General features: G+C 54.1%; 3 protein-coding genes across 3 annotated transcripts; all 3 read left to right on the forward strand.

Annotated features, from left to right (window-relative positions):
* The first annotated feature begins 22,690 nt into the window (after positions 1-22,690).
* Positions 22,691-51,307, forward strand: LOC144256207 (corticotropin-releasing factor receptor 1-like). Its single transcript, XM_077801283.1, has 5 exons — positions 22,691-22,702; positions 31,773-31,860; positions 39,517-39,636; positions 43,946-44,031; positions 51,197-51,307. Exons 1-5 carry the CDS (start codon positions 22,691-22,693, stop codon positions 51,305-51,307), a joined length of 417 nt encoding a protein of 138 aa, XP_077657409.1.
* LOC113196359 (corticotropin-releasing factor receptor 1) lies at positions 51,240-56,400 on the forward strand. Its single transcript, XM_026408242.2, has 9 exons — positions 51,240-51,274; positions 52,050-52,170; positions 52,353-52,506; positions 52,803-52,863; positions 54,866-54,938; positions 55,209-55,294; positions 55,441-55,576; positions 55,735-55,776; positions 56,260-56,400. The coding sequence occupies exons 2-9, from the start codon at positions 52,141-52,143 to the stop codon at positions 56,398-56,400; spliced, it is 723 nt and encodes a 240-aa protein (XP_026264027.1). The 5' UTR covers positions 51,240-51,274; positions 52,050-52,140.
* Positions 56,401-64,839: 8,439 nt separating this feature from the next.
* On the forward strand, positions 64,840-66,915 carry Sppl2c (signal peptide peptidase like 2C). The gene has a single exon (XM_026408287.2). The coding sequence runs from the start codon at positions 64,840-64,842 to the stop codon at positions 66,913-66,915; it is 2,076 nt and encodes a 691-aa protein (XP_026264072.2).
* Positions 66,916-69,418: the final 2,503 nt, after the last annotated feature.

The following is a 69,418-nucleotide window of genomic DNA, read 5'->3' on the forward strand; positions in this document are numbered from 1 at the left end:
CAGTCCCAGCACAACCCCGCCCCTGGGCCTTGCTCCCCGCGGGGCCTCCACCTGGGCTTTTGCTCACAATGGAGTGCTTTTCTAGTTCCCCACAACAGTTCTCTGTGGGTGGAAATCTGTACATGATTGCAAGTACAATGCCACCCTCTCTGTCGGGAGGCCTTCCCTGACTTGTGGATGAGAAGAGCCCCTCAAGATCCTTCTTCTAAAAGCATATGGAATTGTGTAATTTAAAAAAATATATAAATATTTTTTAGTTGTAGTTGGACACAATACCTTTATTCATTTGTTTGTTTGTTTATTTATTTGTGGTGCTGAGGATGGAACCCAGCTCCTCGCACATGCTAGGTAAGTGCTCTACTGCTGAGCCACAACCCCAGTCCCTTGTGTAATGTTTGACTGTGACTCATAAGAAATCCACTGTGTGTTGTGACCCAGCACACACTCGCACACGCGCACACACACTCCACCACGAGGAGACACATGTGAACCTATATGCAAACACACATGGACACACACGGGCACAGACACCCACAATTGCAAGAAATTTCTTTAGGTGATACCTCTAATGTGCGATGTCTGATATGGTGGCTTCTGATTTTTTTTTTTTTTTCTTAAAACTGATTCTGACTCACTCCACCCTGTGATGGGTTGCAAACAGCAGTGAAAAAGACTGACCTAGTTCAAACCCTTATTTACAATCAGGACCATCCAAGTCCAGAAAGAGTCAGAGACTGGCCCAAAGTTGCACAGCCAGGGCTCAGGCCAGGCTCCAGCTCCACGGTGACCTGTGTCTCTCTCCGTGGGCCCTGGACTTGTGGCTGCTCTCTGCAAGGTTGCATTTCTCCAAGTGAAAGGACTTTGTCCCCTCCCCACCTCCAGCCCCTGGCCTGCAGTAGGCGCCCAATAATGGCTCCATTGGACAGACTGAATAACGATGAGAACATTTTGGAAGTCAATGAGGACGCTGGCAGAATGAGCGATTAATAAATTCAACCCCTGCGGCCGGGAGCGGAGGTCAGCAGTCGCTCCTCAGCGGGGCCGGGCCGCCCGGGGGCTGAGGAATTCTGAGATTGACAGCGGAGCCGCGACGAGGGGGAGGGGCGGCTGGGGGACCGACGCGACGACGGGCGGGAGAGGCTCTGGGGGAAGGGACCTGGGCCGGGCGGTAGGTGTCTGGGCGTGGGGGCTGCGGCTCATTGAAAATCGGAACGAGCTGCCGAGAGGACGGAGCTCAGCCTTTCTGCAGCCTCTCCCCGAGCAGAGGCGGGAAGGTCGGGAGCGAGGCGCGGCGCAGCCCTGTACCCAGGCGGAGACCGAGGCCGCGGAGGAGACGCAGAAATGAGTAATTTCGACTCAGCTCTGCCGAGTTGATCTCAGAGGTGGAGCTGCTCAGGGATGGCAGGGGAGCCAGGAGGCCTCGACCGTCTCCTCCGCCCCTCCACCACCCGGCTGCATCTCGGAGCCTGTGGGAATGAGAGGTGGGCGGCCAGGCTGCCCGGGAGGGGACAATGATCATCAGTAAAGCAAATGGGAAACTGCCACACCGGGTCCTGGGGTGGAGGGAGATTTGGAGTGGGCAGGTAGAGTGGGGAGTGGAGAGGACCAGTCCCACCTGCTATGGTCACCCCTCTGCACCCCAGTGGGGGGTGTGTGGGGGTGTGATCTGCATAGATAGAAGATGGAGAAAAGGAGAAGAGAGAGGTGGCCCAGGGGATCCGAGAGCCTAGCCATAGATTAACTCACTCCCGAGACATGTACTGAGTTCTATTTGCCACTGGGGCACAGGGTGCTGCAGGGTAGTTGGGAACAAGCAACAGGCCTTCCAGGGTGGCAGGGAAAGCTGGCTTTGCACAGGGTGTCAGAGTGGCCAAAGAGAAGCCCACGGAGCTGGCTGGGGACCACTGGCAAAGGCTTCCTAGAAGGAGTGAGGTTTAAGGTGAAATTTCCAAAAATGCAGTGGGGGACAGCCTGCAGGTAAGGAGCTGGGATGTGACAGGCAGCCGGGGAAGCCCCTCCGGTCTGCGTTTGCTGGGCTCTCCTCATCCCTGCCTCTCAACCTCGGTTTTGAAGCCTCAGGAACCCTGCTGTTTCGACTGCCTCCAATGGGAATCTGACTCACAATAAACAAACCTTCCAGAGACTGAGTCATACATCAAAATGCCAATTTGTTTTTCTGAAATGGAAGTATATTTGGCAAACTAAGCCTCATCAGCAGCCTTCTTTTGGAACCAAAATCCAGTGTGAGTCTCAGTGCCACATCATCCCAACCAAGAAACTTCGGACAAACCTTTAATCTTCTGTCTCAGTTTCCTCATCTGAAAATCTGGATAGTAATTCTGTTTCGCTTAGCCTAACACAGACACTGTACTAACTTTCTAAGTTGGATTTAGAGGTTTCTCTGCTCAGAGTGAATTGTAAGCTAACTTGATGGGTAAACAGATGGTAACCTACTCTTGTAACAAGTGGCCGAGTCTCAGCCAATCGTAAATGACCGACTGTTCAAACCATATTCAAATAAGACAGACTTGAGCTGCAACCAGTTGGGCTGACTGAACCTCCCTTCCGTTTTCTGTACCTCATTTCCCTTTCTCTGGCTATAAATATAATCTGTCCATGTGGTAGAGCAGGGCATTCTGAACCATATTTAGTTACGACTGCTGCTTTATTCTAGAATTGCAAATGAAGCCAATTAAGATCTGCAAAACTAGCTTTGTTGTGTTTTCCTCTTGTAACAGTGGCTACTTACCTGGGATCATGAGTAAGCTCTTGCACGGAAAAGTGCTTTGTTGGCTTATAAGAAGTCTACAAGTCGAGGGATCTCTTAAATTTGTATTTTTTAAATAGATGATGCATGTACATTGTAGATAATCCCAAGGGACCAGGGGAAATAAGTCAACCAGCACATCTACTCCCTCCTCCCTGCCCTTACTTCAGTCAGGTACCTCCTCGACTCTTGAAAGCAACTGTAATTATCAGCCTGTTGTGTATGACTTTCTTTTTCCTAAAAAAAAAAAAAAAAAGAAAGAAAAGAAAAGAAAGAAAAAGCCTTTTATGTTATAAAAGTAATAGTGATCTTAAAAAATGCCTAAGAGAACAAAGGGACTCCTTCCTCCTGGGTCCCTAAGTTCACCCCCCAACCTCGGGCAACTGTGGTGGGTGGTCTCTTCCAGTCCTTTCGAGTAAAACTACTCTTGGCGATTCTGGATGTGCCTTTCAGGGAATAGTCTGCTCAGGAGACCCAGTTACAAATGAGAACATTCTGGATTAGCCAGGAAGTGGGCAGAGGCAGTGGCAGGTTCCCAGGGGATATTTCTATCATCTTAGAGCCATGGAATGAATTGCCTTCATCACTCCGGGGAGATTCATCATCCACCCACCCAGCCACCCAGCCATCGATCCCGCGGACCTCTCTAGGTGCTGAAGGGAATGCAAAGATGAATGAGGGAAACGTGCTCGCTGCTCTTGCATCTTTTATTAACAAGGCAAAATACATGGATTCGTGAATTTATCCAAGTCTGAAAGGGACAGGATACCTCTCACTGCCACTACCATTTCAGACAAGGAAACAGACGCAGAGAAACAAGGTCACACAGCAAGGATGTGATGGGGCCAGGCTGGAAGGTAGGTTTGGGGACACCACCAATACAAATGGGGATGGCTGCAAAGGGAGGTAGGCTCCAATGAGCTTCAGGGAGACCCTCAAGTCTCCTCTGGGGTCATTGGGACCACTCCTCCAGCTGATTCCCTCCCCTGGGATCTCTGCTCCTTTGTTTGAGGTTGACTGTCATCCTGACTTCTTCTTCCTTGTCATTGTCTGTCCCGTCAGGCCCCTGGACTCCCAGAACTCCCCATCCTTCCAGTTTGAGGGAGTCACACACAAGCAAAGCCTCACTGTACACACATAGTTGGAGAACTTGACCTCTGAGCAGCCTGCCTCCACCAAGGTCTCAGCAGGAAATGACAGCTCACGCCCACTCGTGTCCAGATACTGGAGAAGGGCTTATTAAAGAGACTGTTTGCAAGTATGTACACGGGGTGAGGAGACCTCAAAGGACCACGCCATGCATTACATGTTAGCATCCTTGGGTCCAAAAGAATGGGGAGGAAGAGGTAATGGGGAGAGGCTGCCAGGAGAGCAGCAAGGACCCCCCCCCCAGGAGGCACAGGGCCAATCAGGACCCACCCCAGGTTGGAGAGTTGCTGGCATAAATACCCACCTCAGTCTCCTCCCTCCAGCCAAGGCTTCCTATTGGTTGAATTGAGCCAGAAGTAGGAAGGGAAGGAGGCTTATTGGCTAAGTTCACTGTGGTCAGCCTCGGGCCCAGAGCACACTGGAAGGGTGAAGTTGGAGGTCCCCTGCACAGCCACCTGACCTGCTTCACCACCGACTGCCACCCATTCTCCCTTTGGCTGCTCGTGAGCCCTGCCAGCTCTTTCTAGTAACGAATCTCCCAATTCAACATCACAGCTAGCAGCCCCCTTCCCTTCCTCCCTCCCCACATGACTCAGGCCCTGTGCTCCCCCACAGCTGGCCTTCAGCAGGCCCAGTGGCCTCAGCCTTTATCCTTGCCTTGGCCTAACTCCATGGCTAGTCCTTTCATGCAGAAGAGGCTCAGGAAAGACAAGTAGAAAGCTTTCTTCTAGAATGTGCTGCTGCTGTAGGGCTGGTGGGCTGATCCCTGCTCTGCACTTCACTGGCTCAGGAATGCCTGAGAGGTGCTGGCTCCTGTCCAGCTACTGGGGCCTGTCCAGATGGCTGGCCTCAAAGCCGAGGCTGGCTCTGAGCCACTGGCCTGGCTTTAGAAATCTGGCAATGAGTGGCCAAGGGAGGCAGCATGGCCTTGGCCACCTTTGGACAGGGAGCACCATCCAGCTCCATTCCAGCCATGGCTCACTGAACCCAGACCCCAGGCCCTGAGTCTTGCAGGAGCTGTGGGCAGCAGCAATGCCTGAAGAAGGCTAAGGATAGGCCCAGCTCTGCCCCTGACACACCTGGTCACAGGAAAACTGCTCCATCCTCTGGGCAGAACCTTCCCAAGATATCTCCTGTAGAATTTCACTATAACAAAAACTGGTTGAAAGAGAAGCACAGTGTCCCGGTTCCTAGCTCCTCCCCTTCCAACTTTAGTCCCTAGTCCCTAGGGTCTCTCTTTGGAATCTTCTAATATAGAAAATAGTTTGGGAAACCCAATCTCTGTGCTCCCTAAGGGTCCCACATAGCTCTCATGTGTTTTAAATTTTGTTGTTTGTTTTGTTCTGGGGCTAAACCTGGGATCGAACCAGGGTCTCCCATGTGCTATGCACATACTTTACCACTGAGCAGCCTCCCCAGCCCCTCATGCTGAAAAAAAAAAAAATTAGATGCATATAAAATGGACTAAATGTTATCGTAAACCCCCTTGTGCTTATTACCCAGATTCAACAATTAACAATTCATGACGAATCTTGTTTCATCGATATCCTCGCCCACTTCCTCCTTCCCGGATTCCTCAGTGTGAATCCCGGACGCCACATCATTTCGACTATAAATGTTTCAATTTGTGTCTCTAAAAGATAAGCACTCATTGAAAATACATAACCACAGTGCCATCATCACCATTTTCAAAATTAACAACCATTCCTGAAATCATCCCATGTCTAATTAGAGTTTATATTTCCACTTGTCTATTTATAGATTTTGAGCTTTTATTTCAATTTGTTAAAAATCAAGGTCTCCTTAAGGCCACGTAACGTATTGCAGCTGGTGGCTATGTCTCTTCGGTCTCTCTCTGTCTTGTTCTGTGACTTGTAAGTGGCCAGTAAAGGCTGGGGTGATTATCTGCGTGGCCTTCCCTTGGGGGGGGCAGTGGAGGAGGCTGGAGGGGGATCCCCAACTGCCTAGGGTTCTGCTTAAGGCCTGAGAGGAGAAGTCGGTCCGAGGCTCATTTATGACTTCCCACCAGGAAGATGTAACTGCCTGCCTAGGCTGGGGTGGGGAGTGTCCCCCTCCACGATTGAGGTGACATCAACCCAAAACCAGGAGCACCTGCCAGGTGGTGCTAAGATTCAAAAAAAAAAAAAAAAGTGTGCCTAGTGAAGGTGCTTCTAGGGGCAGGAGCCTGTGTGGGAGGCTGCTCTGAATGATTCACATTCTCCGTTCCGAAGCAGAGAGGCTTTGACCATCACCACATCTTGTAGTTGAGAAACTGATGTGACTCCATTTTTGAAAACAGCTTCTACCTCAAAGCCTGTCCAAGGAAGGGGGCGTGACCCTTGTCCTTGGAAAAACCCACAGAGCACTCCTAGTCACATACCCACCCTGCTGAGATGTTTGTCTGCAAATAACAAGAGAGATCTGTGGCTCCAGGGGTCCCTGACTCAGTCAGGCTAGGTGAAGACCCATAGCAACCCCCTAGCAACCCCCAATCAGCATGAGACAGGGAAAATACCTGGGATGCCAGATGACCCCCCCCCAGTAGTTTATGGTGGTTGATAACATGTTGGGAAACCATGTCGTTTAGCATGTACACCCCTGGCGGCTTAAATCAATCAGTTCAAATGAATCCCCCTCTTGTACTAAGCAATCACCCTTACCCAACTTGTTCCCACCAGTGAATGTGCTAATCAATGTTAAGAGTTGTTGTTTGATTTTCTCATGGTATGGAATGATTTGCTGTGTGATGTTGTGATGCATAGAGTATCCCCTCCAAACCTATAAAATCTCACTGAACAAAGGACTGGGACTCACTCCCTGGGTCCGCTGTGTCAGAAATGGTTGTGAGTCCAGGCTCGAGCTTGCAATAAAGATTCTTGTGTGATTGCATTGGATTTGGCTCCTGGAGGTCTATAGGGGTCCCACGAATCTGGCATTACATAGTGACCTGGACACTGCCCTGGTCCCGGAAGCTTGAGGATGCGTCTTCAGACGTAGGCATGTCGCCCCATTGATTGAGCTATGCTCACTGTTCCCTTGTGATATTACCCCTTTTCCCTGTTTGGGATAGAATGTTCATGGAAACGCCCTTTTATGTCCCCTTCTCTTGCTCTGCATTTGGGTTTGACCTTCCTAGATGCCAGTCAACCTGCTGACAGCAGACATCACAAGCTAGACTCAGCCCCCTGAAACCTGACCCCTTGCCTCGTTTGATTGGCTTCTCCTCAATAAAAGGGTTCAGCACATGCTCGCAGGCTCTCTTTCTCTCTCCACGGACCCCTAAGGTCAGAGAAGGAGCCATCACAGGACCCCAAAGGAAAAGGAATCTCTGTTTCTTGTGTGGTTGTTTTGTGCAGCCCAGTTCACCTGGAGTGACCCTGAGGGTGTTAGTTGTGAGGAACGTGACAAGCCTGGGTCTCACCCTCTGGTAAAGCTGGCCATTGACTGAAGGCATTGAGTTGCATTTGGAATCTGCTGAGACCCGACTTTGCCAGAGGCTGGGGCTGTGGGAATGAACCAAGCCACCTTTGCTCTCCAGGAGCAAATAAGCACACTGTGTATTCAACCTTAAGGCTTCAGTGGACCTCTCTGTAAATTGGAAAGAGCAGCACCTCATCTGATAGAATGGTAGGTTGCTGAGGGCCTCCTAGCTCTAAAATGGGATTTGATGAATAGGGGAAAAGGGGACAAACTATATCTCTAAAAGAGATGGGGGGTCTGAGCTGGGCAATAAACTGGGGAAGGGTGGGAAAGGTTCTCTGAAGGTCTCAAACCCTGGCTCTCCCAACTATCAGCTGGTGGCCTCAAGCAGGACTCGCCCCCCCCCATTGTCTCCCCTGGGGTCCTAGTGGTTGGAAATATTGAGGTCGGGAAATGTAGCCAGGGGGCCTAGCCTTACTGCAAATTTCATGCAAAATAGGATGTCTAGGTTTGGATCTAGACCTCACCACAAGGCCAAGTTTCTGCTGTCCATGGTACCAAACTACTAACTCAGCCTGGTTTCTTATGGCCGCCTTGAACCAAATAATTCTTTTTTGTGGAGGCTGTCTTGTACTTGGTAGGATGCTTAGCAGCATCACAAGACCTACTAGACTTCCCCAGCTGTTGCAACCCCAAATCCTTAGATATAATCCAAGCCTTCCCTCCTCGTGAAGGGACATAAGTATCGTGGGTTGAGATCCTCTGGTCTAGGCTAGAGGAATGCTATTTCTCTATAAAGGTAACGGGTGTGTTTTCTTACTTTCTGATTTGTTCTTCCTTCCAGAATGTTCCCAAAGTGCCTTTCTATCACCCAACGCTTCTTACTTCAATGCACTTTGTTTTTTTAATGTTTTTTTTTTTTTTAGTTGTCAATGAACCTTTATTTAATTAATTTATTTATTTGTGGTGCTAAGACTCAAACGCAGTGCCTCACACATGCTAGGCAAGTGCTCTACCGCTGAGCCACAACCCCAGCCCTTCAATGCACTTCTTAAAAATTAAATAACCACCACCACCAACAACAAACTTCAGTGGCCCTCTTGGCCACACTAATAAACGTGAAAACATGGTCTTAGTGCTCTCACCCATGAGGGATACAAACTCAGACTTGGGGAGGGGTGGAGGAAAGGCTGGTAGGTCACCTCTGTGGCTGAGTGGCTTCCCTTTGCTTGCCATCATTGTCAACCGCTGTTCCATGGCTTGCCTCCATTCCTCCCTTTTGCCTACCTGCTGGGAAGAGAAAGAAGGCAAGATTCATCTCAGAGCCTCTCAGTCTGGAGCCAGGGCCTCCTCTAGGTCACAGCGTCACAGCTCAGCTCCCTGAGGTTTGGGCTCAGGTCGCCTCTCCACCACATGCTGGAAAATATCAGGAATGGGAGTCGGAACGGGGCTGCGATCCCGTCTGGGTGCAGGCCAGTGGTGTAACCTTGGGCAAGTGGTCGCCCTCTGAGCTCGGCTTCCCCATCTGTAAAGCAAGGCTGTTAACACCTCCGTCATGGAGTTGTTACAAGGATTAGATGGGAAAATATTTGTGAAAGAGCTGTGGAGTACAGGCTGCCACACAAATCCTAACCACCAATACAATCTGTCCAAAACCAGAGAACGAATAAGGTCAAGTCCCCTCTCTAAAGGCTGGAAGGTCCACATCCTGCTCCCTGGCAGCTGTGCCCGGCCCCACCCAGTCCTTGTACCTCCAGCTGTTGTCCCATCGGCCAGTCTCCTTTCCTGTCCTTGTCCCTCGGGCTGTGTTTCTAAGAGACCCTCCTACCTTGAAAGACTCCCTCTCTCACCTTCACCTGTCCACATCCATCTCCTTCAATGCCCAACTCCCATCCTATCTCTTCCAGAAAAGTCTTTCCTCTGACAAAGGGGGTGGGATTAAAGCCAGATGACCCCCTTCTCTCAACTGACCCCTACAGCCCCATGCCAAAGTTAAAGGCAGGGCTGGGCATATCTTGGTGAGTAATAATAATGACAACAATAATAATTTATCATATTTAATAATAAAAGTAACAAACACATTGGAAGCCCTTGCTCAGTGCCAGGCTCTGGGCTAAGCTCTTGACACATTTTAAATCACTTAACAGAGTGCAGGGGGCCCTCTGGGATTGAACAGGTACCTGCCTCTCCACCTCTAGACCCCAGCCCAAGCATCACTTCCTTGATAGACCCTTCCCTGGGAGCCCTAGGCAGAATTAATATTGCTGCCTCCATGCCCACAGTTGACCTAATTTTGCTAGCTTTTAATTATTTATCAAAGTGGTTTTCTCCCATTCCAGGCAGTGAACATCTTGAGGGCTAGGAACCTGGTATATTAATCGTTATTAGCCTTGGTGTCCAACAGTGACTGGCACATAGTTGCTGCTCATTAAACGTTTATTGAATGAGTGGAGTAATTAACACCATATCCCCCAAGGATCATGGGATTTTAAAAGCTGCTCCCTTCATGGGATCATTTTCCTGGCTTCATACATCCAGAGCAGTGCTACCGTGGGCATGATCTGCAGACTGGCACTTGCCTGCAAACTCTGTTGTCGATCTGTGATGAAGTAAGTGCAGAAATTGAGAGGGAACATTTAGAAAATTTAAAGTAATCTGATAAAGTAGTTTTAGGCCCACTGAATCTACAGGTTTTTAAAATTGGGCTTTTATTCTGTATGTCTTTATTTTTTAATTCATTTCCTAATAGTTCATTCCTCCTGCATTTTGCAGTTGTATCAGCTGAAAGGGGTGAGAAATTTAGAAATAAAGAACCTGTTGTTACTGCCCGTGGCCTGAGAAATGCTGTTGTCCCATACTGTCCATCTTCACAGGGCCCTCGGAACCCCTCAGGCGGGAAGCATCGACAGGGTCCTTCTCCCTGGATCCCTTCATCATTTGTTCTCACATCTGTCTTGCCTATTGCTCAGAAGGGCATGTGATTGGCTTTTATTGCTGTTTGGATTCCTCGTATCTCTCTTTCTTCCAAAATGGCAGGTTAAAAGAATGAAAGGTGATTCTGGTCTGGGTCTAGGCAGGAAGAGGAGAGGGCAGGAGAGAGATCAACTGGAGGAGAGTTTGGGAAAGGTCAGTCTGGGAAAGAATACTCAAAGGGAGCTGAAGTCTGTCCTGAAGGCAGTGAGGAGAGGCTGCCCACAGAGACCAGCCTGAGCCCTCAGGCTGCAGGGGCTAGAGTGGCTGGGCAGAGAGGGGAGGAGGGCATTCCAGGGCAAGAAGGGGGGCCAGCGTAGACACCCGCATCTTCAGTAGGCAGAGCAGATTGGAGCCAGGCTCTTGAAGGTGAAAGGAAGCCTTTCCCAGGCAAATGAAAGGGGATATGGAACCTTTTACAGAAGGCTGTTTAACAGGAGCTCCTTCTAACCCCGCTGCAGCTGTCAAGGCCAGAACTATAAATAAGTAAGTCACGGAAAGAGGCTGAAGCCCCCTACCCCCATCTGGGGGGCAGATGGAGGGTAAATCAGGGAAATAACATACCAGGGGAAATGTACTAGCTATAGATGCCACTTCAGGAAGAGAGAAGGTCTTCTACCCAGCCTAAAAAGGCAGGAAGAGCAAGACTTGATTACAAAGAATCGATGGCATTAGCATATTTAAAGATCATGTCAAGGGGAGAAGGATGGGCTCAGAGAGGCAAAAGTTAATGGTGTTTATTAAACAAAGGGAACCAGAATCTCAGAGAAGTGCAGAAACTGGAGCTGTCTGGTCTCTGGAGCACATGCTCCAAGGTGAGTGGGGAACAGGCCTCTGCAGGACTGATGACCAGCCAGCCTCCTCCAATCCCACAGTCCACTGCTTCTGGGGCCTTCCAATGGAGAAATTTGCTTCTCACAAACATTGCCTAGAAGAGAGACCAAGCCACCAACATAGGAGCACCTGGTTCACTCCATCTTGATGACAGCTAGGTGACTACAGTTAACCATCATGAAGCTATTGCTATGTGCCAGGCATTGCGCCAAGTCCTTTACAAATAAGTCATTATGCCCTAGCAGGTAGATGTTCTTGGGCTCGCTTTATAGATAGGAACATTTTTCAGGGTTAAGCTTGTAAGTGTAAGAATCAAGACTCAAGCCCATGCTGCCTGACTCCAGAACCAGATGCCAAACTACCCTGCATTCTGCCTTTCCTTCTTTCTTTCTTTTCTGCTTCTTGGAATTGAACCCAGGGGTGATCTACTACTAAGTCACACACCCAGCCCTTTATATTTTTTATTCTGAGAATGGTCTCACTAAGTTGTCCAGGCTAGCCTTGAACTTGAAATACGCCTGCCTCCAACTCCAGAGTCCTGGGATTACAGACACGGGCCACTGTGTCTGTCTGCCCTGAACTTAATTTTCATTGAGAATAGTAAATTGGCCATTTAGTTGGTCTGTCAGTCTCTTCTGGGTTGATTGACCAGCTCTGAGGCCCTAAGCAAATTGGGTTTTGCAAGGCTCAGAACTATGTGTTCCATCTAAATTCTGACATCAATTTGGCTAAGCCAATGTGACCAGTTGGCTTCCTGGTCAATGACCTCTCACTTCAATGCCCTCTCACTTCAAAACTCTTTTAGGGCCCAGACCTCCAAGCACTTTGAGGTGGGAATCAGGAAAGGGAAGACTAGGCTTATCATCTATGGGGCTTTGGACAGGACACACCTCTGTGTGTCTCAGTTTCCTCACCAGTAAAATGTGTGTTGGATAACACGACTGCCTGCAAAATCTCCAGCTCCAAATAAGGATCATTTGGACCCATGAATGCACTGGCTCTTGCTCAAAGTGCCAAGATGGGGGTGGAAGGGAGGAGGCGGGGGCCTGGTAAGATGAGGAATCCAGGGCAGCCAGGCTGTTTGATTTCAAAACCAGCTGGCCGCCACTCTGGGACCAGGTTTCTCCCAAGGTGCCTCTACATTTTCTGGGGGCGGCTGCCATTGTCGCTGGGACCTACGCTTTGCGGGGTAGAGTGAAGATTTCCCAGGGCCTCTTCTTGTCCGTTTGCAGATCTGGCTCAGGAAGAAAGAGGGGGAAGAAAGTAAAAAATTCTATCCACCTAGAAGGAATGGAGAAGGCAGGACCTGCTTCTCAGAGCTGGGGTGAGCCAAATCAGACGAAGACCCCAAGATCTGGCGGGACTGCTGACCCTGACCCTGAGGATTCGGCCGAGAGGGGGCGCTGTGGCCTCCTCCACGCCCAGCCGACTGGATTCCCAGCTGCATTCCCAGCGTTGCAGCACATTGCGCGCCGGCTTCCCCCTGGCAGCTTTTGGGTGCCAGCTAGTCCTGCACCGCAGGACATCTTCCCTTTATTTTGAGGTGCTGCCCCTTGTCTGGACCAAACTGAGCAGTTATTTAGTTTGTAAAATGAACGAACGAATAAATGAATAAGGGCTCCTTCCGCAGAGCTCTCCTGTCTCAGTAGGCACCAGGCGTGTCAATGCCAAAGGTGCTGGGAGTCCAGCCCAACGCCCCTGCTCAGCTTAACTCGGGGCGGCGGTGACCTTCTGACCGGTTGCAAGGCGGGAACTGCCCAAACGCAGTTTCCAGGTTCATCTGGTTTCCGCAGCGGCTTAGCTCAATCGAGCTCGCCTTGTCCCCCAATCCCCAATGGCCTTGCTCTCATAAATTCACCTGAGTCTCCCAGTCCCCCCCCCCGCCCGCCCCCGAGAGATCCCTTGGACTCCCCTAGTCCCGACCTCCAGCCGGGCGGGAGGCAGAAGGCCTGAGCTGCCTCCTTCTCCCGCCGCCTCCTTCTCCAGCCTGTGCGGCGGCCACCACCACTGCCAGTACACCTCACCGACTGCCGCAAACCGGGGTGCAAGGCAAGGTGGTCAGCGGGGCGAAGGCTCAGGGAGCCGGCCGGTGGGAGGGCGGGGAACCCAAGAGGCGGAGAGGGCGGAGGGAGCAGGGGGGGGGGGCGAGGCGCGGAGGAGGGACCGAAGGGAGGGGGAGGGAGAAAGAGGAGGGGACGCGCGCGGCGAGGGGGCGGGGAGCCAAGGCGAGGAGCAGGCGGACAGCGAGGGAGGCGGGCTCCGGGCGGGCGAGAGACGCCGGCCGGGGCTGAATCGGAAAACGGCGGCCGGACTTGCCCGGGAAGGACAAACGAAAGCCCGCCGGGCCGGACCGGGCCGGGCCGGGCCGGGCTGGGCTGCTGGGCTGGGGAGCGCTCAGCTCGGTACCTCGGTGCCTGGTAGCGACCGAGGAGCCCAGTCGCCCACTCTGCGTCGCCGGAGTCTGCCACCGCCGGGCGGCCCCTCTGGGATGTCCGAGGGACCCAGGCATCCAGGACGGTAAGGGAGCGAGGATGGGACGGCGCCCGCAGCTCCGGCTCGTCAAGGTGAGAGCGAGCGGGTCAGCCTGGATCGCCGGCGCCGCCAGCCCCTGGCCAGCGCGGGACAGGCGTGGGCTGCGGGTGGGGTGGGGGAGGGGCGCTGGGGAGAGCAGGGCACAGGTCCAGGGAGGCTGGGGCAGCCTAACTCCTTCTCCACGAACCTTTGCAGCCAGGCTTGGGTGGGTAGAGGAAGAACTCCGGGGGGAAAAGAAACCGTGTGGCGAAGCGCCGGGATGTTGGCGGAGGAGGGGTCCGCCCACCCGGGGAAGCCGCTCTGTGCCGAGATCGCCGCAGACTTTGGGGCCAAAGCTTGATTCCACCTCCCACTCCTCCCATGCAAACCCCAGCCCCGGCACTGGAGGCTCTGGAGGTGCGTATCCCTCTTCATCCCAGCACCCTCTTGGCCGCCCCGGGTCCTGGTCCTGGGCACTTTTTCCTGACCGGTCCCTCCGCGAAAGCCCCCAAGTCCAACAGGGTAACAGTCGCCTGCACGACTGGAGCCCTTGATTAATATCGCAGCCTCCGATGGAGCCGGTGCGCGGATCCGCGGGGTACCGCAGCCCCGGCGCGCAATGCTGGCTCTCCAGCCCGCCGTGCCGCTCGCGGTTTCGGCGCTGGGAGTTTAGGAAAGTCGCCAAACGGTGAATGCAGCATCCGCTGGATGAAGTTCGGGGGCGGCGAGGGGCTGTCCGCGAGTGGTGGAGCCCTGGAAAGGACTAGGCTCTAGTGATAGCCGCCACTTGCCGGCGCCGAGCGCATCCCCGAGCGCTGGGCTTGCTGGTGGCAGACACGTTAGCTGTTGGCTGCCGAGAAGGTGGGCGTGTGGGTGGGTGGACCTCCTCCCAGCCGCTGGGCAGCTCCGCTGGCGACTCACCCGACTCACCAGGGGTCGCCTCGCGCGGGTCTCAGGACTCCGCAGGGTCGGCGTGGACTGCCTGGGCCACAAACACAGACATCACAGCGGCTGAGTTCAGGGTATTCCAAAGCGACTCCAAAGACTTGAGTGGATTTGAGGGAGGGTTATGGATTGACAATTTTCTTTTCCATCGTTATCCACCAGCTGTGCAGTTTACCTGCTCACATAGCGGTTTGAGTTAAAACCATCAAGATTTAAAAATGCAACCTCTGTGGGTTCATCCGTTGTGACCATAAGTTACCGAGGCTTTCACCGCCTTCTCTCCTAGCCAAATATTTACAAGTTATTTTTTAAAATAAATGAGGATTGGTCTCACTGAACACACATCACCTCCTCTACCCAATACCTGAAGGCTGAACCCAAGATTATTTTCTAGGTGATGGGGATACCGTCAAAGGAAGTAGGAAGAAAAACATCCACGGAGATTGAATAGATGGCACTGAGTGGGATATTTTCCCAAAGCCTCCTGTGTCTGGAGGCTTAGTCTAAATTCACAAATCAGAATCCAATGTTTTAAATGGATTCTAAGGATTGAATAGTGGGTATTTTTTTTCAAGTTTACATGGAAATAGAGAAATGTTCTTTTTCAGGCCTTTCTTAGAATTGTGTGCAAATTTCTGTTTAAAATGATCACATTTTCTTAAAAGAAAGTCTTTCTCCCTTCCCCCCTTTCTTTCTTTTTCTTTTTTTTGTGGTGTGTATGTTGTTCCCACTAGATGGTGGGTTGTGTGCCCCTGATGTCTGGCCTGATGGACTCAGTAGGTACCCAATAAATAGGGAATGAATGAGCAGCAACGAGTGCATGGAGTGCTTATGTATAGCATGTTCAAATTTCTGGGAATCCATCTAGCTGCTTTGTAAATATTAAGTCATTTCATCCTCATAACAGCACCAGGAACTCGGAATTCTACCTGAGGCACAGAGAGGCTAAGTAACTTATTCAAGGTCACAGAGCTGTGAGGGACTGAGTGGCAGAGCCAGAATTTATACCCATGCATTCGGACCAAAGGCTTTGTTTTGTTAGCTCTTACCAGTAAATATTCTAAGCCACTTAAATCACGCTCTGAACCTGTGCCAGAGGCAAAAGCAGGTAGTTTGGACTGTTTGAATATCTGAATCTAGGGGATTTAGGATTAATCGCAAATCCAGCTCTGTTCCCAACAAGTCAGCCAGTGTTGGGAAGGGATCCACTCTGGGGCCTGTAGAGTGGGCTTCACACTGTACAGGTGTGAAGAGCATGAGGGAAAGTGTATGTGACAGGTGGAGTATGTGTGCACATGTATGTGTGCACATGTATGTGTGCACATGTACATGCATGTTCATGGGTGAGGAGGAGACAGAGGAGATACTGTCCCAACCCCCAGGGAGAGATGGCGTGAGCACCTCCATGGCAGCCACCAGCCAACTGCCACTCTTCCTGAGATACATCTGTGTTCTGGTGACAGGTGACCACGATGAGTGGAGAAGGCCCAGGCCTAGCTGGGCTCTTAAAGGAGAGAGAATGCCGAGGAGGCTGCGGGTTTTATTGCTGTCCTTATTATAAAAGCAACTTAACGGCATTAGGCAAAGTTTGGAAGCCGCAGGGGGGAATTACTGCGCCCTCACTCTCCTAATAATAGCTGCTGTTACATTATAGAAATGATTCTAGTGGTTCCTCTTCTCAAGCACAGGTTTGGGCACAGCTGTGGCTGTGGGGCGGCCCTCTCACTGCTGTATCAGCCCAAGTCTGTCCGCTATAGTTCCTGAGCCTTTAGAGGGAGACTGTTCATGCCTGTGTATGGCCCGTGAGTGGACGTGCTTTGCCATGCTGCACGGGTGCCTGTTTGGGCCATTTTCAAGTTATTTCTTGGCTTACATGGTGTGGAGCCAGGTCTCCAAGCGGACTGCAGGAGGCTTGCGTAGGCAAAAGGTGCTGGGGGTGGACTTGGGCTGCTGTAGGGTGTGGGACAACTGGCCTGGCCACAGACTGGGAGCAAAGTTGGGAAGGGGCCCAAAAGCAAGACCAAGCCCTTCTGATGTGACATGACCAGCCCTAGGGAGGGACACACAGTGCTCAGGGAGCGTATAGATGCTGACCCAGAGCCGGGGAGGATGAGCTCAGTGGAAGGGCCAGGTCTCACCCTCGCTATCATGTGGCTCCTTGGAGAGGAGCAGCAGCCAGCTGAGGTCAGCCACACTGAGGAGCTTGGGTCAGAGGTACCCTTTGGCACCACCCAAGTGCCCATGATTCTTGCCAAACCCAGGAACCTGAGCTCCGGGCGCGGTGTGGACTAGAAGGAAGGGTTAGGAGCAGGCTGAGGATTTCAACAGCTAGAGGAATGGAAAGACCATTACGCTGGGAGCCAGCAAAGCAGACTTTGGTTCCAGCCCCGCCTCCAACTGACTGTGTGACTTTTAGGTAGGTCATCTTCCTCTCTGAGCTGAAGTTTCTCTATAAACAGGGATTTCGAGCAAGACGCCCTGTTCACATCACTCCCTTTCACATCTCTGTGAAAGGTCTGTGTTTCCAAACACCCCTTAGGGCTGTGACCTCCCATGGCAAGAGCCATGGGCAGCTGATTCCATTCCCATCTCTGCCTCCTCCCAGCCAAGGGAGCTTGGTGCATGGTACTTGGACCTAAGTGCTCTTTCTGAGTCTCTCCTACTGTCATTCCCACTTCCCAGCACTGGGCCTGGTGATGGACCCTGGGACCATTTGACTCAGTAATCATAGAAATGCAATCAAGCCAGGCGAGCAAACATGTCGGCAAAGCTTTTATTGGGGCTTCCATTTAGGAACGGAGCCAGCTCTGGCAAGAAGACATCAGGCCAGCTCCCCGGACGGAAGGAGGATCCTGTTTTCTTGGTTAGTTGCAGGGGCAGGAATATTCATTGTGCTCAACTCAAGCATTTTTCCCTGGGCTAAAAGATAAGTCACTGCAGCTGTCGATAAGCACATACCCAGGGTACCCCGAAATCAACGATGCAAAGCTGACATTGGTTGAGGGTGACACACACCAAGTCCCCTGGGGCTGCTATCAGGCCATGAGCCAAAGATCAGAAGTTCCTTTGTTCCTATGGTGGTCTTTGTCTTGGGCCTAAAGATTTATTGCACATAGTAGGGTTTAAGAAACATTTGTGGACTGGACAGATGAGTTTTATTGTTACTTCCTCCATTTAATATTGTGTAATTGGAGCAAACCTATCACTGTCCCCACAGGATATGGATGTCACGTCAAAATTGAGAAAGCTGAGAGGTGCTTAAACCACCCTAGCAGAAAAGCAATCTCTAACGCAGAAAAGACTAGAACTCCCCCTTAAGCCCACTGTGGTTATTAAAAATGAAAAAAGAAAGCAACAAACAACCAGTTCAGCACCCCCAGTGATTTGGAGTCGCCCGTGAGGGTGGATCTGCAGTCCTGAAGCTCCAGCCTTTCGCTGGGTGTGGGGAAGGGCAGGTTGGCAGGAGGTAGTCTGGGCCTTTCTAGCTCTCTGCTCAGTGAAAAGAGGGCTGGGGTGATGTCTCCCCCCCCTCCCTCCTAGCCATTCACAGTCTCAGCAAAAGGGAAGGTGAGCCCATTTGGGAGGTGAGGCCAAGTGGAGATTTTAGCTGCAATTTTATAGTCAAAGAATGAATTTGTTAATTATAAATGAAGTTCCTATCAGTAATACTCCTCTTGCCAGGCACAGTGATGTAGACTTGTAATCCTAGAGACTTGGGAGGCTGAGGCAGAAGGATTACAAGTTCAAGGCCAGCCTCAGCAATTTAGTGAGACCTGTGTCAAAATTAAAAACAGAAAGGTCTGGGAATGTAGCTCGGTGATAAAACATCCCTGGTTCAAGCCTCAGTACCCAAAAAAGGAGAAACCTACAGGGAGGCTAATGAGAAACGATGAGTTCACTGATGTGAACGATCATTTTGAAGACAACTATCTGGAGTCCGATGGCCACTGATGGTCAACCACTTGTTTTCAGAGTAAGTGGGGTCTGCTCCAACACAGTGGAAAGGCAGGCAGGGAGGGACGCAGAGGCGGCAGACTGTGTCAGTGTGGACAAGTGCTTCCTTTTCTGTGAAAGGGGCGTGGCAGGGTTTTGTTCTGGGAGAGGGGTCCCTGCCACAGCCCACCCATTCAAATGCTTTAGCCAAGCATGTTCTTTGGCGGCTGCCCGTCCAGCAGCTAGAAGACTGTTTCTGGGATGAGGGAAGGTGTTTATGGGTGCTCTTCCCCATCCCACCCCCTGGCCCTGCTGGTGCAGCCTCCCGAAGTGCTGAGAGGTGGGGTCTGTGGAGTGGGCACCCACCCCCGCTGTCAACCCGTTTCCAGCCTCAGCCAGTCTGGCTGTGAGCCAGCGCACCCAGGTCAGAGCCCAGAAGAGAAACTGGCCGGACTGGTCCAGCGGCTCTTTCATGGCTACCAAAGGAGAGGTGGGAATTGTTCTCAGCTGCCTGGCTACAGGTTGGAGTCCACCCACTAGAGTGCAAAGAGGTATCGGGGCCATCAGGAGGCTTAGCGGGAATCTTGGTTGAGCTTTTACACAGTGGAAGTTCGGGGCCTTTAGGAGAACTGAACAGCTACTGGTGAATGTCCTGGCAGGACACAGAGCCAAAGAGTGAACAGCTAGGACCAGAGGGGGCTGCGACAGTGCCCTGGTGGCCTCCTTGGCAGGCTGCGTGAAGAGCTCAGTGGTCCTCCTGGCTCAGCAGAGCCACAGACACTGGTCATTTCCAGAGCGGCCCCTCACACTGTGGGGACAGAGCTGGGTGGGCAGCCTGTGAGCAGAGGAGGAGAGAGGTCCTGGGGTGAGGGGTGGGCTGTGCAGGCGCAAGAGAAAATCACTGGGCAGGGAGGGACTGGCTGAGGGAAGGTCCCAGGCTTTCCAAGGCCGGGCTCTCAGAAGCAGCAGCCTAGCCCCGTGGAACCCCTTTCTCTCCATTTCTCACAAGAGCCCCCAACTCACCATGCAGAGGCTGATACACAGGGTGGAAGGACACCCTCTTGCCCCTGCTCCCCACTGCCCCAGGGCTGGGTCCCCACTCTAGCAGCAGAGGACAAAAGCCATAGAGACTGCTGCCATTGTAGTCCCAACTGCTCCCTAGGGAGAATCCCCCTGTCTGTTTTACACACACACACCCACACACACACACACACACTCTCTCTCTCTCTCACACACACACACAGGGACTAAGCTACTTCTGCAATGTTTGTAATCGCGTCCCCCCTCCTGCCACCCCTCAGAGTCCACTACGTGGTCACCACTTCTCAGCACAGTCAGCGCTCCGTGGGCTGCTGGTCCCTAACCCTGGGCCTGACCAGTGCCCTGCCGTCCCCCATCCTCCCCCTGCCCATTCCCTCCGGGCCGGACCAGGTTCTCTCCGCAGGTGCATCTTTTATGGGGTGGGGTGGCTCCCATTGCTGAGCCCGCCTTGTGACCCTGCTGAGTCCTCTGCACCACCCTAGAGGTGAAAGAAGCAGACCCTAGAATCTTGCTGCCATCACTCTGCTCTCCTTCCTGCCCCAGCCTCTCCACAGGGAGGTTCATTTGGGCCTTTGACTGGCTGTCACTCCTGCTAGGACTTCTCTCCCTAGTCTCTCCACCAGTTCTCATCCATTCACCACACCCACCAAAGTCTTCCTTAATCATCTGCTTCCTCCTCCAGGAAGCCCTTTGGTCTAAGCCACTTCTTTCCTAAGTGTCTTTGCCTGTTCCTTGTCCCCTCCCCCTGCTGTGAGCCCCAACTCATGGGGAGCCTGGGCATTTAAGCCGGGGGGGCGGTCCTTAACACTCTGATTGACCAGACCCTATGAGGACCCCTGATTGCCTGCATCTAACCCAAGCCCCTATTCCCACCATAGATTCTTTTTTTTTTAATTTTTTTTTTTAGTTGTGGATGGACACAATACCTTTATTTAATTTATTTATTTACTTTGATGTAGTGCTGAGGATCGAACCCAGTGCCTCATACTTGCAAGGCGGTGGGGGGCTCTGCCACTGAGCCATGACCCCAGTCCCCCCACCATAGATTCTGAGCTGTGCCTGGGCCAGGAAGAGCCCCTCAAAAAATCACAGACCCAACAGATTCTGTGTGCTCAGCATCTAACCCAGGACTGTGCACACATTAGGTGCACAATATTTACTGAATTTAATGAAGGGTCTCTCTGTGCTCTAGTCCCAGATGAACATCCATCTGTGCACGTGGAAGTGCTGTGTCGACAGGAGACACACCAAGGACCCGCTAGACAGACAGGGCTCTTGGTCGCAGCACGTGGGATGGCTCCGAGGCTTATCTAGGGTTAGGCTGCTGACACCATTTAGGGACAGTCAGAGATTCCAGGCCAGCTGTGTTCTGCCCTGGCCTTTGTTACACTGTGCTTCATGAGGGGCTATGAGCAGAGGTGGGGAGACATCACGGAGGGAGACTAGGGGCATTGAGACAAAGGGGCAAGAAACTTCTCAGAAGCTGGGGTCCTAGCAGGTTGGTGGCAGCCCAGGGCTCCCTCCCCGCCACTGCCTCCGTGCTGCTGGCTGCAGGCAGGAGTAGCCAGGCCAGCAGAAGTGCCCGGAGCACCAGCATTCATCTCTCCTCCATGGTGTCTTGTGCTCCCTACGGGTGGCAGGGGGCAGTCTTTGGGATCCTTTCTGACTAAGTGGTTGGGCTCATGGCCTGACCATGAACGCTCCTGCCAGGCTGTGAAACTCGGGGCCTAGGAGTGGCCTGGCTTGTGCTTATCCCTGAAAAGAGCACCCTTGGAGGAAAGAACACTGTCCCCAAAGCGGACAGAGCAGAGGTCCTGGGGTTAGAGCTAACCCTGGCATTTCCTGGATGGGTGGCCTTTGGCAAGTCAAACAACCTCTCTAGGTCTCTGTGTCCTCTTTCTGGATCATGATGGAGAACAAAGAAGGAAATGCCTGTGGGGGACTTTTCCCCACTGAAGGCCAAAGAGTGGGACCTGCTGCTTTCACGGTCGGGATCCGCTGTCCTCCTCACTCCCCTTGGGGGAGGGGGAGGTTAAGCCCAGCCAGCACTCAGACCCCCTCACCCCATGAGACCTTCCCTCCTGAGCCAGCTCCTCTGGCTGGGGGATGGACCAATCAGCCACAGGCCAGCATGTGGTCCTCCTGCACAGCCACCCAGTGGGACTCACCTGGCAAGTGTGACAGCATCTGAATTGGTCTAGACCCTGTTCAAGGAGATGAGTTTATTGACAATCTGCTTGGTTGTCACAGCAAGGACAAATTCACATCGAAGTTTCCAAATGCTTACTCTCCGCTGTTGTGCTATCACCGTGTGGACCAACAGCAGGCGGTTAGCACCCGGCAGGCCTGACCCGCCAACTGGACTGACCGCCCTTTCAGTAGCCCCATCTGAAACTCCTCTTTTGGGGCCAGAATTCACCGCCTGAATCTCTGGTTCACTCTCCATGAGTCTGGCTCTCAGGCCATGTCCTTTGCACCTGTGTGTCTCACTGCTGTGACGGTGGCAGCTGAGGCGGGGCTGACTGCAGTGGTGGAGCCCACGCGGGGAGGGAGGACTTTGGTTTGCTCAGAATCCCTCTTGATGGCAGGATCTGGGCGAGACTCCTTCTTGTTCTCTCATTCACCCTCACGGGTCACAAAGGTGGGGATAAGACTCTCAGCTTTCATGGGTCACAGGACCCTAGTGAGGCCAGGGGAGCCTCTCCTTGGGGGCAGGTTCACTAAAAGCTCCAAAACCCCAGCCCTGCTTAGGTTCTGCCCCTTATCTCCAGGATTTCCCAAGTCAGCTGCCTCCTCCAATATGCTGTAGAGAGGGGCTGCCCGCAGCAGCCTCGCTGGCTGACCCCCCAACTTTGGCTGTGTCCACAGGCAGATCTTCTCACCCCTTCCTGGTCTCCCATGCACACCCCACCCCAGAAAGAGCCTGGAGGTGCTGACCAGGCAGGACCTCCCATCTGGCCAGGAAGAGTCCCTCCACTAGTCCCCTGCCCTCAGACTGAGCAGGCAGTGGGGAAGGACTGGTCCAAAGTCCTGCAGGTAGAGAGCCTCTTGAAGGCTCCTCCTTCTTATTCTTTCATTCTTTCCAAGGTCTCCCCAAATGTCTTCCTTCCTCCCTGCGTGATGGGCGAGCAGGTGAGTGACTCTAGAGCTCTGCAGCCCTCCCCCAGGGTTTCCCAGCAGCAACACTGTTGACACATGGGGCCAAGTAGTCCTTTTGAGGAACAAGGGGTGCTGTGCATCATGGGATGTTTAGGGACCTCCCTGGCCTCTAGCCATTAAATGCCAGTACCCCCCCCACACACACACACACCATTCATAGCCACCAAGTGTATCTCCAGACATTCATGCCCCCATGTTCCCTGGAAGGCAAAATGGCCCCTAGCTGAGGCTCACTGAGCTAGTTCCGTTATCCTCAATTCAGGCATCATTTCACAATCACCAGAGAGCGTTAAAAAATATAAGGACTCCTGAGTCCTCCCCCCCACCCCCCAGGGCCTACTGAACTGAGATCTCTGGGGTGGGGTCTGAGAAATGGAATTTTCTTTCTCCCAGGTCAGAGGCTAAGTACTGTCCAGAAATTTCTAGGTTTGTCTTACTCACTTTTACAGGCAAAGAAAGAGGGCGAGGACGTTGCCCACCTTATGATTGTTCTCACCTGTGCCCTGCATCTCTGCTCCGTGGACTTGGAGCCAGCAGCCCCTTTCAGCTCCCTCCCCAGGTGTTGAAAGGCAGTCACTTCTCCAGGAAAAACAGCCACAAACCCTTTAGCGTTTTCAATCAGCTTCCCAGAGGCAGACAGATTCCCTCTTCCTCCCTGGCTCTCTTCCGATCTCTAGAAATGCAGCTCCTTCAAGGGCATCCTCCGCCCGCCACACCACAGGCCCCTCACTTTGCACTTGTGGCCGAGCAGCCGAGGCGAGAACCAGGCTGTCAGCCTGCATGGCTGGTGTCTCCACAGCTGTTCCCACACCTCAGCTCTGTCTCCCAACCCCTCAGGGAGGGTTTCCCAGAGGGGGAGCCACTCATGGGTCACAGTTGTACAGCTCCAGGGGGAGGACCGTAGCCCTTCCTGAGCCCCCCTGCTGAGAGGGCCTGACAGGTGGGTATGTACCCCTCAATTCCCACTGCCAACTCTCAGGAGGCCAGGATGCAGCCTGGGGTGGGGGGGCGGCAAAAGAAACCCATAGCCACCTGACCTGAAGGATCCAGGCTGGGAAGAGGTGATCTTGGGGAGAGGAAGGGAAGCAGCAGGGCACTGCCGGGGTAGGAACCAGGCCAACCCCAGACCCTCCAGTTACCATGGGAACCCTGAGGACCAGTTACCATGCCCATACACATCAGCTTGTCATCTGTACAGTGGGGACATGGTGAAGGATCCCTCTGAGAGGGACTGAGAGGATTAAATGAGAAAATTCACAGGGTCTGTAATTGGGCAAGCAGGAGGGAGGGAGGAAGAAAATGGAGGTAAGGGAGGACCGAGAGAAGCAGGGAGGGTAAGACAGGGAGAGAGAGACGGTGGGTAGAAGAGGGGCAGGGAGGCCCAGAAGGCAGGAGCCATGGAACATATTGGTGTGAATCTGAGTGAACCCAACCAAAGGGGGTGGGGATGACTGCAGGAGAGGCTGGGAAGGAGGCCAGATGGGGTTGGCAGTGGGCAGTGTGCTCCATCATGGACGGGGAGGTATGTGCCATTTTTGTGGGTGGCCGCCAGCTCCTAGGAACCGACTGGTGGTGGAAAGTGGTGGTTCATGCTCTGGGTAGACAGAGGACCAGTCAGAGCATTTGGGGGCAGAAGGGCTGAGTCAGGAAGGAAACAGCTTGTCCCTGGACAGAGGTGGCTTCTGTGGCACTTAGCATGCACTCAGCTCCAGTCTATGAGCCCCGATTGTGGATGGGGAAACTGAGGCAGGGAGATGTTAAGTGATTTGCCCACCCCCACCCAGGTAGGAAGGAGCCAATGAAAGCTTCCAGTGTGGCTCTCTCCGGCCCTAAGTTTAAAGGGCTGAAGTTCTGCTCTCCTGTGGGTGCTCAGGCAGATGGCAGGGTCAGACCTGGAAAAGAACCCTGGGAACAAACACAATGCCCTGGGCACCTCACACTTGAGGAAACTGAGGCAAGGAAGGGGGTGCCTTGGCGTCATCCCAGGGCAAGTTTGGCAGAGTCTCAACAGGGCCTGCCCCCACCTACCCACCCCAGAGCACTTTTTCCTTTAGCACAATCTCCTGGGGGCCAAGGTGGGGGCCATGCACAAACCCAAAACCCAGAGGAGGAGGAAGCTCCTGCCGCGAAGGAGGGAAAGAGGACATGAGCCTCCAAATGTGCTGGTGCAACCCCGTGGTCTAAGGGGATAGAAAACAGAAGGCCATCTGTTCATTCACTCACTCACTCATTCATTGATTCATCCACCAACATGTAGGAGGCCTACACCGTGTCAGGTCTCTCTGAGGGAACAAAGGTAACCCAACACAGATCCTACCCTCGGAGCTTACGACTCAAGTGGACATACTCCTGGGACCTTGAGTGGCATCTGTGAACTCAAGAGCTGGGGTCAGGCCTTCCCTGCCCCTGGGGTGGGTGAAGCAGGTGGCGCATAGGTCCAGCCCTGCCATGAGCTCTCATTAAGGGACAGGAGTGCAGAAGTAGGGATAGAGGGGTGGTGGGCAGGGCACACCCTGAGCCCAGAGCCCCAGGGAGAAGACCTGGAGGTGGGGAGCACCCAGGCACACCCCCTCCCTTGACTGTAGGCAGGAGATTTTCCATTCCATTTTTTCTCCCCTGTAAAACAGCAATTTAAGTTAATTAAATGTAACAATAAATTATTTCTTGTCTGCCTGGAATAATCTTTCACCGCTCACACACTTTGGGGGAAAGAACAGGCTCTTTGACTTGGGGTGGGGGCAGGTAGTGGCTGTCACAGAAGGAGGCTGTGGGAGAAGGGACCTGGCCTGGGGCAAGATGAGGAGAAGGAGCTGCTTTGGGGTCAAAAAGTCTTACACAGTCAGGAGGGCAGAGAAAGGCCAGAGGACATCACTGCTGCCCTCTGTCCCTGGCTGGTCTTTTGGGCACCTCTGTATGAATCAAAACAGGCACTCCTGAGGGACTCGGCTCTGCCACACACAGCTTGCCATCCTGCCCCCGCCGACCCCTCTGTGCTGAGCAGAGACTACATTGGCAGGTGGGCACTTCCCTCATCCTGTTGGATCCGTTGGGTTCCTGACTACAGATTTCTCTCTCAGAGGCAGGGACGGGTTTTGAAAAGTCAATTACACATTTCATTTCTGCAAACCAGACCCTGGGTTTTAAATGCAGCAGGAGAGACAGGTTTGTAAGGAAATCATGATTTATGACCCCTTCTCTCTTGCACATCCAGATTCGCTGCTCTTGGCTTTGCTTTAAGACAGGCTCCCAAACACAGTGCACAGCACTGCAGCCAGAACCCCCAAAGCCCAGGACCCAGGAACCTGGCCAGCAGGTGGCAGTGTGGGCTGGGGGCCTTGCGACTAGGAGAGTCACCAAGGAGGACTGTGATCTGGGACACACAGGGTGTGTGTGTGGGGGGGGGGGGCGGGGGGGTGTTCAGGGGCCTTTCTGGGCCCTGAGTCTGGGTCCCCACACTCTCTCGAACCAGGGAAGACAGCAGTTCCCAGCTTTATCCCCGACTTACTAAGCTGCTCCCTGAGCAGAGGACTCCAGCCTCTCCCTCTCCCTCTCCAGATCAAAGTTACCACACCTACAAACGACTGCGCCTACGAGCTCCAACCGTGTGCTGCTCTGGTGTCCACCCTGGCACCCCAGGCCTATGCATCCAGCTCAGCCCTGTGCCTGAGACCCAGGACCCTCCCCGGGCCTGGGAGGCTTTCTCTTTCCTGTCTGCCCTGCCCACCCTCAGGCTCACCCCCTCCAGAAGCCCCTGCTCCCCTGCACTCGGCTGTGTCCTCTGTGTGTGTGTCCACATGTGTGAGTCTGTGCGTGCCGTCCTTGTCCCCCTCTGCCTCTCTGAGTTCCTTTCCTTTTTTGCATACCAGGTACCTAGTTAGCCCTGGATTCCTTGAATGTAGAATCGCAGGCCTGTGAGGGGGCTGGGAGATGGCTAAATCTGGTGGTTTTAAAAACAAACACCAACCTTCCTTTTAAGCTGAAAAACTCCTCCAAAAGGCACCAAAGGTGAAGGCGGGGAGCATGTCAGAGAGGTGACCAGCCTCTGCCCCGAGGAGGTGACAATGACCTTGCTGACATTGGCAGGAGAGTTTGAATTTCAGGAGCATCTCTAGCCTCTGCCTCCAGGAGTTCCACATCCCTGTGATGTGGGGAGGTGGGGAGCTGGGGAGGGGACTCCATTGTCCCTGCCTCACAGAAGAGGAAGTGGAGTCCCAAGGGCTGGGTGACTCACCCAAAGTCCACACAGTAGTGTGGTGGGACTGGGCTCAGAACTCAGCAGGAGGGTGAGGAATTGCAGAGGTCGCTCTAGCACTGTGGCCTCTGATTCCTTCAGGCCAGCTCTGTCCTGCTCCAGAGGGCCCTGGGGTTCTGCCAGAGCTAGTTGTGAGAGGGCAGGGAAGGCAGGACCTTCTCCCTCTTTCTCAGGGCACTTTTAGGAGGTGTGTGTGTAGGGGGGGAGCCTCAGCTGCCTTGACACCACCCCTCCCTCTCTCTGGTGGCCCTTCAAGACCCTCCCCAAAAGGTTAATCACTGAATTATCCCATCAAAGAAAATTGCACTTTTGTGCCTTAAAGACCAAACTAAGCTTCAGCATCAGAGTTATTTATGGTCTCTAATAAGCATTTTCCGGGTGTGATTAACCTTTATGCCAAAGTCATGCTGGGAATTGGGATGGCAGCTTGGATTCTGTGTGGCCTGGGGTGGGGGTGCGGGCGTGGGCAGCAGCTGAAGCAGGCAGCTGTCAGACTCCTGCTGTACCACCCACCCCTCCTGGGCTCCTGAGCCACTTCCCCCTCCAAGGGCATCTCTCCTGTCTGTGCCTTGTGCTGACCTGGCCAGGCCAGAGCATACCCACCTCGCTCCATTCAAACGTGGATCAGATTGCCAGATCCCAGTCCTCGCTTGCTGCTCAGAACCCCTGTTACCCTCAGCACCTCAGTGAGTCCAGCTATAAAATAGGGAGCCCAGGACCCTGTCTGCTTTCTGCAGCCCAGTGCTGCATCTGTGTCAGGTCCCCATGGTACCTCAGACAGTCATTTTAGCTGAAGCTGTCTTTGAGCTGCAGTAGGCCCTTGTCTGTCTCAGATTTAACCTTCAAGATTTGGAGAGGTGAGGTTGGGTAGGATGGCATCAGCCTGTAACCTCAGCAACTCAGGAGGTCAAGGCAGGAGGATTGCATGCTTGAGGCCAGCCTCAGCAACTTAGTGAGACCCTGTCTCAAAATTTAAAAAGTAGGGAATGCTGAAGATGTACTTCAGGGGTAGAATGCCCTGGGTTCAATCCCCAGTACTAAAAGAAAAAAAAAAGTCTTGGAGAGATTTAAAATAAGACAGAAGTTTCATTTGGGGCTGCCAGGCTGGGGTGCAGAATGGGAATCAGCTAGAGAGTGGGTCTAGTGCTCTGCCAGATTCACTTTCTCAGTTCCATTTTGGTTTCTCTGCTAGTTGGAAAATGGCAAATCTCATGAAGTGCTGAAAACTTGGTTTGTCAAAATGATTCTGGAATTCTGGAAACCCAGCCAGTAGCTAGGGCTCATGTGGAGGGGAGGAGCCAGCCAGGAGGAGTCCAAGCAAGTGTTAGTTCTTAGGCCCAAAGCACTTTAGTTTGAGCTAAGAGAGGGTGACATGTCCAGTTTGGTGGAGGCCTGGACCTCTGGGGGGACCCATTCAGCATATGTTCCAGCCATAGTACTTGCTCTTTTGGGGGTGCTAGGCCTTGCTGAGAAGTAGAGGAAGTGACGAACCCCCAGGAAAATGGTTTTATTGCACATACCATTCTGCTTTAATTCCAGGGTGTTCACACTCCCTCCCTCACTGTGTTTGTGGACCCCAGATTAAGGACCCCATTCTCAGTTTTAGGAGGAAACAAACTGCCCCTAATACTTTCGGGGTCTGTTCCCACCAGCACAATAGTTTCCTGATGATAGGGATAGAAAATGGCAGTGTCACTGAAGAGGACCATGTCATCAGCAGATGGTGGAGGAAACAGGCAGGAAAACTGGACTTTTCATGGAAGTGATTCAGGAAGAAGCCTTTACCAGGCTTCCTCAGGACAAGTAGCGGCACAGGCAGAGATTCCGCTACAGAGTTGACCTTTCCAGAGAGGAACGGTTGGTCTGGGAATTTTAAGGAGCATTTTCTTTTGCATAATGCAACACAGGTCCTCACTGGACAGGAAATGGCTTGGTAACCTGCATGTCCAAGAAGGAGACAGCGTCAGGGCTGTAGGTGGCCAAGGGCAGTTGAGTCCTTTGCCCTATGGCATTTGGTTTGATTTTAGGATGAATCTGGAATTGTTTGCTCTTCTGTAAACCCCAGGACATTAGCATGCCATCTAATTCAAGCCTTGGGCCCTGGGTGCTTGATACCGAGGTGGTTTAGCTATCTTCAGGGCTAGTCTGAGGCCTCCATCTGTGAGCCTCCTGAGCATAAGGCCCAGTGCATGTACAGGGCGCTTTGGGGACACATTGAAGGGGTAACTGAGTCACTTTGCTTTGGCGGGCTGGGGAGGGGCCCTGTATGTGAATTTTGAGGAATGCACAGCTCACCAGGGGCAGGGGCAGGAGAAGCTGGGGAGGGAGCACCAACTGCAGGCGCAGGAGGGGCCGGTGTGCAGGGGAAGTGACACATGGTGTTTAGAAGGCTGGAGCAGGAAGCAGGGTCTAGAGGCTGGGTGACAGGGCAGCGTGACAGGGCAGCCAGCCTGGTTTCCAGGAGGTGTTTCCAGTTTCCTCTGATTTGCCTGCGACTTGGCTGAGTATGTGAGTGAAGTGGGCATCCTGGGTTGAGACGCAGAGGGCAGGATTTCCTGGTCACCTTCTAGAAGAAACCTCTGGCCATAGCAGCTGGGCTGCTCACCTCTGGGGACAGCAGAGCCTGGGCCTCCGCCGAATGCTGAGCAAGCCCAGCAGGTTTGTCCTGCGGGCTACTCTCTGTTTCTCTCCTTCCTTGGGGAAGAGCCACTCGGGAAAGTGGGGGTAAAGGTATTTCTCACCTCTCTGGAGACTGCAAAGTTGAATTACTGATTAATAAAGTGTTGGGATTTCCTTGGGCTATAGAGATGAGTAGGTTTGTCCCCATCTCTGTTGAAGCCCAGGAGCAAGTTAGCTGACCCCAGCGCCATTCAGTGAGTGTTCCCTGTGCCAGGCGCAGGGCGGGCCTGCAGGGCGGGGCTTCTTGGGAGCCCAATGCTTGCTGCAGGAAGAGTGGAGGACAGAGGGGGTAAACCAGGCCCACCAGGGACTCAGGTTGACATTGAAGGGACAACATGACCCTGCGGACCATTGGGGTCAAGGGGAGCTTCCTGCAGGGGTGGCAGGAGGACAGGCTCTGCCCAGGAGTGGAACTGCTCCATGACACCTGGGAGGGAGGGCTGCAGAGCCTGAAGTCATCACGGGGACAGAAAGAGGAAGGAATGGGTGCCTGTGAGGGTGGAGAGGTCCTGGGGGTGGGGAGGACATTCCTGGCAGGTGAGCACAGAAAGTTGGCCCCTGGAAAAAGACAGACAGAACCAGACTCAGCTCACTATGGGCAAGTGAAAGAAAATAATATTCAAGTTTGCTTTTAAGGACTAAGGGAAGGCCCTGAGGTCCAGAGAGGATGAGCAGGGCCAGGGAAGCCCAGGGGAAGGGGGCCTGGGCAGCAGTGGGTGGGGCAGTGGGTGGATGGGAGGGTGTGATGGGGCGAAGGGTTCGTGGAGGGAGGCATTCTCCAGAGCACATGCTAAGGCAGGAGGTGCCAAAAGCCTCTGTAATCACCATAAGTAATATCATGATATTATTACTGATTTTTTCCCTTTTCCCCAAGCTCTAATGTAACCAGTACTGTCACTGAACCTGTATTTTTCTTATTTTGTTCATCATGGATTTTTTTGTTGTTGTTGCATTAATTTCTATTTTTTAAAATACTGCATTAGGGGCTGGGGTGTAGCTCGTGGTGGAGTGCTTGCTTGCCTGGGAGGCACAAGGCCCTGGGTTCTATTCCCAGCACTGCAAAAAACTAAACAATTGCATTAAAATATGACATATCCTGACTACTAAGGGTTTTGACACCCCTTAAATTTTGCACCCACTTCACCCTAGTCCAGGTGGGGCCACTCATGAGGGCTTCACGCTGCGGGAGAGCCCCACTGCCCTGACCTTAGCTAAACTAGCAAAGGGCATCCCACCCTCCATCTCACGTTCCTGCTGCAGAATCCCAGGGTGGGCTCCAGAGCTAAGAGTCTGGCCCTGAGTTCAGCCGTGCGTTTCGCAGCAGGTGCAGAAATGGGCTGGGGCTGAGACATGAGGAAAGAGCAGGGGAGCAGAGCAGGGCTGGTGAGGAGGAGAGCAGTCTCCGGGTTCAGCGTCCTGCCTGGAGGCTCTGCGGGAGGGTAATTTAAGGAGGCTAGCCCTCCAGTTGAGGGGCTCCCGCCACTCCCCCTGTCCCCAGCTAGACTCAAATTCTGGAATCAGAGTGGGATGCAGCCTTAGGGGAGGTTAAAGAGCAAACAGGGCAGCCATCTTTCAGATGTGTTCATCCTGTCACCGCTCTGCCTCAGTTTCCTCATCTGCAGTTAGGCACAGCTGCTCTGGCCCCAGGAATAATTAAGCCATGGTAGATCTTAAAGGGCGTGATACACAGCGAGGCACAATTTGTAGTGACTGGTAATAAGCCAGGTAGGAAGCAGAGCCCAGGAAGCAGCTCATTAAACAAGAGGTCAGGAGCACTGCTGCTCTGGAGCCAGAGAGGTGTGCTAATGAGGGTCTGTGAGCCCATACAGCTAGCAGCAGCAGGCAAGTGGGAGGGGATATGTGTATGTGTGTGTGTGGGGGGGGGTGCGTGCATGTGTGCTCCACTTACCACCCTCTGTTCCAGGTCCCCTCTGAGCAGGCAGCTCCAGAGCTTCCAGACCAAGAGGATTCGAGGGAGCAGGGCCAGGAGACTAGGGGCAGGGGCTGGGAAGAAACTGGATGTAGGAGGGGAAGGGGGCAGAGACAGGAAGCGGCAGACCAGGCTGCTCATGGCATCCACCTAACCGTGTCCCTTGCTCTCTGTGCCCACAGGCCCTTCTCCTCTTGGGGCTGAACCCTGTCTCCACCTCCCTCCAGGACCAGAACTGCGAGAGCCTGTCCCTGGCCAACAACATCTCTGGTGAGTCTCCTACCCACTTCTGCAAGATGTAAGGTCACTACAGTGTCCCCTGCCACAGAACTCCCAAAGTCTGTGCACAGAACCATGCCTGAGGGCAGAAACGGCAGAGAGACTTCCCCTCCAGGACTCTAAGCTATTTGTCATGTCTCCATACTATCTAGGAGGATGCTAAAGCTGGGTGTCCATTTGGTGGGAAAGAGAACTAGTTAGCCAGCAGCCTGTGCTGTGGGCAAGCACCCCAAGCAGTCACTTCCCTGCTTTAGGGTGGGCCACAGGGGAGGATGTCGCAGCCCCTGCTGCCAGGCTGTGACTCGAGGACATCAGATGAGGGAGAAAGATTGCTGCTTCCTGCTGCTAAAAGTGCCCAGAGTCACCTCCGTGGGCTGCTGACCATGCTCCAGGCAGGACTCAAGGAATTCAAGACGTATTAACCCCATGTGCACAGCAACCTTCTGAGGGGGCCACTGTTGTCCTAATTTGACACATAAGGAAACTGAGGCACAGAGACACACTAGTAAATGCCGGATCCCAAATGGAGCAGGTGGACATGCTCCGAAACACAGGGCTTTAGACCTCCCCAGTGGGAACTATTGCAAATGTTGCTCATGCCTAGAACTTAACTGCTTACAAGGGGCTTTTGTAGTATTATCTTATTTCATCCTCACAAGAGTTGAAAACCCGACATTCATCCAGAAGGGAAGTTTGAAGTGGGAAAGAATTTCTTAAGTCTCCCAGAAACACACCATCAGTGGCTGGGACCCAAATCAAAGTCTTGAGGTTCCCAAGGCCAGGCCTTTGCTAACTTTGGGCATCATCCTGGGAATGTCTGGTACCAGGCAAAATGCAGCAGTCTCCTACACCTAGGGGTCCTTGGGAGGGTTGATGTCTGTGGTGATTTAGTTCCTCCTCAAGGCTTTCATTGATTCATTAGCTGAGCACCTACTCTGCAGCAGGCCCTGTGCAAGGGGGTAGGGGAGCTCCCAGCCTCCAGGTCCCCCGTGCAGGTACTAGAAGGCAGAGTGAGAGACGCACTGGCCGAGAGAGGGACTGGAGTGTGTTAGCAGATCAGGAGGCATCAGTTTCTGCAACTGGGCCTGCAGGGACAGGAGGCTTCTGCAACTCAGAGCAGCTGTCACCTGGCCTGCTGTTCCTTCACCAGCCAGGGTTGGGGGAGAGGGGTGAGTGCTGGGCGTGGGCAAGGCCGACTGACTTCTTGTGCTGGCTGATAGCGAGGGCTCAGGCATGTCCTGGCTAGGAGGAGGGAGATGGGCAACCACAGGGACAAGCATGCCTTTAACCCCTTGGAGCCAGGCTTTGTCTGATGCTAAAGGGAGAGGTGACTCCTGCCTCAGGACCTGTCAGAGGTCAACAGCACTGAGTTTGTGGCTGTTTCCGCAGAGTGCAGGCCGCTACTGTGTATGATGATGGTTGCCTGTGTCAGATGGCTTTTAAAGGTGCTCTCTGTATAGCTAGAAAGAAGGGAAGGACCCTGTCACCAACTGCTTGTGACAGTGGAGGTGGCAGGAAGGCAGGACAGGGTTAGGGTGAATCCTAGCAGCCTTCCTAAAGGAGAGGGGTTTCAAGGTGAGTCTTTTTTTTGGGGGGGTGCTGGGAATTGAGCGCAGGGCCTTGTGCATGCAAGGCAAGTGCTCTACCAACTGAGCTACATCTCCAACCCATCAGAGTGAGTCTTAAGAGAGATTCTGAGAGCTGGCAAAGAGCCAGCACCTAAGCCAAAGCAAAGGTGCACTGGGGACCAATAAGTAGGCTTGGCGGAAGGACCAGCGCTGGATGAGGAGGGAGGAACATTAAGCCTGGGGAGGTGCTGGGATCCCACAGCATCAGGCTGCAAAACTGGCAAAGCTGGGCTGTAGGGAAAGGAGATTCACGCCCAGTCAGCAAAGAGGGAGATGGGGAGGGAGGAGGCCCAGGGGGAGTGACTGGGTACCAGGTCAGGCTCCATTAACTTGCTTGTTGTGTTCAAGAGGAGTGACATCCCCGAGCCCATGCAGGTGTCACCTGTCCTTGGCAGCAGCGGGCCTTGATGAATGGTATTCATTCCCTGGTGACTTGTACTGGGTGCCCCCACCCCCAGCCCAGCCTGCCTGGCTTTGTGGCATGCTATCCATCACCCTCCAAACAGCCTCTGGTAACGGGCCATTTGTCTTCTGATGCCGAGACCTACCCAGAGCGATGGGCATTGGTAGAGACAGATGGTGAGGGTGGGGCCAAGGGGCCAGGACAGATGGATGGGCGTCTGGCTGGGGCAGCTGGCACTGAGCCGGGACTTTTGTGGGGGGGCTCTCACATGCTTTATGCCAGGAGCAGGGAGAGGCTGGTCCCCAGGGCTGAGGCCCATCATGTGGCATATCACAGACTTGGCAAACCTAAAATCATGGCATGAGGACGACCATGCCAGGAAGTGACAGAATTGCCAACTAACAACATCACAGACAAATGGAATCAGAGTTGACGAGGACCTGGGGTCATCAGTTCCCATTTCTGGCCTTAAGGAAGTGAATGTTAGTAATTACTTAGTGCCCACTATGTATTTTTTGGACACTACTCCAAGTGCTTCATATCATCCAGTATCACAAAAATATAGTCAGGAAGAATTTTTACCTGAAAGAGGAAACTGAGGCCCTGAGGGATTGAACAACTTGCCTGAAAACACACAGTTACTAAGACTGACAGCGAGTTTTGAGCCAAATGGGTTTGATTTCAGACTTAACCACCAATATCACATTATGTGGCCACTCAGAGATCCATGGTGTTCAGAGTCCAGTGTAATCAGCCATCGGGGGTATAGGGCCACCACTGAAGTTTCCCATACCAATACTGGATTTGCACATGGTCCCAGTTTTTTCTTAGCATCTACTATATGCCTGGCGCTATCCTAGGTGTTGGAAATTCAGAGAGAAGAGTGTGCAAACCCCCAGGCCAGGAGGGTCTGTGGCATCTTTCTTCTCTGGCCAACCAAGAAGGAGGCAGCTCAATCATTAGGTGGCCAAGCAAAGACCAGGGCTCTGACTGCCCTCTGCTGCCCTCTGTATGCTGTGCCACCCTGGCAGATCTTCTTCCCACTCATCTCAGAGGTACATTCTTCTGAATGTGTTTCAGAGGTTGCTCTAGGGCCCCTGGCAGCTGCCACTCAAGGCATCCTTTAAATTCAGCCTCCCCTGGAGTTAAGCCAGACAAAGGGATGGGCTTCCCACCTGCCAGGATACTGCCAAGAACCCCTGCATCTTGTCCAGAAGCCCCTGATGGGAGACAGGAGCCAGATTCCAATTTCCTTCTGAAATTAGAGCACAGTTGGACCCTAAGACTAATGGGAAGGGAACTGCAAAAGAAACTAGGGCCCAGTTGGGCACAAGTCACCTTCAAAAGGTCTCTATTCTTATGTGAATGAGGGTGTGAGCCACCCGGTAATAAGGAGGTCAACACCTTAGGCACAATAAGCACCCTCCTGCCTCAGGGCTTTGTACTTCCTGTTCTCTCTGCCTAGAGCATACTGTCCCAGCTATGTTCCTTCCCTCGCTTCCTTTAGGTTTTAATTAAGTGCTATTATTTTATAAAAATGCTAAATTAAAACAGCACTGTCCGTCTTTATCTCCCTATAGTGCTTAGTTTTACTTCATAGTATTTCTCAATGGTTATGTTTGTTTGCTTATTGTCTCCCCGCCAAGTAGGACACAAGTACCATGCCAGCAGGGCATTTATTTTATTCATTACTTTACCTCCAGTCCTGGTTATTTCTTAGGTTTACCTAAGTGCTTCCTGAATAAAGAGCAGTCATTCTCTTCCGTCTGTACCCTAACTGACCAGGAGGGGCGCCTTTGGCAGGAGCTGCAGGAGGAGTTGGCTCCTAACTGCAGCTCACCTTTGCTCTGTGGCTGGCCAATGCGCTCAGCTAGTGGCAAGGCTGGCTTACTCTGAATCAAACTGCTCCTCACCCAGAACTGTGAGGTCCAGGTGTAAGAATAACCCCAGGAGGGCAGAAGAGGCTGGATATTTGTGACAGTGGGACCTGGAGGGGATGTTGGCCCAAGAATCCAAGTCCAGCAGCCCTGAATTGAGGTCCTTATTATGGTCACCAGGCTGTGACATGGAGACTTCCTTCCTGCCTTCTCCCTTGCCAGCTGGTAGATGGACACCCTCCCTATCTTGTGAAATTATCTGTCTTCCTGGCTTTCTCTCTGCGTCTCGCTCTCTTATCCTTAGTGTCCTTAATGTCTTTTTTTTTTTTAAACTCTCTTCCCCTCTTCTCTCTCTCCCTTCCTTTCTCCCTCCACCTGACTTGGCTTCTTCCCTCCCCACCCCTCTTTTCTCCCCCTCAAAGAGTGGCTAGGGAGATTGAAGAAATGGCTGAATTGCCTAAGGTAAAGCGCCCTTCACAGTGCCATTGGTATACAGTAGTGTTAGACAAATGTTGGTTCCCCTGCCCCAAGTCCTGTACACCAGTTCCCTAAGGGACACCCCCCACCCCCGCTCTCCTCCTTCCCGGATGCGGTGTCCACAGGGCGGTGAGCTGAGATCTTGTATGTGCCACTTGTGGGACTGCGCCCGGGAACACAGTGCCCGAGGCCCTCTCTTGCTGCCTCCTCCCTGCCTTTGACCTCCGGGTCCCCTTTCCATCGTCCACTTTTCCTTTACTCCCTGTTCTCTTGCTGCCTCTGCCTCCTCTTGTACTTTAAAACCACAGGCCAAACTCCTAGCGCAAGTTCAGCCCTCTTTCCACGCTCTGCCACAAAGCCCCGCCCCACATGACTGACCACGCCCCTCCTAGGACCACGCCCACCCAGCCTTGAGTCTCAGGCATGCGTGCTGCGTGCTGGTCTGACTCTGGAGCAAGGGACATCTTTGTCGCCTACCCCTTGCATTTGGCTTCTCTTCTTTGCCCCTGTAGCCTTCCTTCCTCTCTTCCTGCCTCGCACACAGATTTCTACTCCATCCAGGATTTTCTGGGCTCTTAATGCAAAGGCCCCAGGCGCCACTTCCGTGCAGTTTCCACGCAGTCTACTTCGAGCGACTGGAGGCGCGGGCTGGGACCCGAGGGCAGCCCCAGAGAAGGCAGAGTCTTCTCTGAGAGAATTGCGTTAGGCATGTTTCAGACACTACCACCTACGGCATCCCTTTTAATATTCCCAGTGCCTAGCTCAGGAGATACAGTGACCGAATGAATGAATGTACAACCTATGAGAAAGGAACAATGACATCATTCGCACCTGGTGCGTGCCTGGCACCCAGTCAGCCCTAAATGCTCCCTTCCCTGTTGCCTCCTTGACTGCCCCCACCCACACACACTTTATTGCCACACAATATGGTGAAATTGAAAGAATGCTTAATTTAGAGTCAAAAACATCAGGCTGAGCCAGGTGCAGTGGCACAGGCCTGTAATCTCAGTGGCTCAGAAGGCTGAGACAGGAGGATGGCGAGTTCAAAGCCAGCCTCAGCAAAAATAAGGTACTAAGCAACTCAGTGAGACCATGGCTCTAAATAAAATACAGGGCTGAGGATACAGCTCAGTTGGTAGAGTGCTTGCCTTGCATGTGCAAGGCCCTGGGTTCAATCTCCAGTACATCTCCCCCCACCCAAACAAAAAAAATCAGTCTGTGAGTCTTGACTCTTTTACACTTTGACTTATGACCTTGGACAAGTCACTCAACATCCCTGGGCTTTGATTTCCTCATCTATAAAGGATGGGGGGAGGGTAGACATTGGAGGAGACATTGGAGGTTGGATGAGGACCTAAGAGACGAAGAGCTTTGAAAAAAGCAGAGCGTAGTTCACAATTTTATCCCCCTCCCCGCCGCCACATGCCCCTGGCGTCCCCTCCTCTGGGTTCAGCACTATCAGCATGATCCATGACAGATTGAAATCCCAACCTGGCACACCAGGGCATTGCAGAGTGCTGCCTTCCTCACTCCCCCACTGCTCTGCGATGCCATCAGGAGGCTCAGCTGCAAAACAGCACCCTCCTGGCCCACCCCAGCACCTGGCCTGCCCCAGCTCTGGCCCCTCCAGTCCAGATTTCTTTCTTTTAATTAAGCCACTGGCCTTGAGATCTCTGCCCCCTGAGCCCTGATTTGCACAAATGCCCCATGAATAGCTTTGATCAGAAGGAAAAGCCAGCATTTGGTACCCATGCAGCTCCTCACTGCCCTGATCCAGCAGGAAGAGGAAGCCAATTTAGCCCACTGCTGTTTCCTGAGATTGGAGACAGGCTAATTTGGGGAGGAAATGGCAGACCGGCAGCCAGGACTTGGCAGCTGCTGATGCCCAGCCCCAAAGAGGCTGTCCCCTACCTGTATAGATCATGGCTCCCTGGCTTGTCTGTACATTTTGTGCCAGTTCCAAGTTATTAACCCTTTCTGCCATGATGGGACAATGGGTCTCAGCAGGACTGGTGAACCAACCTCATGCCCAAAGGGGCGTAAAGGCAGAGAAAGAGGGGAAGCACCGGGGAGATTCCAGGACCATGCAGGGGTGCTTAGCCCCCACCCTGGAGACTATTTCCCCCTACCCTCCAGAAATGTCACTGAGGCCTCAACTCTACCCCAACACACACACACACACACACACACACACACACACACACACACACAATGTCTCTCCCTCTTTTTCCCCACTCCACCCCAAAATCTCTTTATCAGAGGAAAATATTAATGTTTGAAGGGGCCTTTAATAATCTTTTTCTAGTTCAACTGTTTATGAGTCTTCAGAATCACAGACCCCCTGGATCATCTAATAATAGCCGTAGCACCCTTTCTCCATTAGAGCGTGTATACGCCAAAGTTTTCATTATATTCCACGTCTCTATGAACCCCTGAGATTCCCAATGGATGGAGATTAAGGATTTCTGATCTCAAAACGGGGGTGTAGCTCAGTGGTAGAATTCTTGCCTAGAATGTGTGAGCCCCTGGGTTCAAGCCCCAGGACTGAAAAAAAAAAAAAAAAAAAAACGGATCTAATCCAACCACTTCATTTTATTCTAGAAGAAAACAAGGCCCAGTGAGATTTGCCTATCGTCACCCAGCAAATTAGTGGCAGAGCCTATTCTGAGCCATGGGCCCAGACTCCCAGCTCAGTGTCCTGAAGGTGTCTCCTCCCTTTTCTCCCCATGGGCCCAGGTCCCAGTATAGACCAGAGCACAGGAAACGTGTGCTCAGTAAGTGTGGCTGTCAGACCAGCTGGTCGACCTGGTTGTGCTGCATCTTCCCAGTGGGGTTAGGGCAGATGTGGTTTGGTTCCAGAAATACATGAGGAGCCTGGGTCAGGAGTTGACTGGACCTGTTCCAGAGTGTTCCTGTGAAGTTTTGGAGCTCTAGTCTGTTACCAAGGGTGGGGTCAAAAGATGTGTCCCCAAGAACAGGGGACCTGAAACAGACCCAGCCATCTTCCAGATGCCAACCAGGACCTTAGATTTCAACTCTACTTCCAGCCATCTCTGTTTCTCCTCTGTTCTAGAACTCATGCTGGCTCCAGACTCCTTCCCGGTGTCTCCTCTCATAGACAGGCTCATTTCTGCACCCGGGGCCATTGCTTTTGTCCTTTCTCTATGTGATTGGGAGCAAGTGGGGGGAGGGGAAGGGCTGTGGAGGGTCCTCTGCCTAGGGAAGGGGTCCTGCTCTGCTTACCAGCCATCTCTGTCCCCAGGCCTGCAGTGCAACGCCTCCGTGGACCTCATTGGTACCTGCTGGCCCCGGAGCCCTGCAGGGCAGTTGGTGGTGCGGCCCTGCCCTGCCTTTTTCTACGGTGTCCGCTACAATACCACAAGTAAGAAGAATGTAGAGGGTGGAGCATCTGCTGGGGTCGGGTGGGAAGAGCTTGAAAGTGGGGAAATAACAAGCTACAGCCATATTATTAAATACCTTTTGAGGGTACCACCACCACTGCAAAGCCCACTCTGGCTGACTCTCACAATACCAGGCAGCACCATCTGGCATAAAGCTAAGCCTTCGAGGCTCAGAGAGGTTAGGGAACTTGCCCAAGGATGCCAGCTGGTAAGGGGTAAAGTTGAAATGTTTATGTGACATTTTCTCCTATAGTTGACCATCTTTGGATTAGTCTATTGAGACCCACAGCAACCCCATGAGGTAAGGCAGGGATCTTTCAAAGAGCCCCAACTTTGCAGATGATAGCTCAGGGCCCTCCAACCAGGACATGGAGCAGGGGCTTCGCTGCCTCCCAGGGGTGCAGTGGGGCAGGACTGACCCAGGGCTGTGCAGATACTTGATCCCCTGTAAACACCTCGCTCCCCTGAGGCCCCACACATTTGCGCCAGGCTTTGCAGCTCCTTGCTATAGCACCTGCCACCCGCAGAATTAATTTGCTGTCTCCTGTCAATGACTCAGATCCCTGCATGTGGAGAGAAGAACAGCTGCAGACCAGGGGCCCTGACTCAGCCGAGAGAAGCTGGGGATGGGGTTCCCTGCCTTGGCCTTTGGATCCAGTAGGCCTGAGCCCAGAGCCCCAAGAGTGTGCCAAAGACGACTGCAGATGCTAGGTGGTCCACTCTAAGACCTGTTGCATGATCGCTGCTCATATTTTTCCCTCTGCTGGGGCAGATTCCCCTCTGAGGATTGAGGGGGCTGGATGACCTGGTTTCTAAGGCTTCTTCCAGCTTGAAGCCCTCCTGCCCCTTTTTCCTTTACAAGACAGAATTAAATTTGGGGGCTATGCCAAGGAGGCGTGGGAGGACTGGGAGGGTGACTGTGACCCTCTCCTGGGGGCTGCTAGGGCAGAACAGGAGGCTGGAACAGCCCTTCCAAGCCTCTGTGTTCATCTGTAACCATATGCTGGCTATGGGAGGGATCAGGGAGGAGAAGAAGGACTGGGAGGAATGTGGGGACTAAGGAGAGGAGACCCAGGTAGGAGAAGAGGAGCAGGGCCTATGAGGCCAAGGAAGCCAAAGAGGAGAGTTTGCATTGCAGTGGGCCAACCTCCAATTTAGGAGGGCTCATTTTGAATAGTGAGATTGAGGCACAGAGAGATGAATAACCTGCTCGAGGTTAGAAAGCTTGGAGGCAGAGTCAGGCCCAGAGAGCCAGAGCCTGCCCAGAGCTCTGCATACCATGCTGAGATCTTCAGGAGCTCCTGGAACAGCTGCAGTTCCGAAGTTGGCATGCCGGCACATCTGGCCTCCCCTACAGCAACCCCAGAACCTGCCGGTCCCAACCTCCCAGATCTCCTCCCCAGTGCCACTGCCCACTCTCAGGCACCCTAATCTCCAACCATAGTTCTGAATCTGAACCTGTTACCCTCACTTGGAATGCACACTCTGTGGCTCCCTGTTGCCCCACGCAGTTGAGTCCCTCCTCCTGCGTGGGCCTGCGAGCTCTTGCAGACAAGGTCCTGCTCATTTTTGCACCCAGTCCTGGCTGCTCCCCATAAGCACCCTATACTCTTGTCCCCCAGGGTTACTTTACATGCCCCAAATAATCACCGATAGGCTTTAGTGCTGGGCATGTGCTACTCAATTTGTTGGCCCTGCCTTCAGTGGAAACCAGGAATCCTGGGTTCCAGTGCCAGCCCATCTGTCCCTCTGCCCTGGTCCTCTCTGGGCCTTGGTTTCTCTACCTGCAGGATGGGGATTGGGCTGGCAAGGTGCCTTCTAGGCTCCTTGCTTTTCCTTCTGTGACTCCAGGAAAGAAGCAGGGGCCCCTTGATGTGGGGGACATTTCCGGGCAGGGCTGGAAGATCCCCTTTGCGGGTTGTCCCAGTGCCAGATGATGAGGAATGTGCCTGCCTGTGCCATCAGGAGGAGTGGAACCAGAGCTGCTCCTAATCATTAGGCACTAATTAATTCATTTACTGATGAGGTGTTGCCAGGATTTCTAGGCTTCTCCTTAATGCCCTCCCTCCTGCTCATCAGATCTTCAAAGGGATGGGAAACATTTCCAAAAATATCCATTTTCCCATGATTCTTTGGGAGGACTGCTCAGCTCAGCAATTAAAGACAAGGAGGTCGCATCCTCCCTGGCAACGGCACCCAGCGGGTGGGGCCTGTTTTCCTTCAGGGTCACCTCCTCTCTCCAGGTCAAAGCCTGCTGCCTAGGATGGCCCGGCCCAGAGAGGGATTCCACGTGCCCCACCCCCTGTGTGGGGTGCCCTCCCATTAGCTCCACTAGCACCCCCTTTGATCAGGACAAGTGGCACGTTCTGAATGTTATATAAGGTAATATAAATATCGCCCCAAGACAATAATAATAAACATCACGGCGACACCATATGTCAGGCACGGTTCTAAGTACTTTGCACATGGTAACTAAAAACCCTGCATCAGTGAGGTGGAAGTCATGACTAGGACGGCTCTGTCTCCTGGATAAGGACGGACGCTGAGAGATTGAGTGACTGGCCTAAGGTCACACAGCCAGTGGGGGTGGCACCAGGGTCTGCAGGAAGCCTGCCTGGGTGGAGGGCTCAGTTCTGAACACTCTTTCGTGCTGCCTCTCTTAAGGCAAAAACTGCATCCACAACCCTCTGCCCCCACGCCCTTCTCACCAGGTCTCTGCCCCCAAGCCCCTCTCTTTGCAGACATTCCAGAGCAGCCTCTGGTCCCAGGCAGTTCATGTCCATTGTAGAGATGCTGTATCGTCATTTCTGCCCAGGGCTCGGCACTGCACCAGACCAAGGTCCACTCACAGGGAGGCTGGGCAGAGCTTTATAAATCCACCGAACCCCATTTCCCTTCCAGTTCCCAGCAGCCAGAGCTGCTACTTGGGTTAGAAAGGAGGCCACCGCCTTTCAGTCCAGGAGGCCAGGTTGAGGCTCCCTCTCTTGGGGTCAGCATCCACTTTCCTGCCCCACCCCCCAGCATCTCCCTCTGGTCCCGATGCTGCCAGCAGAGAGGCACCTCCAGGCTGATGGTCCCATGGGAACCGTTGGAGCAGCTCCCTTTTATAAATGAGGAGAGGGCTCTGGCTTCCTCCCAGGGCTCTGTCCCTAGGGGTTTCCAAGCCCAAGACTAGAACTCGGGCAGCTTCCTCTGTGGGTCAGTGAGAGCCACAGAGAGGCCTGCAGAGGCCAGCAGAGATGGCTCAGGGCTCATTCTCTTTTGCAGTCAGTGAATTAAGTCAAGGAAACAGGATAAAGCTACTGATGCCAGAGAGGGATCTGGGGTGGCATAGGACAGCCTCACCAGCAGAGGAGGCAAGACAGAACTTAGAACCCCTCTGTCCCTTCCCTTCTGAATTTATGTCCCTGGTGTCCAGGGGGAGGGGATCAGGTAGAAAGGCCAGTAAAAGGGACCCTTTAGGCAGCTCTGCCCATCCCAGAGCTCCAAAGCCAGGCAGCAGCCCTTAGGGTTTCTTGGAAGGTGACAGTTTGGGGCTCAGTTCAGGCTGATGGCTGCACAAACACCCACCCTTCCCAGACCATGCTCCTGCCTTCTTTCCCAAGTGCTGCAGGCCAGGCCAGGAACAGTTGTAGTGGGTTCTAGTGCAATAAGATCACTACCAAGCAAGACTCACCCGGTCACCTGACATTTTCTGTCCAAGAATCCTCCCCCATGTTCCTACCACATGACCCTCCAAAATAAAGCCTGCTTTGGGGCAATGCCACCAGGGGACCTTCCTTGAGACCTGCCCAGTGAACCCCCACCCCACATTAAAACCTGCCACACAAGAACCACCCATGGAAACCTCCACCACCCACAGACCTACAAGGAACCATGTCATTTAAATCCACTTGAGCTGTCACCACGTACCTTCCACCAGATCCTGCCCAGCTGTGTGAGCACTGACTCAGGGACCTCATCCTCCTTTTCTGCGTGACCCCAAATGGGAGCATCTCAGAAGAGCACCTGCCATGAAATCCGACACCTTATCAGGGCCTAGAGGGAGGCACCCAAGGGGTAGCCATGCTTGTTCATAGGCCAGTTCTGTGGCAAGGTCATGTCAGCTTCGGGGCAGAGCCGTGTCACCCAGAGGCAGTGGCTGCTGTAGCCCTGTGGGAGATGAGTGGATGGGCAGGAAATGGGGTGATAAGAAAGGCTTCTATCCAGAGGCCCAGTGCTGGCCCAGATGAATGGATGGACAAACAGACAGACAGATGCCAAGCTATCACAGCTCTCTTCTTTTTCCAGACAGTGGCTACCGGGAGTGCCTGGCCAATGGCAGCTGGGCCGCACGTGTGAATTACTCTGAGTGCCAGGAGATCCTCAGTGAGGAGGTGAGCTGAGCTGGGCAGGCTGCCACACCAAGGGGTCGGCCAGGAACCCCAGCATGAGCTGGATGCAAAGTGGTCAGCTGGGGCCTGGGGGACAGAGGTGATGTCAAGGCCCTGCCCCAGGGAAGATGACTGGCAGCTGCTGGGCAAGCTGTACAGGGACAAGCAGGGTCCTGGTTCCTTCCCCCCGTGCCCACTGGAGGCTGCCTGCTGGGGTATAGTCAGTTCAGACTACAGACATGGTTGTGGGGTTTGCACCCATTTCTACCCCACACACCTGAGCAACACCAAGGTCCATGAGGACTGTCAGAACCAGACATGGAAGTAGGGGTAGTGGTGCCATTTTAAAAAGCCCCGGAGATCCTTTTAAAAATTTAAGTGTTTTGAGTAGATACTGCTTACACATAATATAAAATTCAAAAAGTACAGATGGGAATACAGTGAAAAGTCTCCCTCCCACCCCTGTCCCCAGCCAGTGGATTCCCTCCCCAGAGACAGCTGATTTGCCACTTTCTTGAGTGTTGTTCTGTACATACAAGGAATTACGTGTGCATGTACTTTTTTGGTTTTACCCAGATGTCACATATCATACGTGTTCCTTGACACCTTGCTTTTTTCATGTAGCCATCTATCCTGGAGACCATTCCGTGTCACTACAAAAGAGCATTTTCATTGTTTTTACATTTGCACAATGCCCCATGGTCCATCTATGCCATAACTTACTGAACCGACCTTTATTCTCAGTCTTTGGTCCTTACAAACAGTACTGCCATGAATTCTCTCTTCCGGTGACATTTGGCAGAGGCACGAACGTCTCCATCCAGTGTTTCTGCTACCTCCGTCCCCCTCCGCCCTGTCCCTCCGTCTCTACTCCCTTTATCCACAAGTGCTGAGGGAGACGGGGGTCATGGGCTGGAAGAAATAGAAAATGTAACCGAAAAGCAAAGTGAGCAGAAAGCAAAGGGCAGAAGGGAAGCCATCCCAAGCCACCAGGGCCCCCGGCTCCTGGAGCGAGGAAGAGGCTGGTCTAGGCAGTCTTGAGGATTTCATTGCCTTCAAGATCTGAGTTGGAAAGGACCCTGGAGACCTTCCATCCCATCCTGAGGTTCCCAGCCCTGCCTGGTGGTAAGAAATCACACAAGAACACTTGTTAGCCGCAGAGCTACGCCCAGCACCCAGTAGCTCAAGCTGCCCAGGAGCATCTGGGAATTGGTATTTTTAACAAGTGCCCCCAGGGGAGCCTGCTGATGGGGCCAAAGTGGGAAACCTGGATCTGGTCCGACACCTTCACTTCACAGAAGGGGAGACTGAGGTCAGGGAAGTGGAGAGGCTTGCACAAGGTCACGTAGCTAGAACCTGGAACCCGGGGCTTCGGAGTCCAGGTACCTGAATGAAGCAAGGTGGTTGCAGAGAGGACATCTTCCCCCCCACCCCAGCCCTGAGCACTCTCGTAAGCCCCTCCCGGTTCCTTGAGCTACTCAGAAATCTCCTTCCAGAAGTTGCAAAGGCAGGTCACTGCTTAGCTAAATAATGACCAGCTCTTTCACAGGGCAGCAGAGTTCCTTGCTTAGCCTAAATAATGACCAGCTCTTTCACAGTACTGCTCTGGCAGGGCAGCGGAGTTCCTTGGGGTGCAGGATGAGGGGTTTCCTGCCATCTCAGATTTCACAGGTCAGACCTGGGCTGGGCTGGCTTGGCCCAGCATCCCTACAGTCACACCGAACATCCTGAGCACCGAACATCCTGACTGTGAGCAGACCTGGGCAGTCCTGGGGCTGGGGAAGGAGCACCCCCCTGGACTGGAGGAGGGGTATGGGGTGCAGATTAGGAAAGTTGACCAGAGGAGATGGCCTTGGGTGGGTGGTGGGGTGGCCAAGAACCACTCAGAGGGATGGAAAACGCTCCCTGGCATACAGTAGAGGAGATGAAATGGAAGGAAATGGGGCTTGGGCTCAGAAAAGCAGATCTGTGCTGTGGTGGCTCTTGAGACCATTGTTCCTGCCCAGTGAGGGTGGCGTGGGGGAGGTGCAGCTGGGATTGCATCTGTCTTGCAGGACAGATCTTCATCACACCCACCTGAGGTCTGAGAGCCCTGCTGGATCTGCCATGGCAGACATCTCCAGCTGCCCCAGACATCTCCAGCTGTCCCACCATCGGACAGAGGGGCAGACAGTTGTGCCTTTCTTGGACATTGTCAAAGCTGCAGTGGCCCGAGCTGCTCTCCTACCTGACCCCCACATCTGAGCCTCCTGATTGTCAGGGTGAGGTCAGGGTTCCCCATCTCTCCTGCTCTATCTTAAGACCCTTCCTTCTAGTTGGCTGATGAAGGACACTCAGCAGCCCGATTCCCCCCAGCTCTCTTCAAAGACTCCAGGGCAGGAGGTTGGTTGCCTCAGTCCTCCCTTCTCCATGCCCTGGAGGCCCCACCTCTGCCTGGGACCTAGGACTCTCCCTCTCTCCACCAGCAGGTTAGGCCAGAAAGGAGGAGAGCATCATTTCTCACGAGCACCCCCACTTTGGCAATATAGTGGGAACAGCATGGCCTTCGGGGGCAGACAATTTGGGGTTTGGAATGATCTTTTATTTTTTATTTTTCATACTCAAAGATTTAACCCAGAGGCACTTTACCTCTAAGCTATATCCCCAGCCCTTTTTGTTTTTTTAATTCAAGGGGGAGTCTCACTAAGGTGCTGAGGCCAGCCTCAAACTTGGGATCCTCTTGTCTCAGCTGGAATTACAGGTCATTGTGTGTGATCTTGAGCAAGTAGCTTCACCTCAGTCCCCTACAGGGGCTGAGAATAATTCAGTGGCTGTCCCCTGGAGATTAGGAGGGGGCTGTCTTGGCCTATGGAAGGTACCCACTCATCTGCTACCTCTCTGCCTCTCACTGGGGAGATCAGAGGAGTTGGTGGTGTACACAGGAAGGGATGAGAAAACTGTAACAGGGACACCCTTTCTCTGTCTTGGTGGAACTGGCCTGCTTGCTTAGCTACTCTGGAATCAATTAATTTAATTAGTGAAAGCACCATCCCTTCTGAGCCCCTCCAGATGTTGATAGGCTCCTTCTCCTCCCAAGAGGCTTAGCCCCTTTCTCTTGGAGCTGCAAAGAGAAAGTTTCCAATTGGGTGAGTGGCAGGCTGGGCTAAGCCCTAATGAAGCACCAGCACCCTGGGGTGCATCAAGTCTGTGAAATGGGACACCCAGATTCCAGGTGCCCACAGCTAGACCACCATGGGACAGGTCCCTAATTGGAAAGCCTGATTCATGCGTGGCCCAGCCAGTGGTCGGCAGCAAGTCCCCAGCACCGCTCTGCACCAGTTCCCAGTATCAGTCCCCGCTATACACAACTGTGACCTCTACTGTGCCCTTCCCCACTGTCCCCAACTCTCTTCTGCTCCCTTGAATGCACTCAGTGCCCTCTCTTATGCTCTGCTGAGCACATTGAATCTGACCTTCGTGCACATCCTGGAAGGACAGTAAAGGTACTTACTCTGGGGATCTGGGGATCTGGGCCAGGATGAGGGTTTATGAAACATGGTGCTTAGGAACCACGTGGGCTTCTTGCTAAAATGAAGATTCCAATTCTGAGCATCTGGAGCCAGGCTCACACTCCACTCTTCTCAAGACTTCTGCAAGCTCCTAGATGCTGATGTCGCTGGTTCAGGGACCATGCTTTGCAGAGCAAGGGATTGGGTATCTCCTGGCAAGGCCAGGGGAGCAGCGCAGGATGCCCTGGTGGAGAGGAAGAGATAATGTTCGTGGGCAGGGATGAAGAGATGAGGCCAGGGTGAGTGGAGGGAGCATGGAATCCTCCTTGCTGCCATCTGGTCAGGCATAAGGACGGGTCTGACGCCACCGCCATTTTGGACCTGATAGTGTCTTGGAGACTCTGCTCAAAATCAACCAAGCAGTAATTGCTTGTGAGATTCTGGTCATGGAGGGCAGAGCACAGTGGTCTCTGCCCAGGGCCCCTCTGTGTCACCTGCCTCAGGGAACCTGCTGGTCTTAGGTATGCAAATTGGATGTGACAGAGTGCTGGTCAGCCCCTGCGGTTGGCTTTTCCCATGTCCTTTGGGCATCCAGCTGCTTCTGCAGTTCTTGGTGGCTGTCCCTCAATGAGCAGTCACTGTGTCTGGGTGTCCCTGGTCATCTCTTGGAGAGTCATTGGCTGTCCTTCGGGATGTTGCTGGTTATTCTCCTCAGGTGTCATTCAGGTGTCATTGGCCACCTCTCAGGGTATCACTGGCTTTTTCTTGGGGGAGGGTCACTAGCCACCTCTCAGGGTGTTGTGAGTGTCTCTCAAGGAGAAGTTGGCTCAGGACCGTGCTGGCCAAATCTCTTGTTAGTGGTAGAAGTTTCTAGGTGTCTCTGGCTGTTCTGTCCGTGTGTCAACTGAAAAGATTGGTCTTTCAGAGTGTTTGCGACTGTCTTAGTCTGTTTTGTGCTCCTGAGACACACACCTGAGACTGGGTAGTATTTAATGAATAGAAATGTCCTGGTTCTGGAAGCTGGGGATCCAGATGGGGGACTGGCACCTTTGAATGCCTTCTAGCTGCATCATCTCCTGATGGGAGGGCAAAGAGGGTAGAGGAAGCAGGTGGGGCCCACACTCGCCCCTTGCAGGAAGCACCCATTCCTACGATGACAGCAGCAACCCATTCACGAGGGTGGTGCCCTCAGCTCCTGACACCTCTGACAGGTCCCACCTCAAACCCCTCTGTCCTGGGGCTCAAGTTCCCCACCCATGTACTTTGTGGGACACATCCATATCTCAACAGTGGTCCTCTGTCGGGTATCTCTGGCCTCTCTTAGTGACACTACTGTCCCTCCAGCCATCTTCTCCAGCTGTTTCTCACTTGTATCAGGCCAGAGGTGGCTTGAACTCAGCCAGACACATCTCAGGAAGTCACGTGGAACTTCTGTCCCCCGGGAATGGTCCCTGTTATCACTTTTCAGCTTGAAGAACACTCGGCAGCTCCCGGGCCCCCTGCAGAAGCTCTCAGAGGATTCTGGGCCCAGTCTGGAGGAGAGCTCCCCAGACAGCACCTCGGTTGTCCATCCCTGCTTGTCCCCCAAGAAATGCACAAAGCCAGGTTTAAATTGCTGGCTGGGTAGCTTGGGCCGGTCATCCAGTCTCTTCAATGGGAAAACAAGGACTCAAAGACCAGTCTCTGAGCCCAGTTGTGAGAAAGAAAAGCAATGGCATTGGAGAGGTGCCTGGCTCAGTGCTCAGCATCCAGTAGGTGCTTAATAAATGACTCCTCCCTACCCCAAACCAAACAATCCAAGCCCAACCTGATGGGCCCAGGCAGGGCCCCTAACAGATGGGCTCCCTGTGACTCTGCTCACTTGTCCCACCTGGGCCTGTGAGTGAAGCCAGGATGTCCTGCTGTTCGTGGCTCTGCAGATGTTGTCATTACCCAGGGGCTTCTCAGCATGGATTTGTGGAAATTTTAATAAAAGGAAATTAAGTCCCAGCTCCAGACAGGCTCTGATGTGTGTGTGTATTCTGGAGCCTCAGGGTTGTGGCATCTGCCAGAGGCGCTTAGAGACCTCTGCATCTGCAGCGGTGGCTCAGGCCCCCTCTTTGTCCCCACCTTGTCCCTCTGTCTCTCCTGCCCTGCCTCCATGGGTCCCAGCCCTTTTGAGGCTGGAGTTGCTAATGTGATTTCGTGGCATGTCCTTGAAAACCTCTATCCCCCAAACCAGTTCCCTCCTGGCCCCGTGGGCTTCCTGGGAGGATGTCTCTTTGGAAGGGGTGCCAGGGCAGGGAGAGCTTGGGCCGGAGGGCGTGGCCCCTCTGGGATGCCTGCTAGGTGTCCCTTCTTATGTGTATTTGGGCCTCGGTTTCTTCATCTGGAGAATGGGCAGGGCTGCTGCCTTGGAGCAGCTCTGACTTCCGTGGGTCCTGTACTTCTGGCAGGAAAGTCCGTGAAGAGCCAGGAGCTCTGCAGTGCTCTGTAAGGGTGAGCAGGGCCTCTGCCAGCCCGTCCTTTCTCGGGTTTGCGTATGGCCAGTTCCTGTGCGTCGCAATCCCCTAGCCCCACCCCAGACCAGCAAAGGGTAAGGGAGGGGGATGCCAGAAGGGACCCCCTCTCCAAGCTGGCTGCTCCCGTCTCCCCTGTTCCTTCCTCATCATCATGGAGCCCAGCTGTGTGCCAGGCTCTGGGTTTCTAGGCAGTACATTCCTGGGACCCAGAAAAGAATGAGGGGGGCTATGCCCTCAGCAGGGCAGAGAGCGAGCCCTGAGGACCAGCCAGCCCCTCGTGGTAGGGCGGGAACCTGTTCAGAGTCTTCGCCCCTTGATCTGCAGGTGCAGATACGAGGCAGTTTGGAGGTCAGAGTGGGGAGACCTGGAGGGAGTCCACATGCTTCTGGGGCTCTTTCTATACAAGAAGTTACAGGTGCCCCTCTGACCCTTCCCTTGGGGTCACCTTGAGGGCCTGAGAACATAACAGACATAAACCCCTCTGTGTCTGCTAAGACTTCCTGTTCTTGGAGCTTAAGATTACTGGAAGGATGGGGGCAGTAGTTTCCTTGTGTATGTTAAATTAATTAAAAAATAAAATTAGGGAATTTGAGAGATCCCATTCACTTTGAGAAGCCCTGAGCCAGGGAGAGGGAAGGCCCTAGGAAGGGAGGGAGCCACGGAACCTAGACAGGTTTCCTTGGTTGCTAATGATTCTGATGCACAGCACTGCTCCCCCCTCTCCTGGCAAATAAGAGCTGGCCGCAGCTACAGAGAGACTTAGGAGTGACCAGGAAGATGGTGACACAATACAAAAATGGGTGGAGGAAAGAGGTCTTGGAGAGCTGAGGTCTCTGAACCCACCAGGGCCACCAGGTGTTAGGACAAGATGGCAGTGTGGACAGGTGTGAGCCTGGAGCTCACTGTGGGCAGCATTCCCGGGGTGTTATGTAGAGATGCCATTTAACCCAGATTTTCCCAACAGCACAAAGCAGTAGGCAGAGCCCCGGATTCAGGGACAGACTGGCTTCAGCTGGACAGTGCTGCTCCAGAGCAGTGCTCGACACCCAGGAGGGCCTGGGGAGGGGGCGCCCCAGCATTTCCGCCCACTCTGTCCCCGCTGCCCTGAGCGCTTTGTCCAGCGGGTGCAGGGGCATGGCTATACAGGAGCCTCACCTCCACCCCTCTCTTCTGCTTCAGAAGAAGAGCAAAGTGCACTACCACGTCGCCGTCATCATCAACTACCTGGGCCACTGCATCTCCCTGGTGGCCCTCCTGGTGGCCTTTGTCCTCTTTCTGCGACTCAGGTGAGAAGACCCTGGCACTGCCTGCTGCTGTCCCTGGGTCCTCGAGCAGGGCAGGGGAAGTAGGATGCAGGGCAGCCCTGGGCTTCTGGGAAGGGGGCATTGCCTCTGCCTTCAGTGGGAAGAGGGTGGCATACATGGGGGTCTTGGGGGTCTTGGAGCTTCAGGAAGAGCCTGTCCTGGAGGCCTGTCCCTCTACAGAAACTACTGAAGGGGGCAGTGAGGGGGGACAAAGCCCAGGCTTCCCTGTGTCGCCCACACCTTGGCGGGTCTGTACCCATTTCTGGAGACTGGGCAGGTGGAGCCCTGGAGGTGGGGTGCCAGGAGTGACCTCCCCACTTTAGTTTCAAATGTGCCACAGCCGTGGAGTGGGGGCAGGCGGGGAGCAGCAGGGGCTTCCCCTTGGAGACCTGTCGTATTTGCTGACCCTCTGCTCTCAATCCTGAAAGGGCTGGAGTGGAGGAGCACCTGCCAGGGGAAGGGGCACCCACAGCGAGCCCGATCCACAGAGCATGCCCTGCCCTGCCCAGGAGCTCACGTTTGGCTGGTCACAGTCAGGAAGGGCCCCACGGGGCATGGAAAGAAGCTTGCTGCCTCCTCTCTCTGTGACTTAGCCAGCCAGCCCCACTCTCTCTGAGCCTCAGTTTCCCCAGCCACATATCCGGACTGCCGTGAGGTTGGCGGCCTGTCACTCATTCTCTCTCTCTCCTCTTGTCATTCTGGTCATCTGCCTGCCCCTGCTGTCCCAGGAGTATCCGGTGCCTGAGAAACATCATCCACTGGAATCTCATCTCGGCCTTCATCCTGCGCAACGCCACGTGGTTCGTGGTCCAGCTCACCATGAGCCCCGAGGTCCACCAGAGCAACGTGGTGTGTCCTGGCAGGGGGAGCCAGAATGGGAACAAGCCCAGGATCAGAGGAGGGGCCCAGGCCAGGCCCCATGCCCAGAGAACAGGAGTGGGATCCTGAGGAGACCCCAGGTCCGGGGTGGGGTGCTGTCACTGCCCCCGCCCCCACTCATCCTCACCTGTCTTTGGGGGGGGGGCAGTCAGGGCTGGTGCAGGTTGGTGACAGCTGCGTACAACTATTTCCACGTGACCAACTTCTTCTGGATGTTTGGCGAGGGCTGCTACCTGCACACGGCCATCGTGCTCACCTACTCCACCGACCGGCTGCGCAAGTGGATGTTCATCTGCATTGGCTGGGGTGAGCGGGGCGGCCCCCGCCCCAGGCCGGACGCTGCAAACCCTGCTGCCCCCTCCTCACCCGGAGTCAGGCCAGCGACCGGGGCCTGGGAGCTGGAGGCCAGGTTGGATGGTGGGGTGTGCACCTCCTTGGGGGTGGGGACAACAGGACCATCATGAAGGTGTGTGAGCTCATGCTCAACCTCTGGTAACCCCACCCCACCCTAGGCCCTGGGCTGCACTGGGGTCCTCCAGACCCAGCATCCCCCCTCCCCAAGTTGCCCTGAAGGGCTCTGTGACTGCCCGTCTCTTCCTCAGGTGTGCCTTTCCCCATCATTGTGGCCTGGGCCATTGGAAAGCTGTACTATGACAATGAGAAGTAAGTCACCTGCCTCCCCTCTCCAAGCGCTGAGGTCCAGGCTCCCAGCCTAGCTCTATCAGACCCTCCCCGAGGACCCTGGGTCATTCTGCCTCCCTGCCAGACCTTGGCTTCTGCATCTATAAAAGCAGAGAGTTTGGGGGCTGGATTCAGTCCAAGTGTCCCTCCAAGTGCTCTGTCAGAGGTGGCTGGACAGGCAGCAGCCTCTGGGCTCCTTCATTCCTCTTGCGCTTTAACAAGAACAGTCTCTAGAGCCAAGCTTCCCAGGTTCTGAATGGTGGCTCCATCATTAAATATAGGTAGATGGCCTTGGGATAATTACTGCTCTGTGCCTCAGTTTCCTCAACTGCAAAATGGGCATCCCACTAACAGTGCCTACCTCAAAGGGTGGGACTAGCATGCTTGATACCTAGTAAGCGTGGAGAAACAGAGCCTGGCGTGTAGTGTATGCTATGTTAATGTTTTGATTAAGACTTGTTTTAACAAAGAGTCCGTGGATTTATTGGAGATTGGTCCAGATGGCCTCAGAGGCTCTTTCCAGCTCTGAAGCTTTGGAGACTCTTGTTCCCAGTCACCCCTGAAAACTAGACTTCCGCTGTTGCACGGAGAAAACTAGACAGCTGTGTCTCACGGAGAATCACCTGGAAACTCTAAAAACTGCGGATTCCTGGGCTCACCATAGAGAGAAGGATGTCGTTGGTCTGGGTTGTGGCCTGGGCACCAAGGTTTTTTTTTAACTGCCCAGGTGGTCCCAATGGGCAGCTAAGATGGAGAAAGAGGCAGAAAAGGCGGGTGGATCAAACTGGTAAGGGAAGAAGACAGAATTGTTGCCAACAAAGCATTCTCAGGATCCACTGACCATCTGACCAGGCTCCAGGTGCCTCCTGCTGCCCTCGGCCACAGAGGAAGCCAGCACACCCTCCCTGGCTGGGAAAAGGATAAGGAGGCTTGGAACCAAGAACAAAGTGGGGCTCAGTGGCTCTGAAGCTCCACCTGCTGGCGAAATATAGACACTGCAACAGAAAGAATGGGAGTTGGAGACATGAGAAAGAACTTGCAGACCAGAAGACCTGGCCCTCGGCAGCTGCATTTAGCTTTCGTGGTGCTGTTCAAAAACTTGATTTTGTAGCCACCTTTAAAAATCAACAGGTTTCACATTAAAATCTCAATTTCTGTTTTATGGGAGCAAGATGAAGTCTAGCCACTGTGGGTCTCTGCCCACAAGGACATGGGGCTTCCAGTTTGTCCCACCCACTCCCTGGAACTTGCTGGAGGGCAACTCAGGAAAATGCAAAGCAATTTTGTCTCTTGCAACAGGTAGTTCCTGTGAAATTGTCCCCATTAAGGTCATTCATGTTGCAATTTAAATAATTCAGAGCCTGGCACAATGGCACACACCTGCAATCCCAGCAACTCTGGAGGCTGAGGAAGAAGAAGGATCGCAGTTCAAAGCCAGCCTCAGCAATTTAGCCAGGCCCCAAGCAACTTAGAGAGACCCTGTCTCAAGAAATAAAGATGGCTGGGGATGTGGCTTATTTATTAAGTGCCCCTGGGTTCAATCCCCGATACCAATAAAAAAGGAAATTTAAAAATAAAGCTTTTTAAAAAAGAATTCAGACAGATGGCTAACTGTCAGTGCCCATTTCCATAGCACCATGCTCAGCCGCAGCCACCACCAGGGGACCACAGGGAGGAACGGAGGAAGCAGTGCTCTGTTGGGCCCCGGCCTGTTCCTGGCACTCAGTGGTCTTCTCCACCGTCCCTCCCTGCCAGGGTCTGCTATCCACTTTCCATCTCATAACAGAGGCTGCTGTCCACCCTGCAGGTGGGATAACTGAGGCACTGCAGTCAACTGGCTTGATCTTCTGTCAGGATTGGAATTAGGGTACCCACATCCTGACTGCCAGCCCCAGTCCTGCCCTGGCCAAGCACTGCCCTTCCCTGTGCCACTGAAGTGGATCCAGATGACGCCACCCCCCCCCTTTCCTCTGTGACCTTCTAGGTGCTGGTTTGGCAAAAAGCCTGGGGTGTACACCGACTACATCTACCAGGGCCCCATGATCTTGGTCCTGTTGGTAAGAACCTTGGTGGGGGGCCGGACAGGGCACAGTGGGAAGGGGCAGTCAGTACCTGCTGTGGACAGAGAGGACCCTCTGCCCAGAGGTGGGGGACACTCAGAGAAGCTCAGGCCAGGACTATGTGGGTGTTAATGAGGAGGAAGGAGAGCAGTGGGGGACAATGAGTCCCGAATTGAGAAGGCTGGGGACCTAAGCTGTCCCCTCCACCCACCACGACATCCTGCACACATCCATGCCCCCGTCTCCATCCGTGTGCTCAACTTGCAGATCAACTTCATCTTCCTTTTCAACATCGTCCGCATCCTCATGACCAAACTCCGGGCATCCACCACATCCGAGACCATTCAGTACAGGTACCAGTCCCCTCCCCACCCAGGGGGCTTCAGAGTGCCAGCCTCTGAGCAGGTCTCTAATGAGACCTGCCACCTCCCACCCCAGCCAGAGGCCTGGCTCCCTCCTGGACAGGCTGTGACTCTGGGTCCCCACCCCCCCACCCCAGGAAGGCTGTGAAGGCCACTCTGGTGCTGCTGCCCCTCCTGGGGATCACCTACATGCTCTTCTTTGTCAATCCCGGGGAGGACGAGGTCTCTCGGGTCGTCTTCATCTACTTCAACTCCTTCCTGGAATCCTTCCAGGTACAGGGCCCTCGCCTCGCCCCAGTGCGGAGGGACCTCAGCGGCACCTGCTCCAATGGGGATTCTCCTGGGAGGTGGAACAGAGCTGGGACAGCCTGGAGTCTGGGTGGGCCCCCTACCCCTTCACAGGCTTCTGACGTCCCCCTGTCCCCCCCCAGGGCTTCTTCGTGTCCGTGTTCTACTGTTTCCTCAACAGCGAGGTGAGAACCCGAGTCAGAGCTGGGCTCAGGATGCTGAGGTCCACAGGAATTGGAGACTGTCCCCCTCTGCCTCCTCCTGCCCCAGGGCTGGCTTCCTGCTCCCAGGTCCCAGTAGGATGCTGCTCAGAGCCCCCGAGGGCCTGCCACGCCAGCTGTGTGTCCAGGGCACCCTCTCCTTTGCCCTTCGGCATTGGCATTGGGGGGCAGGAAGCTGGGCCAGGAAGCCCTGGGGCAGGGTTTGGGGAGAGTACAGTGGGCGGGAGGAGGGGTGTCACAGGGCTGAGGGGAGGGATTTTGCATGGCCAAGGCCAGGTGGCACGTTGGTGCCAATTAAGAAAAGGTGTCCTTTCCTAACTTGAGAAAAGTGTCCCAACAAACATGGCAGTGAGAACGTTAGCGACGTGAGTGTTTCCACCTATGCCCGTGTGAGGGGTCCTGAGCCCCCAGTCAGACCAGCCATCACGCTCTGCTCTGTTCCCACAGGTCCGCTCTGCCATCCGGAAGAGGTGGCACCGGTGGCAGGACAAGCACTCCATCCGTGCCCGTGTGGCCCGCGCCATGTCCATCCCTACCTCCCCTACCCGCGTCAGCTTCCACAGCATCAAGCAGTCCACGGCTGTCTGAGCTGCAGGCCATGGAGCGGCCCCCTGACATCTGTGGCTGGGAGGATGATGGCCCCTGTCTGAGGAAGCTACTGGCACTTTCCCACTCCCTCCCCACCCGGAGCTGTGGCCCCTGAGAGCCCGGGAGGGCCCCTCCACCCAGCAGTTGTTGTTCTAGGCTTCTGAGTGGACAGCGGCCTATAGGACTGGGCTGGGCTGGGCCCAGTTATCCCTGAAGAACGACACTGGAATGGAAATGGGAAGCTGGAAAGCCCTCAGCAGCACAGGGGGCTCCCCAAAAGCTATCTTGTCTCAGAGCACAAAATGGCCAGCCCACTGGAGAGCTGGGGTCCTCAGCAAACTGGGGAGGCATTGCCCCAGGGCATCCTGGGAAACTCTCCTGACACATCTATTCACCATCATGCCTCCAAGCATTAGCCTACCACTGAGAACCCAGGTCATGTCGCTTGGTCTGGAGCCCTGGGGGTATCATTAGACATTGGGTCACATCATCAGATATTGGGCCACATCACTAGAAACCAAACCCAAGCCACCAGAATGTCATCGGCACGGTGGCGCTGCCACCAAAAAATGCCCTGCCTTGCTGCTTGCACCCTTGGACACTTACTACCTGTGGGACCCTCCGGCTTCCCCTCTCCTCCCCACTGACAGTGCCCTTGTCCTGACTCCTGCCACTTGCTGCCCCTGGGAGACTCCCATCTGTGAGAAGATGGGGGCAGGGAGGGGGGTGGAGTGGCCTGTGAACAAGAACCAGGTTGTGCCCCAGCTAAGGCCAGTCTCCTTTTGAGGAAGGAGAGAGGTCCTTGGGGCCTGCAGCTGCTGGCTTTGGGACTGCCTCTGGGGCAGGGTCACCCACTGAGCAAAGGGAGAAGGGGCCCTCTCTGCCTGAGTGCTCTGGAGCAGGACAAATGGCTTACCTGCCTCCAGAGTGTGGACTGGCCCGCCCCCACACTGGACCCCCATGTCTAGGGGACTGGGCAGCTAGGGCAGGGTTCTGCAGTGGGGAGGCAGAGGTGCCCGCTGCGGGGGTGGCTAGTGTAAATAATAATATTTATCTTTTCAACCAGCATCTGTGAAAGCCTGGACTCTGCCAGGGACAGGGGAGAGAGGGTGCCTGAGAGACGCACCCTCCTGGCGGAAACCCTGATCATGGCTCAGGGCTGCTGGAGGGGCAGGGGTGGGGACTTGGAAGGAGACGATCTGGCCTGCTCTTAGTAAGGAGGTGAATCGGGGAGGGAAAGGACATGATCAGTAAGGTGGGGGAACTTTGCCGTGGCAGGGGACAGCTGGAACAAAGGCATGGCCACGGGACCCTACAGGAGAGGGCCCAATCTGAGGGAGGAGCAGAGCTGGGGAGCAGGCAGTGGAGTTAGGAAGCTAGGGAGTCAGACTAAGATAACTGTGGTGCCCGGAGTCGGCCGCTCCTGCAGGGGGTGGGGAGGCCCTGTGGGAGTTGCTGGGGTCCTTGAAGGACATATGGGGTGCCCTGTTCTGCCAGTTCCCCAAGCTCTGTGCCCTTAAGTAGAGAGATGGGGACAGGGGGGACCCAGGAGTCCCAGGGCAGGAATGGACCAATGGTTCCCAGAGCAATTTAGAGTGTGAGGTGGGGTGCCCTGCAGGGATCAGGGAGTAGCCCTGCTGGCTGACAGGAGGACAGACTGACTAGTGAGGGTCAACAGCCACAGCTGAGCCCTGGAGACGCGGTTCTCAACTCGCCTTTTCACACAGTGAGGCAGTGAGGAGGCAGAGCTTTCCCCGGAGGTGGGTGGGATGGGGGAGCCTCCCAAGGATGGGAGCCTGAGAGGGCTGCACAGACTTGCCCCTTCCTGCTTGGGCCCCTGGTTGCCCCAGCTGTCGGGCACCTTCTACTCTCAGTGTTGGGCCCTGTGGGAGGGGAGAGGGGAGCAACCATCCAGAATGGATGCTGGGGACCTGTCAGAGCCCCTGGCCTTGGAAGGCCATGGGGCCTGGCTATGGGCAGAAAAGCCCAGCAGACAGGGCTGGTCCAGAGGAGCCTGGGCCTCCCATCCAGAGACTATATGGGGGCGCTGCTTTATGGCACAGTGGGGAAAGTCTGAGCCCCCAAAATCTGCAGCCCCATGCCAGGGCCAGAAGCCCAGAGCTTCACCCACTGCAGCAGGTGTGTTCCGGGCTTCAGGGTTAATGCAGGCCCAGACCAGGCCACTCTGCTCCAAGGTTTGGCTTGTGGGGCCGGGAAGGCCCCATGGGAGTGAGCAGGGTGTGGCACCCATCACAGCAGCAGCAGGATGGAGGTCACTGGGGTCCCCCCAAGACCTGAGTTCAGGCCCTTCCCTTATGCCCTGAAGAATCTTTCTCCACACCACACTCAGGGGTCACAGCACCCTGAATGTACCCACACCTGAGCCCATTTCTCCTTGAGACCCTGCTCAAAGTCATAGACACACAATTCTTCCAGTTCAGCTCCCCCTCCCTGACAGACAGCACAATCCCCTCCCTGAGGTCCTTGTTGTCCCTTCTAGGTCCCTATGCTGGCCGCCCTGGGGCCAGGACTGGGGAGCAGGCCAGATCTGGGAAAATCAAGTATTAGAGAGGGAGGTTTTAAAACCCAGATAATAATACCTGAATCGGGGCCATTGGTAGACTAGTTTTGCAATCCACAAAATCCTTCATAGCGTGTCTCACCTAGTCTTCAACTAGCCCAGGGAGGTAGGAACCAGCCCATTTTGCAGCTGAAGAAATTGAGGCCTAGTGACCCCCTGAGATGGAAGCCTTCTGGCTCCAAGTCCAGGGCTCCTTCTGGCCCTCAGGTGACTGAAATCCTGGGGGCCTTGGGCTGGGAGGCCAGGACTGATGACGCAGGTCTGGGACCAGAGGGCTGAGGAGGCCACAAGGTTTGGATTGATCTGAAGCACGTCCCACCTGAAGATGTGACCCGCCACGGCTGGCCCAGCCGGAGTCCAGCAGCTGAGGCCAGCTGGCGGGAGCAATGCCGGCTCTGAGTCTCTGGCAGCCCTTCCTTGCCTCCCCCCACCTCCCACCCCTCCACTCTCTAAAATGATGCTGAGCTTCAAACCACGTAGCCCAGGCCCCCAGAAGCCATGGCAGCCCTCTCTGCACCCCAGGCCGTCTAACCCTGTGAGGGAGCCGCTGGCCTCCAGCTCAGAGGTGTCTCGTGGTCATCTCATCCAGCCCCCAGCTCCCAACTCAACTGCTCACTGGGCCCAAACAGAGCAGGTGCTCTCTACAGCTCATCCCCAGCAATCCTGAGCAGCATTGTGTTTGGGGGCATCAGGTCACGCACATGAATCTCATCTATTCTGCCTACTGCCCTGCAAAGCAGATGCTATTATCCCCCATTTAACAGGTGGGAAAAGTGAAGCCCAGAGAGGTCAAGAGACCTGCCCAGGGCACCTAGCAGTGGCATGTCTGGATGAAAACCCAAGGTGGCTTCACACTGCCTGCACAGAGGTACAGGATTCTTTGCAAGGTTACCCTCCCTGCCCCACTGCCTCCTACAGTAACTTCCCAGGGACATTTTTCTGTTTTCCAATCTGTAGACAAACAGCATTCAGAGATGAGCTGGCCGTAGGATCTGGAGCCTACAGAGCACAGGCTTCAAGTGCCCCCAGTGTCCCCAGGTCATCCCAGCTCCACCTCTCAACATGGCCTCCTGCCTTTCTCTCTAGCCCAGCAACCCCTGCAGATACGGCCCTGCAGATACCGCTAGACAGGCTCAGGGTCAAGAGAGGCCTGGGCCCCGTCCATTTCTCAAAGCTCTCGGTGACGGAAGCACCAATGAGTTCATCATTTGGATGAAACTCCAGACTGCCACCAGACTGCCACCGAGCCCCTTCTGTCCCTCCAAGTCGTTCTGGACAAAACCCTGCCACCCTGCCTCATTGTGCACTGGGCCAAGGCAGGTGAGGACAAGGGGAGGGCTCTTAGGGACCCAAGGAGGATGGTGAAAACTGGGGAGGCCCGAGCTCCTGCTTCTCTCCCCTTCGTGGCTGGAGTGAGGGACAGAGCAGATGACAAGCCAGTCCCTTCCCAGGTCTGCACCACCTCCAGCTCATGCCTGGGCCAGCAGGTCGGGGCAGAAGAGAGGCCAAGCAGCAGGGTGCTTTCCCTGCCTGCCTGAGCGGATACCTACTGCCCCTGAGTGGGTGAAGATAAATGTTCCAGATGCTGTCTAGGTCCAAATGGAAGGCAGAGACTTTGCCACAGGTCTGCCCTGGGCAGCCCGCTGAGAGCTCAGGTCCTGGCCAAGGTGGGGACAGGGGAGAGAGCAAAGCAGCCAGCGCAGGGGCTGTCATCAAGGTCAGGGTCAGGAGTCTGCAAATCCTTAGAGCAGGATTATAGCAGGAGAGTGGACCACAGCCCCAAAGGGCACCAGCCACTCGTGTGAATGCAATGATCAGGGCACAAAGTGGCCACCCCAAAGGGCAAGCCCAGGGCTGATGGGCTGGGCTGGGGTAGGCGGTGGGTAAGCAGTGACTGAGGCAGGGACCGCTTTCAGCAAGCTGGGTTCCAGGAAGAGACATGGAGGGAAGGAGCCTTCAGAGAATCCTTTGAGCCCAATGGTAGATCAAGGAGGAAGGCAGGAGCAAGCTCTGTCAAGAGTACCCATGTTTCCTTTCCCTCTTCCTTTCTTTCTTTTTTCCCCTCTCTTTCTCCTTCCCTTCCCTCATTCCATCCATCCATCCTTCCTTTATCTCTCTTTCTCTCTCTTGTACTGCGGATTAGACCCAGAGCTACTCTACCACTGAGCTACATCCCCATCCTATTTTATTTTATTTTGAGACAGGGCCTCACTAAATTGCCCAGGCTGGCCTCAAACTTGCCATCCTCCTGCTTTAGCCTCCTGAGAATCTAGGATTACAAGCATGTGACAAGGTGCCAGGTTGGTTCCCAAGTTTGCTGAACCCCCAAGTTTGGGGGCACATGCTGGCCTGGCAGGATTCTGAGGAACCACAATGAGACCTGTCCTGAGAACTGTGCCAGCCCAGGGGATGAGCCGGTTCTTGTTTTTGTCATTTTGGGTGTGATAAAGCACAAATTGTAAAACTGTTTTAGCTATGTTAAAGTGTAAAATCCAGTGGCATTAAATCCATTTGCACCCCATAAATCTGTTCAGTTGTTATATAACAATAAAAATATATCACAATGTTGTGCATTTGTTTCCCCAAATGGAAACCCCATTAGCAGTCACTTCCCAATCCTCCTCCCCCAGGCCCTGGCCACCATGAATCTGATCTCTATAGATTTGCTCTTATATTCCAGATAAGTGGAGTCAACCATTTGGTATTTGTCCTTTTGTCTGGCCTTTTTCACTTACCATAATATTTTTTTAAGAAAATATTTTTTGGGGGGGCTGGGGTCGTAGCTCAGTGGTAGAGCACTTGCCTAGCATGTGTGAGGCACTAGGTTCGATTCTCAGCATCACATATAAATGAATAAATAAAAAGTTCAACAACTAAAAAAAAAATTATAAAATATATACATATATTTTGTTTTTTAGTTGTAGTTGGACACAATACCTTTATTTTACTTTTATGTGGTGCTGAGGATCGAACCCAGCGCCCCCCATGTGCTAGGCGAGTGCTCTACCACTGAGCCACAACCCCAGCCCCTTACCATGATATTTTCAAAGTTCGCCCACATTATAGCATGTATCTACCCACTCCTCCTTTTCACAACCGAGGACTTCCCACTGTGTGGCTGGACCATACTTTATCTATTCAACGGATGGTGGACACTTGGGATCTTTCTATGTATTTCACGTCGTCCTGCATAGTATTGCTATGAGCATGTATGAATTTTTGTTTGGAGCCTGTTTTCGATTCTTTTGGATGCACACCCCGGATGGAATTGCTAGGTCATGTGATGATTCTCTGCTTAACCACCAAGTTGCTTTCCCCAGTGTCTGCGCCATTTTGAATTTCCACCAGCGGTGCATGAGGGTTCTTGTTTCTCCATATTCTCACTTGTTACTGACTGGGTTTTTTTGTTGTTTTTGTTTATAATTTCTATCCCAGGGGTGTGTCGGTCCTTGATTTCTAAAAGACCCAAGAGTCCCTGCTTGGGAGCAGGGCCCTGAGTGAGGGCCTATCCTGCTCATCATAGCTGGGGGCCAGAAACGGTTTTAGGTTCACAGCTCTCAGCAAGGGGCTTCCCAGCTAGCATTTAGGTGCCCAGATTCAGACAGGTGTGCTCCATAGGGACACTGCCTTAGGCTACGACGAGGCCTATCCAAGCTGACCCCTCTCCCAATCATCTCCTGACCAACAGTAGGAACTCTCTTGAAGGGGCAGCCAGCAGCTGGGTCCTGCCCATTTCCACACCAGCTGGTGGCACCTCATTCAGCTCTGTTGGTTTTCTGATGTGTTTTTGACAGTTCAATTGTCATTGTAATTATGGCTTGTGATCTAATTAAATGTTACGTTAATGGATAAATCAGAAGTACACACACGAGGAGAAATGTTCATTATGAAAATTCAGCTGAATGCTTTGGAAGCCACAATATTAAACAAGTCACAAAAAGCAGCTGTCAAATTAGGTGTTGGCGAGACAAATATATAAATAATTAGGGGGAAAGGGCTATCAAAATCTAGATGAGTCATGCAGACTACTTTGCAAGGTCCTTTAAACTTGCTCTCCACTTCAGAACCTCCAGAAACCCAGAGCCCAGAGCGGAAAAAAAAAAATGTGGAAACAAACAAAATCCAGAGCTGGATGCTGGAGATGGTGTTTCCATGATGAGATGTTCCCAAAGAGAGTGACTCGGAACTGGAAAGGATGGACACACTGTGGACGAGGAAGACCACCACTTGCTCTTTGGAGGTTAAATTAGCATGTGTGTCAGCAGTGGAATTGTGTCCCACAATTCCATTTCACCATGAAGTCCCCATACCTGCGAGTGTGACCTTATTTGGAAATCAGGTCTTTGCAGAGGTAATCAAGTCAAGATGAGATCATTCAGTTGAGCCCTAAAGCCATTGTCACCAGAGTTCTTATTAGAAGAGGCACAGGGACAGAGGGGGGCAAGCCATGTGGCACAGAGGCAGAGATTGCTACCAGGAAGGCAATGAGGCTTGCAGCCACCACCATCGAAGAGACAAGAGAGATTCCACCCAGACTCAGAGGGAGCACCCTGCTGATGTGACATGTTGATTTCAGGCTTTGTTTTAGACAAACCCCATGGACTAGGAAGCTTAACAACATTTATTGATCATAGTTCCAGAGACCTAGAAAAAGCTCAGGATCAAGGTGCCGGCTGATTCAGTCCCCGGTGAGGGGCTTCCCCCTGGTTTGCAAAGGGCGCCAACAGAGATCATCTCCCTCCCATCTCTTCTACAAGGGCACAAATTCCATCCTCCTCTTGACCCAACCATCACCTTCGGGTCAAGCTTCAGCATGTGAATTTTGAGGGGACACAACATTCAGTCCATAGCAGGATTCTGGCCTCCAGAACTGTGGGAGAACAAACGTTGTTTTAATCCATCTTGTTTTGTGATCATTTGTTAAAGCAGGCCCAGAACTGAAGCAGAGCCAACATCTGGGACTCCTGACTTCAAAGCCAGCTCTCACCATTCTTTGAGTTCCCTCTTTCTGACTGGAAGTCTACCTACAGGGGACAGTGGCACAGAATCCAGTGAAAATGTTTGAGAGGGAACATGTTTCATTTCCAGTGAAAATGTTTGAGCAAAATCCAGTGACTTCACCAACATGAGAACCCACATCCTTCCTAGCTGGGGCAGTTTAGGTTTTTCTGAGCCTGACTGTTACTCATTCATGATGTAGGTGAGTTAGGGTAAGGTTAAGCTGCCATAACAACGAGGTCCACAACAAGCCAATGGCTTATTATGGAAGACCATGTATGTCTCTGGTGAGAATTCTCAGTGAGCACCTCCATGCAGACATCCAGGGACCCAGCTCCCTTCACTTTCTTTCCATTCCTTAGGACATTGTCCTTCTTGTCATAGTCAAAACCAGATCACTGGCCTGTCCTTGTTTCAACTTGTGAGAAAGGGACAGACAGAAGGGAGGAGGAGCTCCACAGTCTTTCATCCAAGGTCTCCAAGGACTCACATCATTTCTGTTCAGTTTCTACTGGCAGAAACTTGGTCGCGTGGCCATTCTAACCACATGAATGTGTGCCTGGTGGAAAGAGGGACGGATTTTGAAGGACAGCTCGAGGTCTCAGGGCTAAAGAGTAGGACCCAGATGACATCTTTACCAGGGCCAGGATTGGGGAACACAATCCTGGAAGGGACCCTGTGCCCTGTGCCAGTGTCCTCCGACAAGGATCACGCAGCTTTATGACTAGGTAGGTGTGGCCCTGGTTTCCAGGATGGGTGGCCAAGTTGCTCTGTGACAGAGAGCCACACCCTGGCCTGGCAGGGGAGTTAGGCTGTGGGCAGCTGCCACCCGGGGACAACACAGTAGGTGGCTGAGGAGGATGGCGTGCCTGGGTTTCCTCCTCCTGGTGGGCTCACTCCTCCTCCTTATCAGCACCATGGCCCAGGGGGAGTACGGTGTGGTCCACGTGGTGTCCGAGAACTGGAGCAAGGACTACTGTATCCTGTTCAGCTCCGACTATGTCACCCTACCCCGAGACCTGAGCCACGCCCCCCTCCTGCCCCTGTACGATGGCACCATGGCAGCCTGGTGCCCAGGAGAGGATTCCTTCCACCAGGCCCAGCCCAGCTCCCCCAGACCCCAGCCCCTCCGCCACACCACCGCCATGGTCATGAGGGGCAACTGCAGCTTCTATGAGAAGGGCTGGCTGGCTCAGGGCCGAGGCGCCCACGGGCTGCTCATCGTGAGCCGGGTCAGCAACCGACAGTGCTCAGACACCACGCCAGCATCCCAGGACCCCCGCAAGCCCCTGCCAGACCTCACCATCCCTGTGGCCGTGCTGCGCTACAGTGACATGCTTGACATCTTCAGCCACGCTCGCGGCAATGCCGTCATCCACGTGGCCATGTACGCGCCCCCGGAGCCCGTCATGGACTACAACATGGTGGTCATCTTCATCCTGGCTGTGGGCACCGTGGCCGCAGGAGGCTACTGGGCCGGCATGACTGAGGCCGATCGGCTGCAGCGGCTCCGGGCCCGAGGAGGAGGGGGGCCTGGAGATCACAATCAGCCGCAAGGAGCAATAGCCGAGGGGTCTCAGGGAGGTCAGGAGGATGAGGAGGATGAGGATTCTCCAGTGGACTTCACACCAGCCATGACAGGCGCCGTGGTCACCATGTCCTGCTCTATCATGGTGCTGCTCTACTTCTTCTATGATTGCTTCGTCTACGTCATGATTGGGATCTTCAGCCTGGGCGCCGGCACCGGCCTCTACAGCTGCCTGGCACCCCTGGTGCGTCACGTGTCCCTGTGGCAATACCAGTGGCCTGGCAGCCGGGCCTATCTGCAGCTGTCCCTGCTGGTGCTGGCAGGCCTGTGTGCCTTGGTGACCCTCCTCTGGGTCAGTTACCGCAATGAGGACCGCTGGGCGTGGCTCCTGCAGGACATACTGGGCATCACCTACTGCCTTTTCGTCCTGCGGCGCGTGCGGCTGCCCACACTCAAGAACTGTGCCTCCTTCCTGATGGCCCTGCTGGCCTTCGATGTCTTCTTCGTCTTTGTCACACCCCTCTTCACCAAGACGGGGGAGAGCATCATGGTGGAGGTCGCCGCAGGCCCAACAGATTCTTCCAGCCAGGAGAGGCTGCCCATGGTGCTCAAGGTGCCCCGGTTGAGCTTCTCGGCCTTGACACTATGTGACCAGCCCTTTTCCATCCTTGGCTTCGGTGACATTGTGGTCCCCGGCTTCCTGGTTGCCTATTGTCACCGCTTTGATGTGCAAGTCTGCTCTCGCCAGGTCTACTATGTGGCCTGCACCATGGCCTACGCCGTGGGCCTGCTGGTCACCTTTGTCGCCATGGTTCTCATGGAGATGGGCCAGCCGGCCCTGCTCTACTTAGTGTCCATCACCCTGATCACCAGCCTGGCTGTGGCTGCCTGCCGCCAGGAGCTCACCCTCTTCTGGACGGGCCAGTGCAAAGCCAAGGTGCCTGCCCAGCCTGGGGCAGGGCTCTGTGTTGCGCCGGTGGCTGGCTCCAAGCAGAAGCGGGAGGGCCCAGCGGATGGCCACCCCGCTGGCGAGTTTGAGGTGGTCACCAACCAAAGCACAGAAGACATAGACGTCAACCCTGGGGAGGACACAGCTGAACTGGTCACCATTTCTGAGGATGAAACCATCAGTCCAGAGGGCCACAGTGACAGTTCTGAGGGCTGGAGCGATGCCAACCTGGATCCCGATGAGCTGACCCCCAACTCTCCCGGGTCCTCAGAGGAGCTGATACCATTGATGCCAGTGATGCCCGTGGCCATGCTGGTCCCACTTATGCCGCCACCCCCACCCTCGGAGCTGGGCCATGCCCACACCCAGGCCCACGACGCCAGCCTGCCCTGGACAGGGCTCCACAAGAGGAAGGGCTTGAAGGTAAAGAAGAGCTTGTCAACACAGGCTCCCCTGTAACTGGAGGCCTGGGACCTGTGCCTCTATGAGGGCCGGCAGAATATTGCAGAGCAAAGCCACGCGTGGCAAAAGAGAGATCGGGGCATTAGAGAAATTCCATATCTACCTGAGGAGCCTGTGTGTTGTTAGGACTAAAGCGTGAAGCCGTCACGGGACAAGTCTGCGCACGGCCAGGGGTGGGCGGTTCCTTGGGAGTCGGTGCCTCTCCCAAATCATGCCAAGGGGAAACTGAGGCCTGGAGAGGACACCTGACTTGCACAAGTGCACTTGGCACATCAGGATTTGCTTCCAGGGCTCCTTGGGCAGCTCATTCCCCTCCCCTACCTGCCCAGACCTGCAGGTCAGCCTCAGCTCCTTAACCTGCCAATCAGCCCACGTCCCGTCCCTGCCACTCCTGGCCCCACTACCATCCTCCCTTGCTCAGGCCAGTGGGACCATGGCTGTTCCTTGATCCGTCCATGTCCTGTCCCCCTCTCTCCACACATGCTGCTCCCTCTGGTTGGGATATCCTTCCCACCCCAAACAGAAATTCCCCAAACCAGACCCCTGGCTCGCTAGAAAACCCCTCAGCATCCTTAAGCCTGACTCACATCTATTCTGCTGAAGGTCTCTGCTCAAGTCGTCCCGGACACCGGCACCCAGCCCAGCACACTCCTGCATGCAGCCACCCACTCCATCCAGAGACACTGAGTATGCCCTTGTTGTGTGCACCTCCTTGTGAGGGGCCCAGGAAAGGTGGAGGTCCAGGACAGACAAATATCAACCTGAGCATTGTCTTAAAACAGAGGCAGGAGAGGTTGGAAGGGTTGGGACTGGGGTGGGGGAACACGGGGCCACGGCTCTGGTTCCCATGCTGCCTCACTGACTGGGCAATGGACAAGCCTCCTCGGGGCTAAGTAGTCTCATCTGCAAAATGAGCCTTAGAATACCATGTCCACCTGGAGGCAGGGGCATGGATGAGATGACCTCCAGGGATCCTAGTTTCAGGCTCTAGGTTGTGTGTAGGTGTTGCTTGATCTGAGGAAACAGACTTGGGGTGGCAGACGGCTTCCTGAGCAGGCCGTGCTGGGGATGGGGGTCATGTCCCCAGAGGCTGTGCATCCTCATCTTGTCCATGCCTCAGCTCAGGTGTCCCCTCCTCGGGGAGGCCTTCCTTGTGACCCTTTCTGAAGGCTCCCAGCCTCAGCCCTGTCACCCACCATACACCTTGCTCCTGGGTTTTCTCATCTTCCCCAGGAGAGCTCGGCTCTGTGAGGGTGGGGTCCTCATCCCTCTTGATCGTCTGGTAGTTTCCAGGCTGAGGACGGGGCCTGGCCTAGGCGAGGTGCTTGGTTTCTATTTGTTGAAGGAATGAATGAACCAATAGGGGAAGAGCCGTCAGCCTGAACTGAGGAGGAAAGGGGAGGCCAAGAGAGAGGGCCCTGCTGCCCACCCTGCCTCACAGGGGTCCTGCAGGGCCTGGGTCGGGGTGGAGGTGAGGCTCAGGGGGCCTGGGTAGGCCCAGGGGTGGCAGTGCGGGAGCTGAGGCATGGGTGCAGGGATGGACGAGAACGAGCAAGGCCCCCCGCGCCAGGACACCAACCGGAGGTGTTGGCAGCCCCTCCTACTGGATGGAGCCAGCAGCCATCTGGCCTGGACAGAGGGGCCGCCACAGGCCCTGGCTCACCCCCAGCCCAGGCAGCCTCCCCACTGCTGACCTGCGTCACCGAGCCTGCCAGGGTAGGCTACACCCCCACCAGGCTCAAGGGAAGTCTCTGGGCAGAGCCCAGGCCCCTTGTCCCCCAACCCTCAGAGTCAGGGGGTGGGAGGGAGGAGCTGGCTCCCCAGCACTCACAGTTGGGGTGGCTCTGAGGATGCTGGCCTGAGCTCCCTGGGACCCGGCCAAGGCCTGCCTCCAAGGACAGGAGTCTCAAGGAGGGACTGGGAGGAAGACCCCCACTCCGCATCCATCCAGAGGCCTGATGTGGAGGGTAGGGAAGAGCCTGGGCATGCTGTGCGCCCCCTCCCCATGGCTGGATACACGGTATTGGGCAGTGGGGTTGAAGCAGGAGTCCCAAGTCCTGACCCAGGGTGGACAAGAAGCCAGGGTGCAGTAGGTGTGGGGGTGCCCATAGTCCCAGCTCTGCTCCTCGCTGGGAAATTATCCTGGTCACATAAAGACTGGTCCCAGACAGGCTAATGCCCGTATGAGGGCAGCCCAGCTCCAGAGCTCCCGAGCGGCTCCCTGGGACCTCAGCTAACCCATACTGCGGCCAGCTTCTCTCTCACCCCTCTGCACCCCTCCCTCCCTCAATGTCTTCCCAATATCACTGCCCACAATTCTCTTGAGCCTGATTCCCAGGGACCCAATCTAAAACAGCTACAGCTGCCTTCTATGTGTGAGCCTGACAAAAGTATCTAGATTCCCCCTCAAGCCCCTCTGCTCACTCTGGAAAAGGTGTGTGGGGAGGGGACTGGGGGCGGGGCCTTCCTTTGTTCTGATGAGAATATTCTGCAGCAGTTC

This window comes from Urocitellus parryii, chromosome 7, assembly GCF_045843805.1.
Source record: "Urocitellus parryii isolate mUroPar1 chromosome 7, mUroPar1.hap1, whole genome shotgun sequence".
NCBI classification, from domain to species: Eukaryota; Metazoa; Chordata; class Mammalia; order Rodentia; family Sciuridae; genus Urocitellus; species Urocitellus parryii.

Coding starts and splice junctions, on each gene's coding strand:
- LOC113196359 (XM_026408242.2), top strand. CDS start 52,141: ATGAGCCCCGAGGTCCACCAGAGCAACGTG. Junction 52,507..52,802: donor GTTCATCTGCATTGGCTGGG/GTGAGCGGGGCG, acceptor TCTCTTCCTCAG/GTGTGCCTTTCCCCATCATT. Junction 55,577..55,734: donor CCTTCCTGGAATCCTTCCAG/GTACAGGGCCCT, acceptor GTCCCCCCCCAG/GGCTTCTTCGTGTCCGTGTT.
- LOC144256207 (XM_077801283.1), top strand. Junction 31,861..39,516: donor CCTGGCCAACAACATCTCTG/GTGAGTCTCCTA, acceptor CTCTGTCCCCAG/GCCTGCAGTGCAACGCCTCC. Junction 39,637..43,945: donor TGTCCGCTACAATACCACAA/GTAAGAAGAATG, acceptor TTCTTTTTCCAG/ACAGTGGCTACCGGGAGTGC.
- Sppl2c (XM_026408287.2), top strand. CDS start 64,840: ATGGCGTGCCTGGGTTTCCTCCTCCTGGTGGGCTCACTCCTCCTCCTT.